The following is a 72,089-nucleotide window of genomic DNA, read 5'->3' on the forward strand; positions in this document are numbered from 1 at the left end:
TCGCCAACACCGGAGCTCGCCACAGCGAGCACGGGCGCGGTCCGGCCAACGCAACAGTGCGCTCTGCACTGTGCTCGTCGCCTTCCTCTCGATCCTGTGCTCGTCCCCGTTCGCCCACAGTCCCCGCGTGAGCTGCGTCGCCTTCTCCCCCTCTCACTGACGCCGCTCGTCGCCCGGCGCCGTGTCCAGGTGTCCACTGGCGGAGCCCGAACCCCCCCTCGGTGCTCGCCTATAAATGGAGCCCTCCCCAGCCTCCTCGAGCATCATCCTCTACTCCCACACACTCCACAACCTCGTAGGAAACCGTAGCCCGGCCGGGCAGGCCGCGAGCCGCCGTCCCCGAGGTCGAGCTCGCCGGCGATCCCCTCGGGTCGTCGCGGTAGCTCCAGCCCCTCCCTGGCCTGGGCGACCCTTCCAGAGCCTCCGCCACTCTTCGGTGAAGCCATTTTGTCCACTTGGAGCCCCTGGAGTTGCCTCTGTTCGCCGTCGTCTTCGTCTCCGGCGACCACCGCTCTCTGTCTCCGCTAGAGAGGACGATTCTGATGCCGTCCGACCACCCCTAGCTACTCTACGGGTACGGGCAGGTGCGCCTCCGTCTCCTCTCTCGGTCCCTCCCTCTTGTTTTGGCCAAGGAGCCCTCGCCGCCGGCATGAGCTCCGGCGAAGCCGCGCCACACTCTTTTCCCCTCTCCCCCTCCACCTCACCTGACTAGCGGGGCCCGCTAGTCAGCCACTCAGTACGCGCGCGAAGCAGTACGTGTGGTGGCGCCCCGAGGCTTTACGCCTTCGACGTCACCCCCCTAGTTTGTTTTATTTAAATTCAAATTTATATATATTTTCCAGAGAGCTTCAAACAGCTATAACTCTTCAACCATAAGTCCAAATGAATTGGTTCTTTTTGCATTGTGTTCTTTGCAAATAAATCTAGTAGCTCACCAAAAATGAAATTTTTCTGTGCTGTCTAGGTTTTCTGGTGATTTTCAGAAGGGTTCTTGATATTTTCTTCTTGTGTTTAAAATTATTTTCAGAGGGTGAGGCTTGTCTTGAGGATCACCAGAAGGCTTGTGAACCTCATCTGCACTAAGGCAAGCCACATCAACATTTTCATGGTGCCATTTCAATATTTATGATTTTCTTACTTGAATGGAAGATTTAATCCATGGATTTAAATAACTATTATGTTATTTATATTCTCTTAAGTGCTTGTTTTAGTTAATATGCTTGATTTACAAAATGTTTGAAACTAACTTAGTTGGTAAAGAAACTAGGATTCATTTGTGGTGATGAAAGAATAATATTGTTATGCATATGAGTAATTACTTGAAGTTATTTTCTTGCATGAGTAAAATAATAAAATTTGCTAGAAAATATTCTGTTTAAAGTGAGGTTTATCCTAACCAGAAAAGTGGCATGAGTTGTTGATGTTTATGCTTAGTGTGAATATAGTTGACTCAGTCATTTCCTTTAATATGTGATGCATATGTAGTGTTGCATTTTCATGGCATGCGATGACACCGGTCATTTTTACTTTAAGTTGAACCTGAATATAACTCAACATGAATATATCGTTGGCCGGGTCATGGTGCCACTGAATCAAGTTTTTCCCAGTGCAACCACATTTGCCTTTATGGGAAGGCCTTGATTGGGTCTGTTGTCATGCCTCTAGTCGGTGCCTCCAATTAGGGAAGGTTATGGGCATGCTTACCCTGGCCCGGTAAGCAGACATAACCTTGTGTGCCCGTTGTTGAGATTATGGTACCGGGTCCCCTTGTGGGATCGTTTTGGCCACGACGGTGGTCGTTGTGTCTTTGGTAGACACGGGGCCACCCAGGACTAGCCCGATGGGGAGTGAGTCGGAGTGGCCGGAGAGTGTCATGGCAATGGAGGGGTTTCGTCAGAATGCCGTTGGTCCACCCGAATGGGAGTGCGAGGCCATGGGTTCTGTGGTGTGGGTACAGTGTGCTACCTCTGCAGAGTGTAACAATCTATCGATAGCCGAGTCCACGTTTACGGACACGCTCGTAGTAGGTCACACCATGGGTCAACGTTTAATAAATTTTGCACACTAAGTTATGAACTTTGCACTGTTGATGGTGGTGGGAAAGCCATCGAGATGTTCGAGACCAAGTATTGGTCGTGGTTGTGATCGCCGTAAGGATCACGAGATGCCCCTAGTCAAGACCACGATGGTGGTACATATGTGATCCAAGAACGATCACGGTTGGTAAGCCAGTCCCGAGGGACTTTTATCACAAGAGCATGATCACAGCATGTTGAAACATTATTGCATTATTAATTGGTTAATTATCATGATATTGTTTGTCATTATGATTATGCCTGTTGTGAGCTTGCAAGTACATTCCATGTACTGACCTGGCGTGTCATGCCAGATCTCAGGGAAGTCTCGTTGGAAAGGAGTGCTGCTCGAGTCTAGATCGTGTCCACATCGGTGTCCCTGTGCTACGGAGTTTCAGCTACGACGTTGTTCCGCTGCCGCGTAGTTGTTGTGATCGAGGCCCCTTTATGTTCGCTAAATAATGTACATATTGTTCAGTCGCACCGTGTGTGCCGCTTGGCCTCGACACCTGTTGTAATATAAACTTTGATCCGCTAGCTTCAATAAAGCGAATGTTTTCTGTACCAAGATGTTGTGTGTTGCTAGAAGACATGGTCTCTGGGCTGGCAATGCATGGTAAACAGGTCGCTCTGAGCCGGGGTGCCACAGTCAACTTAGTCAATATGAAAGATTCTAGCTCCCGTGACCATACGATGTCCATCCAACGGCCGTAGTGCTTCTTCAACCTCTGGTCTTGTTGCTCCAGCCGCCCAAAGCAGCGCCGGTCGTGCCGCATGCTCCTGCCTCCCGTGGCTGACTGTGCTGCCGCGGAGGCCTCACCGCCCCCTACTATTCCCACCGCTGGCCAGGCCCTGCGCCGACGGCAGCCTTACACCACAGACAAACCAGTGAACCCTCATACTCCTCGCCGTGCGGGCTTCCACTGCCGCGTCTTCCCCGGCTCCGCGTCGTCCCCTTCCTAGGCCTCGCCGTCGTCCACCGCCCTGGTGCTCTCCGCGCGGCGCAGTCAACGTGGTCAAGGAACGGCTTCCATCGGATGTGGACTGTACGTTGAGAGGCTGACAGCTGGGTCCACGGCCGCAGCAAGGAAGTGCCTCCTTATTACGCGCAAAATAATTATTCCTCCACCTGACAGCGGGGACCCACCGGACGGGCCACCGTATTTCGTGAAAAAAACATTTCCCCCTGACTACTGGGACCCACCAGCTACATCTTCGCACGCAAGGAAGTGCGTCCGGGCAAAAACAAAAAAACGATTCGCCCCCCTGACTGCTGGGACCCACCAGCTATATCTTCGCTGCAAGGAAGTGCCTGACAGTCGGGACCCACCTGGTCGAAGCATACATAGCGTGGTCATTCTGGTCGCGAACGTGTACGTACATACTGGTCGATGTAGAGGCGCGCACATGTCGTAGTAGAGGCACGCATGTAGCATGTACACGTACGTACAGCGGCCAGTGTGCAAGAAAGAAAATACGGCGACGTACGTACATACGGGCGGGGTCTCGAACGCCTACTCACGCGTACGTACGGCCAGGGCTCGTGTACATGGATGGGTCAGAACAGAGAAACAGCGTCGTTGTCGTGTTCATGGGGAGCCAACCGGCTGGGTCGGAACGGAATGCGTCGTCGTGTTCATCGGGAGGGCTTGGGCGGAACAGCCGATGGAAACGAGGCCTGGCGTACCGCAGAACGGAGGAAACGGCCTTGTGTTCGATCGGCCACGTTCGAAACGGGATCCTGTTCATCGGAAGGGGCCTGGCGTACCGCAAAACGGAGGAAACAGACCTCCTACAGTCGAAACGGGGGTCCTGTTGATCGGGAGGGGTGTGCCATACCGCAAAACGGTGGAAACGGACTTGTGTTGGAGCGCTACGGTCGAAACAGGGGTCCTGTTCATCGGGAGGGGTGTGGCGTACCGCAAAACGGGACTCCACGGGATACTGTTCATCTCCACCGTCGACCCCCTCCAGCCTCCTCGGGCTACTGTCCATCCACCGTCGACCTCCTCCAGCCTCCACCTGCGACTGTTCATCCACGGGCTCCTGTTCATCCAGCCTCCACCGCGCGCTACTCCACCGGCTACTGTTCAACCAGCCCTCTCCACGGGCTCCTGTTCAACCACCCCTCCACGGGCTACTGTTCATCCAGGCTCCACCGTCTACTGTTCATCCTGCCCTCCACGGGGTGGTCCTGTTCATCCTGCCCTCCACAGGGTGGTCCTGTTCATCCAGCCCCAACCGGCTCGATCAATCGGCGTCCTGTTCATCTAGAGGCAACACCACGGGGTCCTGTTCATCCACCCCCACCGGGAACTGTTCATCCAAACCCCCTAGCATCGATCGGATTCAGTTAGCAGCAGTAGCAAAGGAATCGCTCGATCGGGTTCAGTTAACAGCCATGGATCGATCGCTCGGGTTCAGTAACGCATAGCCTGCAGTGCAATCGCTCGGGTTCAGTTAGAGCCCAATGCCTCGCACCCACGCGCGTGCGTGTATGAGAGAAACGCGCATCGCTCGGCCCCGACCACCCACCGTAACCGAGAACACCCTGATATTTTCCTCGCCCTCGCTTCTACCACGGTTTTTCCGTCATGGACGGCCCAAGGAATGTCATGCAGCTGCGTCTCCGGCCCGCCCAGGACGAAAAGCCCATTTTCTGTCATGATTTTTTCTCATAGAAGTAGGACCCCACCACATCTATGATGATACCGTGTTTTGTCATAATTATTGTCATAGAAGTGTCATAAGTATGACAGAAATTTTTTCGTTCGGCCCAAAATGTCACGGATGTGTCTTTTTTTGTAGTGGCCATGCGGGAGTCCAGACCGCTTCCAAGCCCGCTTCTGACCGCCCTGGTCCACCAAACCCCCCCCCCCCCTCCACCCCACCACCTCCCTGCGCGTGCTCCCCCCTCAGACGCCAGCTGCCCCCATTCATAGCAAGTATTACCAGTAAAAACCTGGGCTATAAGGGCATGTACAATGGTTGAGAAGATAGTCTTATCATAAATCTTGCATGTAATTTAGAGATGACAAAAAAACATGTGTACAATGGATCATCTCTTAGCCTTAACTTCAATAACTAGTTATTCCTAAAAACATGGTGAAACATATTGTGCTAAGAGATCATCTCTTGTCTTCTCTTAAATAAGAGAAGACAAGCCTTTTCTTATGATTTCTCTTTTCTCCACCTCATCATTTATCCTATGTGGCATCCCTACAATAGAACCATTGTACATGCCCTAAGCCCGCTTATGTGGAGGAGAGAGAGGCATTGACAAAGTCAATGAGTGGGATCTGCAGGAGCCCGTCTCTACACGTGCTTCTAGGTATAAAAAAGCTAATTCTAAAAAAAAGAGGCATAAAAAACAATTGTGTCTAAAAAAGAAAGGTAAAAAACATTTGAGAGGAAATAGATAGAGAGAAAGTGATAAAAAGTTGTAACCTTATAGCCAACCTTATAGTCAACACTATGGTAGTGTTACATGAGGAAGGAGGGAGTGGTGCACATGCCAAGTTCACTGGGCTGCCGTGTTTCACACTCCTGCGTCGTGACAGTGGAGACAATAGCTTTCATAAAAAATAAACAATGAATACTCGTTGCTCGTCCACTATATCGGAAAGAATACTTTCATTCGCCGACATGTGGGACGTCGACCATCCTGGTCCACCTGCCATGCACAAAATTATCCTGGTCCACCCCGGTCGTAGCGCAGGCCCAACCTTTCCCACTGTAAGTTGGTCGGACGAAGGAACCATCATGACTTCGTTGAATTCCGCTTCTTCAAGAAACTTACTGTACCCGCAGTACTGCTACCACACGCGAAGACTGGACGGCACTGTACCACGTCATATCACTGAAACCCACTAGGCCAAACTAGCCCGCCTAGGATTTTTACTCCCTCCGTTACAAAGTTAGTAGTACAAAGTTGAGTCATCTATTTTGGAACGGAGGGAGTACGTCTCTGTACTACTATGATTTTGTGTTGTACGTCTCTGTACTTTTGCTACGATTTTCCTACCCTATGAACCAAATGAGGCATGAATGTATCTGTGTCAACTATTGTCTGATCGATCACTAAGCCTACAATTTTAGGAGCTTGGGCTATTGGCCGATCAACGACGGATCAGTATAAGCGTACCACGAGCTCATCAGCCCCAACGTTTCTCTTCGGTGAGTGTTTTGCAAGTACTACAGCTTGCACAGTAGCTAGCCTACTAACACCAAGAATCATCAAACAAGCCCTGCTGATATGATAAACAGTTCAAACTTACATCTAAGCATGCCTTATATTACATCAAAAGCTGGTGAGGATACATCTGTTTCCACAACTCGGAGAGGGTTCGCATGATTCACTATCAAACAAAAGTAGCAAGTACCGCCCACACAAGATAATGCACTAGCCCTAAGATGGTTTGATAACACGCACCGTTTTGGTAATTAAACACAATGCAAACTACCCTGAAGGATTAGCGCGACCAACTATTTCTTGTCATCGATTTGTTGGGAAATGACCACAGGACGGACACCGGCATGGGAATCGATCTCTAGGGCGATGTCCACCGCGACATCGGAATCGATCTCTGGGGCGATGTCCACAGGATGGACAGCGGCATCGGAATCGATCTCTGGGGCGATGTCAACAGATGGACCGCAACATCAAAAACGATCTCTGGGGAGTTGTCCACAGGACGGGCTGCGACATCGGAATCATCAAGGACGTCCACCGGCACCTGCACAACCCTAACATATTAGCAAGCACATTGCAAATAATCAAAAACCACAACTATGGTAAGCCATTATTTTTTACCTTGTGCAACTCACCGGGGGATCCCATCCCTCCGGGGGCCATCTCCTCGTCCTCGATGGGGGCCATCACCTTGCGAGGGGAATACTGATTCTCAACGACGACTATCTCCTCAAACTCAGCCTTGAGCCTCGCATAGGTGGCCATTAGAGTTTCTGGGGTAGGCACAGTGGGGCCCTTGCTGTTCTTCCAACTTCCTTTGAGGAGTTCGTCCGCCAACGTCGTCAACTCTTTGGCCAGTGCTTGTTTCTTGGAGTTCTTCGTCTCCATGGGTTGGCCCACCAACATGGTCAACTCGTTGGTCGGTGCTTGCTTCCTGGAGAGCGCTGTCTCTAGTGGGTTGTCCGCCGGCAACTCTTTTCCTAGTGCTCCAGGATCCATCAATGAACTGACAAACAAAAAGCAATCGAAAGGAAACCACAATCGCAATGAAAACGGGAAAAGAATAGGCTGTGAGAACCGGTCGATGTTTCACAAAAAGAAGATTCTTAGAATGAAAATATAGTAGCGTCACTGATTCGCCCACCTTTCGTTCGTCGGTACAGAAGAAAAATGGTAGAAGTGAGTAGCCTGGAGTGAGGTTTTCTTCAAGAAAGGGCTTCAATGAGCGTTCTAGTGAAATGATGGTTGCTTCGTCCAGTCCAACTTCGAGGCCACTTTACCACTGCCGGTAAAGGTGTTGGTTTTGTGATATGATGGGTCATGACGGCCACACCGGGGTGACCGGTGAGTCTCAACTATAGCACCTCGCTGTGATTTGGTGGATGGCACGCGGGCCCGGATGCTTTAATGTCCCGCATGTAGATAGAGTGGCTAGTCATATAGGAGTACTCAATATTGTGCACCGCGACCATGGCGGAGAGGAAACGAGAGAACTACGCATTTAATGACGGTGTAGATTCACTCATTTTTGCTCTAGTACTACTCATTTAGGGTGTAGTCTAGTCACTTGTTGAAATATCTAGAAAGGCAAATACTCCTTTCCGGTTTACAGGGCTATACTAGCAAGTACTACTACAATAGTGGGCTCAAATAGCAATTTTTTCTCATGCAAGAGCCCGGCTATATGCGTGCTCGAAGCCCTTCGACCCACTTTTGGGTGTTTGGTAGGGTGTATGAAGAGTGCATGAGTCCACACTAGCTTAACACAAATACACTAGGAGCATGCATAAAGAGGGGTGCTGGGATGAGCATGCACGAAGAGGGAACAACTATGCTGAGATGAGAATGCAACCAAACACAATGTGGCGAGCGTTCGCAACAGCCACATTCGGGTTGCGCTTGGCTCTTCGCCTCTTCGAGAAGACGAACGATGATGTTACTAATAAAAAAAGCATGGAGCTGACCCCAATGATTTTAGGCTTACAGGCATGATACACGCTATCCTAGACTACTCTACACATGGAACTGCCACACGAGCGTCCGGGCTGCGCTTGGCTCTTCGCCTCTTCGGGAAGTCGAACAATGATGGAGTACTACTGCAGTGAGGAGTACTATGCTATGCTTCTGGCCATCTGACACCGATTGAACTGTTGCATGTCCACCGCGTGCGGGAGGGAGAGCGTGTAGCGAACGAAAGCTTCTCCTAGTCCTGCCAGCCACCACACTCATGGGCGAGGGAGGGACACATCTTCATTGACTTACTGCTCCTGCCTTTGCGTGTATGACAGGTGGGCCCAATAGGTGGGTGGCCCACCTATCATGAAGCCAAAGGCAGTTGCGGTTAAGGCGAGAGGGTGTTGTAGTAATCAAACTTCTTGTTGTACGAGTTGACGCGACACATCAAAGCACTGCACTCAATATATTTCAATAATTTGTGTTTACCGATGCATTAATTACAACGCATGCATGCATGCCGTGACTCTCCTTTTGATACTTGCATGTGTTTATTTAATGCACCTTGCCAAATTTTGACTATAAATTTAACTAACCAAATGTTCATGCATGTCACAAAAAATTACATAATTGAAAACTATGTTCAAATACGAATCAAACAATATAATTTTTGTTAACATGCACTAACATTTTGTCAGTTAAATCTTTGGTCAAAATTTAGCATCAATTACAAAGGGGCCCAATAAATATTGTACTCTCACATTTTTTTTTGAGGATACTCCCACATAGAAAATATAAATAATAATGCATGTTGGGGCAGCCCACATTTCCGATAATTTTAGCCGTGGGCTTGTTCACAAATTTTACGAGGGGGTGGTTGTTCATTTAATGGAGGTTCTTGTACCAAACTTGAACGATACAAAGCGCGACCTGGCACACCATGACACCACTTGGAATAAGCGGGTAGCTATCTCAAAAAACAATCAACAACTCAAAAAAAGGCGACCTCGCGCGTACACAATTTTAAACGTTTGTTTTGATGGAGTGAAAAAGGAAAACTACCCCACTACGTATATATAGGCCGGAGCCTCCGCGCTTGCTTGCTAGGGTTGCTCTATTCACACACTCTCATCCTCTCCAGATCTAAACAAGATAGCGGTGGTAACACTGTCTTTCTCCCTTCAAAAAACACTGTCTTTCTATCCTCACCGCTGGTTACAGGTCCGGACGTATCCCCCTCTGCCGGTGAAGGGGAGGAGGGGCAGCGTTTAGGCCGTCGTCGTCAGCGAGGGAGGAGACCCACTACCAGCCGCACCATTATCTCTGGCCGAGCGCCGGCGCGGGAGGTCCTCCAAACCCTTCGTCGTTGCCCTAGTGTGGGCGGATCCGGCCTCCTACCGCCCACCTATCCACATCCTGACGACCTTCAGGTATATCTTCCTTCGAAACCGCCCTAGTTCTACTTCCCCAACTCACTACGTCGCTGCATGTGCACCATTTTCTACCTCTCAGCCCCTCTCGATCGGATGGTCCAACATATTTTTTTCTTCTATTGTTAGAGGTAAAGCTACTTCATGGAGTCGAATCTTGTACTTGGTTCAAACAAGAAATAAAGTGGGCGTGGGGGAATTTAGTATGTACATCGGACTTGGTACAGACAGGAAGGATAGGGGGTGAAAGTAGTACAGACTGGTCATCCAATCGGTCTCTTGGTAGAGAAGGGAAATATAGGGGAAACGCTGTACATAGTGGTATGACCAGGACTAGATTTTCTATCCACACATAAGATGGTTGCATGCATCATTATGATGCAGAGGCCGGGGGCACGCCTCCATTTCAAAAAAAATATAGGAGTAGGTGGCTAGAGTGAACAAAAATGGGACCAACCCAGATATGTTTCTTGGATGTTTGTTTCTTGGGGCAACAAACTCTGAATCACCACTTTATGCCCCGGTTTAGGTACATGGTGCTGGACTACTGGTGCACCCATTGTCCCATGCCCTTATACCAAATATTTAGTTGTTCTTAATCTAATGCCCCTGGTAAAATGAAGCCATGCCGCTGTTATAAGCCATGACAAGTTTAGCCAAATGTTTTTGCCTGTAATTGTTTGAGACTCTGACTGTTTCCTCTGTAGCTATTTGTGCAAACAGGGATATCCATTTCAGCTGGTTGTTGTTGTGACCTTTTGGTGCACTGCACAAAACACTTCTTAAAAGAAGTGACTTTTGTGTTGTTTAACTGGAATGTCAGAATGGAACAGTTGGTTCATTTCGGTGGAACTGCACAAAGGGAGATCTATGTTCCAATCCTCATCATCCATATTGGCACCATAACCTTCCTTAAGGTAAGAATGATATTTAATGCATGTCTTCATCTCTATTTTGCGACTGCCATGAGAAAATAATGCTATTGTTTACTAGTACACTTGTACTCCCTCACTGACAAAACCAATTCTGAAATAGAAGGCCAATCATGTACTTGGTTTCACCAACTGGTGAGGAGAAAGATAAACAGAGCATGAAGAGGAAAATGAAGAAGAAGAAATAGTGCCAAGGTGATCTTGCTGAAGCCGAGGCCTCAGTCGAGGCCATTCAAGGGCTCCGGCAATGTCTACCTTACATGTGAGACGATCCTCCAGGGAGCCCTTCCACTTCTGCGTATTGTCCATGATGAATTTGATGCTACTGTTAGAGTAATATGCTAATGTCTTTATATCCTTTCTCACTAAGCTAATGAAGGTTTCACCTTGTTCCTACTTGTGCAAACTGGGATCATGTTGTGCCAATCATACATTTTAGTGGAACTACAAGACAATACAATGAACTGTATCCCAGCCAGTGCTTTAACTCTGCTGGAAGTTCTTGATAATCTTTCGATATAATCTCAGCACTGGTAAACAAGAGTGATTTCAACCATACATTTGAAGTGCACAAAAATATATACTATTGAGTGATTCCAGTGAGTGCTTTATCATCTCTTCTAGGACTACATGAATAAGATTTTTGCTTAGGTTGGTACCGGCCTAAGGCCTTCATCCATATTAGTTTGTTGTCATCTCTATTTGTATCGTGCTACTGTCATGAGAAACTCCTTTATCTTTGCACGTTAACGTTTTGCAACCTATGATACATGGCAATGCTTTGAGCGTTGAGCTAATTAGCAACCTATGATACTAAGCTAATACCTCTCTTTAAGCAAGACTACCATGTTGCTAACTTTACCCATTAAGATAATGAGGGTGCTTCTATTTGTTAGTGTATGTTTCATCAACTAGTCCCACTATTACAGTAATTCCACTCTGTCAATATATGTGCCAACAGGGATGCTCGATTTTGGTGGAACTGCACAAAAACTTTGGGTGCTTCATTGCCTCGACAGCTTCCTTCCTTCCCTGTCAGTCGCTAATCTGGGCTTGCTTCCTTCCTTTGCTGTCAGTCGCTTGGCTTATCTGGGCTTCCAATCAAAGGAAATAGTAATTGATATGCTACCTCACACAGGTTGGTGCTGGTCTTTATCCTGATTATTGTGCTTGTCATATGTATTGGTAATTTGGTATTGTGCTACTGTTTCCCGATTTCATAAAGGAGTAACTTGGAGCCTGAACTCACAGGAAAATCATTACATTGGGTGATTTCAGTAGAACTACAGAAAAAGATCAGATGGACAGGTACTTATGCTGCTACTATGTACTCCAAAGTTCACTCAGACAAGCATCGATGTTGACAAGAAGAAGTGCCTATATTCATTCGAGTATCAACCGGCGTCAACCAGTTGTCAAACTCCAAGTATTAGGAGAGTGAACGCCAAAAATATTGCTTGGCGCATAGCCCAGAAAAATGCAGTCCAGTCTTTGGTCCCAACTTGTGCCTTTTGGTTATTGGCACATATGGTAGCGAACTGTATGGCATGGAGTCTAAAGATTCCAGACAAGTTGGTTCACGCGTATATTCATCTGGCACTTAATCAGTCTGCACGCCAGGGATGCTCCATTTCAGTTGAACTGCACAAAAAATTTGGGTGGTTCATTTTCTCAACCGCCTCCTTTCTTGTCTGCAATGTAGAATTTTGGCGACCTACAGGACCAAGATGAGCCAGTAAACTAGTTGGATGAAAGTAGTGGCCAAGTTTCTCAAACCTCCCTCCACACGAGGCCACTATTTGAGGATAAACCTACAAGAAAAGTTCAGATTGTCTGTGCTGCCTCTTATGTACTCGAAAGTTTACTCGTACAAGCATTAATTTTAGCAAGAAGTACCTTCGACTGAACACCATTTACCAGTGTGTACCCTAGATAATTATAGTTCGTCCATGGATGATATTGGCTGTGATCTCAATCATTTGGTTGCATAAACATACTGAACATGTGTATATCTGAATCTTTTTGTGAATTATCTATGAATATTGTCGTGTGATCTCTCAATCATTTGGATGCATAGACATGCTGAACTTGTGTATATATGAATCTTTTGAGTTGTTGATAGTGAATGTTGGCTATGAATATGAACGTGTCCTATGAACCTGAGTTTGATACAAATGTTTACCTGTTCTGTTGTACTTGTGTGTGAACTTGTTAGTATGTCTACTTTGGGATTTGTGACGTGTGGGTGTCAACGGCACACCTTCTTCCCGAGAAGAATTGCACCTGCTTTGTTAGGGTAGCAACGGCGCATCAGCTCTTTTTAATATTTTTGCTCTATCTTCCCCCTCCCCCGCTCAACCCCTGCCGTAATGTTTTCGGCCTCAAAACAAGCATAGTATTGTGTTGTTTTTGGGGCTTGATGAAAAATCGAGTGCTGGTTTCTGTAGGTTGGCCCGCCCAGCAAATGGGTTGTTGGTCCCCCACGGACTAGGAGGCTAAAAATACAAGTTGTATGGTGCAGAGGCAAGTAAAAAACACCATCAAGAGCCATCCACTGAAGAAAAAAATCGCGTCTGATGTGCTTCTTCAGTCGCGCCGCCGGCCCCCTCTTTAATCCAGTTTGCTCGGGGATCTAGCTGGTATCATTTTTTTCCAGAGGGCGAACAAGTATCACCTAGGCCTAGGTATGCGTAGCCCACGACATACGGAGACAGTGGTTTCAACTTATTTTTTGAGGTCCATACCGGCCTATGGGCCTCCCAGCGTAGGTTTTACTTTTTCTTAAAGATCGGCAGCCCAATGTATTTTCTTAATAAAACGCAGATCTCTGTTCTATTTATCTATATATAAGAATAATAATATTGTGTCCAATTTATGTTTTCCCTTCTAACCACATTATATATATTTATATTATTACTATTATCGTATATGTTATAGAGACTTATATATACATTATAAAAACATCCCACGTGTTATTAACTTTTAAAAGTAAATGTTTAACAGAAGTTGGCAAGGAAAATCTTGGTTGTTTTTGACTCACAGGTAGGAAAATCCTGGTGATTGCGTACAAAAGCTTGCGAAGATTTTAAGGACCAATGTAATAATAACGCGCTCATTTTTATTTTGAGCAATAACTCACTAATTTTTAATTTTATATATATAAATGTGTCGCAACGGTTTATTTTTTGATATTAATTGCTCCTTCTAACCTAACATTATATATAGAACAAGCCCAGCTAATTTTTGTATTTCAAGAAAGTGCAAATGGGCTGGGATTTCTTACAAAATATTAAATGGGCCGCATTGACGTGAAATTATTTGTTCACCCAGCCCAGCAAATGGACTGTACATTCTAGAAAACATGTGTTAAATATATGCCACATTTTTGCAGGCTGACATGTAGGCCAATAGGTCGAAACCTACGCAGGGCGTTGTCAACTTGGTCAACAAATGATTATGACATCCACAGCCATTGGATTTATATCCAACGGCCGGCATGCACCTTCAATTTCTCCTCTTCTTCCTCCAGCGTCGCCGGGACCGCCTGGTCCGGCCTCCGGCGGCTAGCGGCTCTGCTTAGCACGCGTCGCTGAGAAGCGCTACCCCACCGCCGGCCAGGCTATCCCTCCACCCCTCCACACCTCCTGTTATTCTCCACCGACTGCAGCCCCACGCCGCACCAGAACCAGTTATAACCCTTCTACTCCTCTCAATCTGCGACTCCACTGTCGCATCTTCGCATCTCCGGGTCGTTCCCGTCCGGGGCCTCGCCGTCATCCACCGCCTCGCTGCACTTGGCACGGCGTGATCAACAAACGAGAGTCATCGGAAGAGGACTGTACGTGGAGAGCCTGACGGCTGGGACCCACAAGGTCCATGGTCGCACGCAAGGAAAGTTCCTCCTTATTTAGCTGAAAAAAATGTTTCCTCCCCTAGACAACTGGGGCCCACCGGTTGTATCTTCGCACGGAAGGAAGTGCCTCCTTGTTATGCGAAAAAACTATTCCTCCCGTTGACAGCTGGGACCCGTCGGATTTGGTGGCTGACTTGTGGGCCTACTAAGCGGACGTGTACGCAGGGCTTTGTCAACTTAATCAACAAATGATTCTAGCAGCTGGACCGTTGGATGTTAATCCAACAGTCGTGCTCCTTATTCAACCTCTGTTCTTGCTCCTGCCGCGCACCCGAACCAGTCAGGTTTCCCACTCCTCTCCATCTGCGACTCCACTGCCGCGTCTTCCCCATCTCCGGGTCGTTCCAGTCTGGGGCCTCGCCATCGTCCATCGGCCTTGGTGCGCTCGGCACGGTGTGGTCAACGTGGTCAACAAACGTTTCGATGACTGTACGTGAGAGGCTGACAGTGGGGATGCACCATGCCCATGGACGCATGCATGCAACTGCATCCTTTTTACCCTGAAAAATAATGTTTTCTCCCCCTGACTGCTGGGACCCAACAGCTACATCTTCGCACGCAAGGAAGTGCGTCCATATTACAGGTAAAATAAAATGATTCGCCCCCCGAATGTTGGGACCCACTAGCTACATCTTCGCACGCAAGGAAGTGCCTGACAGTCGGGACCCACCTGGTCGAAGCGTACGTAGCATTGTCATTCTGGTCGCGAACGTGTACGTACATACGATCGGTCTATCTATAGGCTGTAGCGATGAACCGTGGCCATGTAAGGAAGGGCACGTGTCGTAGTAGAGGCGCGCACGTAGCATGTACACGCACGTACAGCGGCCAGGGTGCAAGAAAGTAAATACGGCCACGTACGTACATACAGGCGGGGTCTCGAACGCCTACTCACGCATACGTACGGCCAGGGCTCGTGTACATGGCTGGGTCAGAACGGAGAAACTGCGTCGTAGCCGTGTTCACGGGGAGGCAACGGAATGCGTCGTGTTCATCGGGAGGCAACGGAACGCGTGCTGTTCATCGGGAGCCAACCGGCTTGGATGGAACAGCCGATGGAAACGAGGCCTGGCATACCACAGAACGGAGGAAAGAGCCTTGTGTTCGACCGGCCACGGTCAAAACGGGATCCTGTTCATCGGGAGGGGTCTGGCGTACCGCAAAACGGAGGAAACGGACCTCCTACGGTCGAAACGGGGTCCTATTGATCAGGAGGGGTGGGGCGTACCGCAAAACAGAGGAAACAGACTTGTGTTGGAGCGCTACGGTCGAAACGGGGGTCATGTTCATCGGGAGGGGTGTGGCGTACTGCAAAACGGGACTCCACGGGATACTGTTCATCTCCACCGTCGACCTCCTCCAGCCTCCACGGGCTACTGTTCATCCACCGTCGACCTCCTCCAGCCTCCACCTGCGACTGTTCATCCATGGGCTCCTGTTCATCCAGCCTCCACCACGCGGTCCTCCACCGGCTACTGTTCAACCAGCCCTCTCCACAGGGTCCTATTCAACAAACCCTCCACGGGCTACTGTTTATCTAGCCCTCCACCGGCTACTGTTCATCCAACCCTTCATCGGCTACTGTTCAACCTTCCCTCCAGGGGGTCATGTTCATCCAGCCCTCCACGGGGTCGATCAGGGTCCTGTTCATCCAGCGGCAACACCACGGGGTCCTGTTCATCCACCCCCCCCCACTGGGAACTATTCATCCAATCCCCCCAACAACACCCACTGTTCATCAAGGGAAGGAGGCAGCAGTTCGATCGCCTTCAGTTAGCAGCAGTAGCAAACGAAGGAATCACTCTATCAGGTTCAGTTAACAGCCATCGATCGATCGCTCGGGTTCAGTAACGTGTAGCCTGCAGTGCAAGTTCTCAGTTTTAGTAGGCGAACGCCTCGCTCGGGTTCAGTTAGAGCCCAACGCCTCGCACCCATGCGCGTACGTGTACGAGAGAAATGCGCATCGCTCGGCCCCCGACCACCCGCCGTACCGGGAACTCCCCGATATTTTCTGCGCCCTCGCTTGTACCACGGTTTTTTTCCGTCATGGACGGCCCAAAGAATGTCATGCAGCTGCGTCTTAGGCCCGCCCAGGACGAAAAGCTCATTTTCTGTCATGATTTTTTGTCATAGAAGTAGGAGCCCACTTCATCTATGATGATACCGGGTTTTGTCACAATTATCATCATAGAAGTGTCATAAGCATGACAGAAAAATTCGTTCAGCCCAAAATGTCACATATGTGTCTTTTTTTGCAGTGGAAGGAGGAAAGGAAAAAGGGAATAGGATTCCCCCTTCCCCCTCTTCCCTTCCTACTCTGAATAGGAATAGGAAAGGGGGGGGCCGAATTGGGAGGACCTCAAGTAGGATTCCTCCTACTTGGGGCGCCCCCTTGGTTGCCTCTCCTCCCCTCCAACCTATATATATATATGTGGGGGGAACCGCTAGAACACACACCAACAATTGTTAGCCGTGTGCGGCGACCCCCTCCACAGTTTACACCTCTGGTCATATCTTTGTAGAGCTTAGGCAAAGCCCAGCGCGGATCACTTCACGATCACCGTCACCACGCCGTCGTGCTAACGGAACTCATCTACTCCATCGACACTTTGCTGGATCAAGAGTTCGAGGGACGTCATCGAGCTGAACGTGTGCAGAACTCGGAGGTGTCGTACGTTCGGTGCTTGATCGTCGGAACGAGAAGAAGTTCGACTACATCAACCGCGTTAACAAACGCTTCTGCGTTTGGTCTACGAGGGTACGTAGACACACTCTCCCCCTCTCGTTGCTATGCATCTCCTAGATAGATCTTGCGTGAGCGTAGGATTTTTTTTTAAAATTGCATGCTACGTTTCCCAACAGTGGCATCTGAGCCAGGTCTAAGCGTAGATGATATGCACGAGTAGAACACAAAGAGTTGCGGGCGGTGATAGTCATACTGCTTACCACCAACGTCTTATTTTGATTCGGTGGTATTGTTAGATGAAGCGGCCCGGACCAACCTTACATGACCACGTTCATGAGACCAGCTCCACCGACAGACATGCAACTAGTTTTGCATAAAGGTGGCTGGCGGGTGTCTGTTTCTCCAACTTTAGTTTAATCAAATTTGACTATGGCCGATCCTTGTTGAAGGTTAAAACAACAAACTTGACGAAACACCGTTGTGGTTTTGATGCGTAGGTAAGAACGGTTCATACTAGAAGCCCGTAGCAGCCACATAAAACTTGCAACAACAAAGTAGAGGACGTCTAACTTGTTTTTGCAGGGCATGTTGTGATGTGATATGGTCAAGACATGATGTGATATATGTTGTTGTATGATACGATCATGTTTTGTAAAAGTTATCGGCAACTGGCAGGAACCTTATGGTTGTTGCTTTATTGTATGAAATGCAAACGCCATGTAATTGCTTTACTTTATCACTATGCGTTAGCGATAGTTGTAGAAGCAATAGTTGGCGAGACGACCACGACGCTATGATGGAGATCAAGGTGTCCAGCCGGTGACGATGGAGATCATGACGGTGCTTTGGAGATGGAGATCAAAAGCACCAGATGATGATGGCCATATCATGTCACATATTTTCATTGCATGTGATGTTTATCTTTTCTGCATCTTATTTTTCTTAGTACAGCGGTAGCATTATATGATGATCCCTTAACTAAATTTCAAGGTATAAGTGTTCTCCCTGAGTATGCACCATTGCGAAAGTTCTTCGTGCTGAGCCACCACGTGATGATCGGGTGTGATAGGCTCTACGTTCACATACAACGGGTGCAAGACAGTTTTGCACATGTGGAATACTCGGTTTAAACTTGACGAGCCTAGTATGTACAGACATGGCCTCGGAACACTGGAGACCGAAAGGTCGAACCTGAATCATATAGTAGATATGATCAGCATAGAGATGTTCACCATTGATGACTAATCCATCTCACGTGATGATCGGACATGGTTTAGTTGATTTGGATCATGTATCGTTTAGATGACTTGAGGGATGTCTAAGTGGGAGTTCTTAAGTAATATGATTAATTAAACTTAATTTATCATGAACTTAGTCCTGATATTATTTGCATATCTATGTTGTAGATAAATAGCTTGCGATGTAGCTCCCCGTTTATTTTTGATATGTTCCTAGAGAAAAATAAGTTGAAAGATGATAGTAACAATGATGCGGACTGGGTCCGTGATCTGAGGATTATCCTCATTCCGCACAGAAGAATTATGTCCTTGATGCACCGCTAGGTGATGGACCTATTGCAGGAGCAGATGCAGATGTTATGAACGTTTGGCAAGCTCGGTATGATGACTACTTGATAGTTTAGTGCGCCATGATTTACGGCTTAAAACCGGGACTTCAAAAATGTTTTGAAGGCCACGGAGCATATAAGATGTTCCAAGAGCTGAAATTGGTATTTCAGACTCATGCTCGAGTCGAGAGGTATGAGACCTCTGACAAGTACTTTGCCAACAAGATGGAGAAGAATAGCTCAACCAGTGAGCATGTGCTCAGAATGTCTGAGTACTACAATCGCTTGAATCAAGTCGGAGTTAATCTTCCAGATAAGATAGTGATTGACAGATTTCTCTAGTCACTATCACCAAGTTACTGGAACTTCATGATGAACTATAATATGCAAGGGATGACGAAAACGATTCCCGAGCTCTTCGCGATGCTAAAATCGGCGAAGGTAGAAATCAAGAAAGAGCATCAAGTGTTGATGGTTAACAAGACCACTAGTTTCAATAAAAGGGGCAAAGGAAAAGAAAGGGAACTTCAAGAAAGAATGGCAAGCAAGTTGCCACTCCCGTGAAGAAACCCAAAGCTAGACCTAAGCCTGAAACTGAGTGCTTCTACTGCAAAGGGAATGGTCACTGGAAGCGGAACTACCCCAAATACTTGGCTAATAAGAAGGATGGCAAAGTGAACAAAGGTATATTTGATATACATGTTATTGATGTGTACTTTACTAGTGTTCGTAGTAACCCCATGGTATTTTGATACCGGTTCAGTTGCTAAGATTAGTAACTCGAAACAAGAATTGCAAAATGAACAGAGACTAGTTAAGGGCAAGGTGACGATGTGTGTTGGAAGTGATTCCATGGTAAGATCACCATCGCACACTCCCTCTACCTTCGAGAATAGTGTTGGACCAAATTAATGTTATTTGGTGTTTGCATTGAGCATGAATATGATTGGATCATGTTTATTGCGATACGGTTATTCATTTAAGTCAGAGAATAATTGTTGTTCTGTTTACATGAATAAAACCTTCTATGGTCATACACCCAATGTAAATGGTTTATTGAATCTCGATCGTAGTGATACACATATTCATAATATTGATGCCAAAAGATGCAAAGTTGATAATGATAGTGCAACATATTTGTGGCACTGCCGTTTAGGTCATATTGGTGTAAAGCGCATGAAGAAACTCCATACGGATGGATTTTTGGAATCACTTGATTATGAATCATTTTATACTTGCGAACCATGCCTCATGGGCAAGATGACTAAACTCCGTTCTCCAAAACAATGGAGCGAGCCACTGACTTATTGGAAATAATACATACCGATGTATGCGGTCCGATGAGTGCTGAGGCTCGCGGCGGGTATCGTTATTTTCTGACCTTCACAGATGATTTGATCAGATATGGGTATATCTACTTGATGAAACACAAGTCTGAAACATTTGAAAAGTTCAAAGAATTTCAGAGTGAAGTGGACAATCATCGTAACAAGAAAATAAAGTTTCTATGATCTGATCGTGGAGGCGAATATTTGAGTTACGAGTTTGGCCTTCATTTAAAATAATGTGTAATAGTTTCACAACTCACCCACCTGGAACACCACAACATAATGGTGTGTCCGAACGTCGTAACCGTACTTTATTAGATATGATGCGATCTATCATGTCTCTTACCGATTTACCACTATCGTTTTGGGGTTATGCATTAGAGACAGCTGCATTCACGTTAAATAGGGCACCTTATAAATCCGTTGAGACGACACCGTATGAACTGTGGTTTAGCAAGAAACCTAAGATGTCGTTTCTTAAAGTTTGGGGTTGTGATGCTTATGTGAAAAAGCTTCAGCCTGATAAGCTCGAACCCAAATCGGAGAAGTGCGTCTTCATAGGATACCCAAAAGAAACTGTTGGGTACACCTTCTATCACAGATCCGAAGGCAAGATCTTTGTTGCTAAGAATGGATCCTTTCTAGAGAAGGAGTTTCTCTCGAAAGAAGTGAGTGGGATGAAAGTAGAACTTGATGAGGTAATTGTAGCTTATCTCGAATTGGAAAGTAGCTCATCACAGAAAACCGTTCCCGTGATGCCTGCACCAACTAGTGAGGAAGCTAATGATAATGATCATGAAACTTCGGAGCAAGTTACTACCGAACCTCGTAGGTCAACCACAGCACGTTCCGCACCAGAGTGGTACGGTAATCCCATTCTGGGAGTCATGTTACTAGACCATGACAATCCTACGAACTATGAGGAAGCGATGATGAGCCCAGATTCCGATAAATGGCTTGAGGCCATGAAATCTGAGATAAGATCCATGTATGAGAACAAAGTATGGACTTTGATTGACTTGCCCGATGATCGGCGAGCCATTGAGAATAAATGGATCTTCAAGAGGAAGACGGACACTAATAGTAGTGTTACTATCTACAAAGCTCAAATTGTCGCAAAAGGTTTTTGACAAGTTCAAAGTGTTGACTACGGTGAGATTTTCTCACTCGTATCGACGCTTAAAGTCTGTTCGAATCATGTTAGCAATTGCCGCATTTTATGAAATCTGACAAATGGATGTCAAAACTACATTCCTTAATGGATTTATTAAAGAATAGTTGTATATGATGCAACCAGAAGGTTTTCTCAATCATAAAGGTGCTAACAAAGTGTGCAAGCTCCAGCGATCCATCTATGGAGTGGTGCAAGCATCTCGGAGTTGGAATATACGCTTTGATGAGTTGATCAAAGCATATAGTTTTATACAGACTTGCGGTGAAGCCCGTATTTACAAGAAAGTGAGTGGGAGCACTACAACCTTTCTGATAAGTATATGTGAATGACATATTGTTGATCGAAAATGATGTAGAATTTTCTAGAAAGCATAAAGGAGTGTTTGAAAGGAGTTTTTCAAAGAAAGACCTCGGTGAAGCTACTTACATATTGGGCATCAAGATCTATAAAGATAGATCAAGACGTTTGATAAGACTTTCGATGAGTACATACCTTGATAAGATTTTGAAGGAGTTCAAAATGGATCAGTCAAAGAAGGAGTTCTTGCCTGAGTTGTAAGGTATGAAGTTGAGTAAGACTCAAAACCCGACCACGGTAGAAGATAGAGAGAGAATGAAAGTCATTCCCTATGCCTCAGCCATAGGTTCTATAAAGTATGCCATGTTGTATACCAGACCTATTGTGTCGTGGTTTTGTCACGGCAGATGTCCTAAAGAAAGGACTTAGTCGTGGAGCCATCGCGACGGGTTAGCTTAAAGGGGTTAAAGCGGACAAGGGATGCAAGAGAGTTTTATACTAGTTCGGCCCCTTACGATGAAGGTAAAAGCCTACGTCTAGTTGTGATGGAATTGATGGGGCTTCGATGACCAAGGGGCGAATACGCTTTGCCTGAGTCTCGAGTTGTTGTCTGTTGTCCCTGAACCGCCGCCGGGTCGTCCCCTTATATACATGGGTTGACGCCCGTCAGTTTACAGACTCCGAGGCCGGCTCATATTCGTGTCCGGCCCGGTCCCTGCTACTTCTATCTTACAACACAAGTTTACATCTCAATGCCGGTTTGTGTCTATAGGCCTTAAACCGGCATTGGGCCCTGGGCCTTCATGAAGCGTCACCGTCTGTCTTCATGGGCTTCAGATACAGATGAACTATTTATGAAGTTAACCCGGCCTCTCCTGGCCGGTTTACGCCCATTGGTAATATCTCCAACATTAGGCCCTAGATTGATTTGAACTGGTTCATGTCAATCCTCAATACTTAAGAAAATTTCTTCTTCAACATCTTCACACAATCTTGTAAACCGCCATGACATCATTTTCTAGGATCATGGTAAACCGCTGTGACGTCACCTGTCATTAACGAGCCTCCGACAATCGAGGCAACAGCATCACCTCATATCAAAAAGTCCGGCTCCTCGATTTTCGCATCTGTCGCTTATCTCCCTTATAAATAGGGCCAGGGGGTCTTTCCATTTTCCCCCTCGTGCCTCTTCGCTTCATCGTCAACCTCGCGACGCCCGACCCTTCGTCCTCGGCCGCCGCCGTCAACCTTCGACTACTGCTCCAACCTTGGCCACTGCATCGACCTGAACACACCAGAGCTCCTCCGCGCGCCGCCGCTGCACAACAGCATCCGTTAGTCTCCCCTTTTCTCTTACTATAGATCTGCACTTAGGGTTTCTGTCGTTCATCAGTGTTCATCGCCGCCCTTCTTTTTCCTTATTTATATCCATGGATTAGATCCAAAAGACCACGTAGATCTCGCGCAGTAGTAGTTTAAGCCACATAGATCCCGCGTGGTAGTAGTTTCAGCACCTGTTTGACATCCAACTCATCTGAACTTGGTGAACTTTAATACGCTGGAATTTAGGTCAGAATATATTTTGTTTTTCTACGCGCGGTAGATCTGAAATTACCATAGGAAGATGTGAAACTTGTTTCTTCCTTCACTTACACACTTTGAATACCAGATTGGCCGGTTTAACTTCACAAAAAAAATGATGACCCGACAGATACCATTAGTCCCCTCTTGGACCGTCAATGCATTATACCGTTCCATTGTCAGACTTCGGTTTATGAATAACCAAATCCGGTTTACCAATATGCTTGTATCCTCATACCGTTGTATAGTTGTCCACTGCAAATCTTAAACCGGTAATAATCCTTTTTCAGATTTTCCTTGTCATGGCTAAACAAGTCTATGAGTGCAATTGGGCTCCCTCTCGAGTAACCGAGGAGCAGTTAAACAACCTTGTTAAAACGGGCACTTTAGCCAAGAAAGAGGTCATCCACTGGAAGGTCCCTGGCCCGGAAAATCCTCCTACACCCAAGGAGGAAGAGGTAGTCGTGTTTGCTGATCATCTCGGATGAGGTTTTAGCCCTCCCGGTTCAAAAAATTTCTGAGATGTGCTAGCCAATTTTCAGCTGCGCCCTCAAGACATCGGTCCCAACTCTGTTACCAACATCTACCACTTCCAAGTATGCTGTGAAGTTTATCTGCAAGAGGAACCTACAGTCGAACTGTTTAGGGATTTCTTTCACTTAAACCATCGCACCGAGTTCTCAGATGGACCCAATATGGAACTGGGCGGAATGGCGGTTCAGAAGAGGAAAGAAGTCACCTTCCCCCATCCCAAACTCCACAGTCACCCCAAAGAGTGGAACCAAACTTGGTTTTACTGCATGGATACCTCTCCATCTGACGAAAACACCCTGCCGGGTTACCGCCCTGAACGCCTGAGCAACACACACCCGTTTCCTCAAAGGTTGACAGCAAGAGAACGGGCCAACTATGCTCCCCAACTATCAAAGCTTAGAGCCTTCATGGCGAACGGTTTGACAGGAGTTGATCTTGCTCGTTGCTGGATAAGTTGGAGCATTCTGCCCTTAAGCCGGCGCCCCGGTTTGATGTGTGAATACACGGGGAGTTTGAAGGATGCTCTGCGGCATATTGATATTCAGCTTACAAACGACGAAGTCACTGAGGCTGTAAAGAAAATACTGAACAAACCGGAGGTCGTCTGTGCCCAAACCGGACTACTCCCTTTCTGCACCTTCAACAAACCACCAGCTGTAAGAATCATATAGTCCTTTGTATCTGAATTTGCTTCTGTCCAAATATTCTCTGAAAGTGTGATTATTTTCTGACAGGGTGATGATCCGTTTTGGAACAAGAAACCATCACAAGACAAACCGGCGAAGCCACAAGACAAACCGGTCAAGCCAGTTCGTCCAAAGACTAAGGTTGTTAAGAAACTTGCCAAAAGAAGGACCATCGCATCCTCCGATCTACCCGCTGATGACGATGTGCATAATCCGGAACCAGAGGTAGAACTTGACTCTCTTGGTTCATTTTTCGTACATCTCATTGACAATGATTATTATCAGGACGACGTTGAAGGTAGTCACGCTGAGGACGTAGAGGTAACCATTCTTTCCTCCGATTCAGATCCTCTGCCAACACCAAAAATCCGTCAATCAAACCGGAAAGTAAAATTTTCTCACCCTCTTGCTTACTTGGACCCAAACTTTCTTTTGAAGACGCAGCAGCACGAAGCTCGCCATACAACCCGGCACAGCGGCCAGGTAGTTACCTCCGCCGGTTTACCGAACAGTCCGGTTCGGAAACGCCGATCAGAGGTCTCCTATCCCATTGATACTTAATGCCCAAAAGCAGGTTGTTTTCGCCAACCTCTTAACCCGTCTGATTCAAATTATCAGGGTACTTCTCACTCATCCTCTGGCGAGTCATCGGCCATGCAGCTTCCACCCCTCAAAACAGTTCCTGGGTGAGCTATGCACATGTCTTTACTCTTGATGTGTTTTACATACTGTACTGATCCTTATGTCTATCTTTTCTCAGCGCCAAGCCAAGACCCGGCAAGAAAGCTCGGTTAAAAAAACTGGCTGATGATAATGTAGCTGCTGAACCGGAAACAGATCCAGAGGCGGAAGAAACTGATGTTGACGCCATGCTTCACGATCTGCCGCCTCAGGACCATGACTTCCTTGCTGAACAAGTGCAAGTTGATACTACCAGCCATGCAAACCGGCCAGCCAGCCCTGTCCGAACTGATGACAAACCAGCCAGTCCAGTTAAGGACACTGATAAACCACCAACTCCGGTAAGGGCTGCTGATGAAGAAGATGGTGATATTATGATTACTGGCACTGGCCACACCACTCCTGGCAATCCTGTAGCTTTGTCAAAGCATACTGCCAAGGATGATCTCTCTGCTATCGGCAAAGGCAAATGGAATGCCGATTTATCAAGCTACGCCCATCTCAATGCTCAAGACATTCACTCTGGCTTCTTGAACCGTCTGTATACCAGCCGTGATTATGAAGCTAGTTTGGTAAACTTGATGAAGGAGCGATATGCGGTAACTACCATTTTTCTCTTTGGTCCAATTGTAGTTTATCAATTCCTAGTAGCCCCTAAGTGACGGTTTATGATACCGATCTAAACCGGGAATTTGTCATAATTTATCTTTGCATATTTAGCCTCCAGGGACCGGATTACCTCCATTAAGATGAACCGGTTTCTTTAAAATTTGCCATACCGCTCTTTCGCCGGTATAGCCCCCAAGGGCCGGTTTAACTTTATAATGATGAACCGGGACTGTAGAAGAACTCCCATACCAACAGCTTTTTGAGCAAATACACATTAGCCCCCAAGTGCCAAGATTAATACTTGTATTGTGCTTGGGACTTGTAGAAATTTCTGATCAAGAGCAAACATGCATTAGCCCCCAAGTATCAAGGGCATAACTTGTTATGGGCTTGGTACTTCAAATATGTAATGTCAACTCATGATACATCTGTCCCTTTACAGGCGGAGCTGAGCAAGAAGGAACGCAAAACCGCTGATCTGCAAGAGAACATCAAAACCCAGCAAGCTGAAGCCTCCAAAGCGAAGGAAGAGTTGACCCGCGCTCTAGGCGCTATGGAGAAACTGAAAGAGGGCTTCAACAAAGAGCGGGCGGATTGGGAGATTGAAAAAGCCGTTTTGATAAAAAGGGCTGAAAACGCAGAAGCCGCTCTTAAACCGGTGGTTGACGAGCTGACTGGTGTAAAGCGGCAAGTGCATGCTATGACCGCTGCTGTGTTTGGTAAGCATCCTTCCTTTATGCTTTCAACATATCCTCACATGCGTTGCCGGTTTACTGATGTTTGTAATGATACAGGAACTCGCATTAGCCATCTGGGCTCTGATGTGCAGAAGAAGTTGAAAGCTGCCTACACGCTGATAGAGCAACTGTATACCGGCGCACAACGGATTATCTGCACCACTTCTCACAATAAGCCACCCCGACGTTGATCAAGGATACCTTAGCCAGGCTATCTATGTTGCCTGCCCGGATAGAAGAGCTGAAGCGGTCTGCTGCAAGGGTTGGCGCTCTGACCGCACTAACCCGGGCAAAAGCATGGGTGCCTGATCTTGATCCGACGGACGTGGCTAAAGGCTACCCAAGCTTAAAAGAAGACGGATCAGATTTTGGCACTAAAGATCTTCGCGCCATAAACCGGGAAGTACGTCCACTGGCTTGTCAACTTGCTGAAGAGGCTGATCTTTCATTTTACCAGGCGGGCTATGATACCAATAACAAGCGGGTTGCTGCACCAACTCCTGAGGCTCAAAACCTGATCCCTCCAATCCGTAAGCACACTTACGCCCCTAACATTGAACCGTCCACCCTTATAAGCGAAGAAGTTGTTTTCCAAGCTTTAACCGGGATCGACTGGACAACTGTTGACTTCCAGCCGCTGGGTAGAGACAAAGAAGATGAACCGGTGCAAGATGATCCGCAGCCGTCAGGTCAAGCTGCTCAGCGATCATAACCCGGGGGCCGGTTTAATCTTCCATACTGCGATGTTTATTGAGAAACAATTATTCCTTTGGGCACTGAAACGCCTTGTAATAGGCTAGTTAAACACTTGGTCTGTTATGCCTTCGTGCATATTTATCTGCAACTGATGCGTGTTAATCCGCCATGCTTGAGATATGATGTTCATAATCCATAGCTATTTATTCTAGTTTTTCCTGTAGATAAAAAACTTAAAGCGCCCTGGAGGTTTACCACCGGGCGGGTCATGAGACCCAACTATATATATGACCAAGGTTTATAACCAAGGTTGTAAAAGCTAACCAAATATGGAAATATATGATACATGCGACCCTTAGGCATAGTGTTGGCTGACCAACCTTGTAATGAGGGTAATAACCTTAATCCGGAGTAAAATTATCTCCGGTTATATAATGCCGGTTTACAACAAAAACCGTTTCGGGTTGTGATAAACACCGGTTTATTCCATACTGGTGACTATGAGTCAAAACCAGACCGGGCTGATAGTCTCCGGATTACAACTTGGTCATGTACTGACAACTTGTAGTTGACAGCCTAACCGGGTTGATAAACATTGATTTGTAAACATCACAAATCTTAGCAAAAGAAAAAGAAACTTAGCAAAAGGCAAATAAAAACGTTGTAGTCGAGGCTTTTCACGGGCTGCCAGGCCCCAAATTTGATCAAGAGGTGTTGCTATGGTTCGGGTTCGACCAAGCCCCCAAGTGATGCTTTGGCATTACGCCGATCAAGAGGTGTTGCTATGGTTCGGGTTTGACCAAGCCCCCAAGTGATGCTGTGGCATTACGCCGATCAAGAGGCGTAGCTATGGTTCGGGTTCGACCAAGCTCCCAAGTGATGTTGTGGCATTGCGCCGATCAAGAGGCGTGGCTATGGTTCGGGTTCGACCAAGCCCCCAAGTGATGTTGTGGCATTGCGCCGATCAAGAGGTGTGGCTATGGTTAGGATACGACCAAGCCCCCAACTGATCTAATATCAAGCTTTAAGAAGCTAAATCAAGGCGTAAACAAGGCGTAAACCGGACGCCGCTTTGTAAGCTCCATGTAACCACACGTGATGTAAGAAAACAACAGATACCCCGCTTTAGCTGAGGTTCCGGTTTATTATATTGATCATAATATATACAATGTCATAATATGTACATAAGCAGAGCCTATAGCTCAAGTATAGTAGGGCCGAAGATGAGCAATATTCCACGGCCGGTTGGTCTCCTCCTCCGATTTACGTGAGTCTTTGCACTCTCGAACATCGATTAGGTAGTACGACCCATTGTGCAAATCCTTGCTGACCACAAAAGGCCCTTCCCAAGGGGGGGATAGCTTGTGCATATCCGTCTGATCCTGGATGAGTCGAAGCACCAAATCTCCTTCTTGAAAGGTTCTGGTTCTAACCCGGAGGCTATGATAACGACGCAGATCTTGCTGATAAATCGCCGAACGGGCTGCCGCCATGTCACGCTCCTCATCTAACAGGTCAAGAGCTTCCTTCAAGTCATCAATATAATGTCTCCTTTTTCCTTGATTTCACCACAATATCATCCACATAGGCGTGAACATTGCGGCCGATCTGTTTATGAAGACAATTCTGCACACACCATTGATAAGTTGCGTGTGCACTCTTGTGCCCAAAGGGCATGGACACATAGCAGAAGGCTCCAAAGGGAGTTATGAAGGTCGTCTTCTCCTGGTCCTTAACTGCCATTTTGATCAGATGATAACCAGAATATGCATCCTAAAAACTTAACTGCTCACAACCCGCCGTAGCATCAATAATCTGATCAATATGGGGGAGGGCAAAAGGATCTGCTGGACAATCTTTGTTGAGATCTGTGTAGTCCACACACATACGCCAAGTGCCATTCTTCTTGAGGACCAGCACCGGATTAGCCAACCACTCAGGATGGAATACTTCAACGATAAATCCAGCCGCCAAGAGCCTGGCTACTTCTTCTCCAATAGCTTTGCGTCTTTCTTCATTGAACCGGCGGAGAAACTGCTTGACCGGTTTATACTTAGGATCAACATTGAGAGTGTGCTCAGCGAGTTCTCTTGGTACACCAGGCATGTCAGAAGGCTTCCATGCAAAGATGTCCCGATTCTCACGGATGAACTCGATGAGCGCGCTTTCCTATTTCGGATCCAAGTTAGCGCTGATGCTAAACTGCTTGGACGAATCGCCAGGCACGAAGTCAAAAAGTTTAGCCTCATCACCCGATTTAAACTTCAGGGCCGGATCATGCTCCGTAGTTGGTTTCTTCAACAAAGTCATATCTGCCGGATCAACATTGTCTTTGTAAAACTTCAACTCCTCTATTGCACAAACCGACTCAGCATAAGCCGCATCACCTTCCTCACACTCCAGAGCAATCTTGCGGCTTCCATGCACGGTTATAGTTCCCTTGTGACCCGGCATCTTGAGCTGTAGATAGACATAACAAGGCCGTGCCATAAACTTAGCATAAGCTGGCCGTCCAAATAGGGCATGATACGGGCTTCTGATTTTCACCACTTCAAAGGTCAAGGTTTCTGATCTCGAGTCATGCTCATCTCCAAAAGCCACCTCCAGAGCTATCTTACCAACAGGATATGCCGACTTACCAGGCACCACACCATGGACACCGTATTGGACGGTTTAAGATTTTTATCTGTTAGCCCCATGCGCGGAAAGTTTCATAATAAAGGATATTGATACTACTCCCTCCATCCATGAGTACCTTAGTGAACTTATAACCTCCCACCTGATGTGCCACCACCAGGCCAGATGACCCGGATTGTCAACCCGGGGTGGATGATCGTCTCTACTCCACATAATGGGTTGCTCGGACCAGCGCAAATAACGGGGCACCGCCGGTTCAATGGCATTCACCACCCTTTTATGAACCTTCTGATCGTGCTTATCCAAGCTAGTGGTGAAGACATGATACTGTCCGCTATTCAACTACTTCGGGTTGCTCTGGTAACCCGACTACTGCTGCTGATTGCCCTGATGATTATAGCCACCTTGGTTACCTTGATTACTTTGATTGTTATGTCCACCCTGATTGCCATGGAATCCTGAACTGGAATTTCCTCCGCCATAACCCGGCCCATGAGAGCAAGAGCCCGAACCGCCTCCTGATCCATGATCATACCGGAAAGAATCAGAATTTTTGAACTCCTGCATGATATAACAATCTTTCCAGAGGTGTGTAGATGGTTCCTCCTTCGTCCCATGCTGTGGACAGGGCTGGTTCAACAGATACGACAAACGGTCCGGATTAGGATTCGGCATGCCATTCCTTCGGGGCGGTTTACCCTTACGCCGCTGGCCCTTGTCGTGCGTATTAGTGTTAGCCACAAAGTCTAAACCGTGGTCCGCTTTACGCTTGCCGCCGTTTCCATGACCCGCCGGGTTGTGGTGCTGCCCCTTGGTGTTGCCGCTCTTCTTTCCCTTCCCTGTCTTATCATCATCAGACTCGGGATCCTTGGTACTATCAGAGTCGGCATACTTCACCAGTGCAGCCATGAGGGTTCCCATGTCATTACAATGACGTTTGAGCCGTCCCAACATCAACTTCAAGGGTTGAAACCGGCAATTGCCTTCCAATGTTAAAACTGCGGTGCCAACGTTGATGCGGTCTGATGAATGCAAAACCTCCGAAACCCGGCGCACCCAATGGGTTGTTGACTCTCCTTCCTCCTGGACACAGGCAGCTAAGTCCACAATTGACATGGGCTGCTTGCATGTATCCTTGAAATTCTGAACAAACCGGGCTCTCAACTCAGCCCATGACCTGATAGAATTAGCCGGTAAACTCTTTAGCCAAGTGCGGGCCGTTCCTTCTAGCATCATGGTGAAGTACTTCGCACATGCCGCATCATCCACGTCCAGCATCTCCATGGCCATCTCGTAGCTTTCAACCCATGTTTCAGGGGACAAATCGGCGGTGTAATTCGGCACCTTGCGCGGGCCCTTGAAATCCTTGGGTAGGTGCACATTGCGCAACGCTGGGACAAGACATGGGACTCCCAAGGAACTAGAGGTAACTCCTGGTTCAACCGATGTGGTTGGACGAACTGGAGTAAGCTGACGGGCCTCGTGCTGCGCCGCTAACTCGGCCTCTCTGCGTGCCCGAGCCCGGTCCACCACCTCCTGAGCATCACCAGCACCACCCGCCGGGTTATGGCCACGGGGCGGATCACGGTTCCGCGCATTGCTTGATACTGCCGGTTCATCCATACGCCTGCTGTAACTCCGGCTTGGACGGGGAGTGGAATGAATCCGATCGCGGCTATATGAATAAGCCTCATGTTGAACCAAGGTTGTTTGAAGAAGCTCCTTAACCCGACGCGTCTCGACCGCTGTTGGAGAATTGCCTTTGATCGGGATGGCCGCCAGCCGTGAAGCGGCAGCGACAATGTTGTCCATTGGGTTAGAATAATGACCCGGTGGCGTGGGGACATGAGATACCACAATGTTGTTCTGACGAGGCGGATCCACCAAACGTGGCTGAACCGGCGCCCCTGCTCCGGGTGCCTCTGCCCGGTTTACCACCGGCGAATTACTGGTCCCTGCCCCTGGGGTGTTAAAGAGACATCTAGCGTCATAAACGGGCGGCAGGCAAGATCGGTGCCTCCTCTTCAGGACTTCGTTCGACGCACTCTGATCCAGCATAATCCGGTAAGCTTGTGCATCCAAAGCGGCCCGCTCCGCGGCTATCCTGGTATCCTCAGCTGCTAAGTCGGCTTTTGCCTGGGTGATATGATCTTTCACTTTCGCGACTTCCGCATTGTGTGCATCCTGATCCGCCGGGTTAACCTCCGCCATCAGCGTTGCCAACACATCAAACAAATCAGATAGAACCTGAGCTGGCGGTTGCACAGGGCCTCCTGCCCCAGCCGCTGCCGCCGCCGCTGATCCGGAAATCATCGCCGCTGCGGTCGAAGAGTGGAGCGCCGGTTGCGTGCCGGCCATGAAGATCGCCACCCGGTTTGGCAGATCAAAGGGGTCCGGAATACTGTCGCCATCGGAACAGCCCCCAATCCGGCCATCTTGTAACTGATATAACGACTCGGTCTCTCCAGTCGATGACTCGTCGCGGGAATAAACGACGGTCTCACCACTAGATTCCGATCTATCCTTAGATTCACCTCCATGGATAACTCCCACGAAGGCACGCTTCATGACAGGCTTGACCCGGGCAGATCTCGCACGCTGGGCCGTTTCGACGAGGTTGGTGCAGATGTCCGGCTCAGGGCCCGGTTCGCCGATCTTGCCAATGAAAACGTGTATGCCACCAAAGGGGACCCGGTACCTGTACTCGATTGAGCCGGCCTCGGGGCCCCAGCCTGCATCGTCGATGTAGAGCTTGCCGCGACGACTCTTGGTCATCCGGCCTACAGCGTAACCCTTGAGTCCTTCGAAGCTGCCCTCCAAGAACTTGAAACCATCGTGCGATAGCCCCACAGTGGGCGCCAACTGTCGTGGTTTTGTCACGGCAGATGTCCTAAAGAAAGGACTTAGTCGTGGAGCCATCGCGACGGGTTAGCTTAAAGGGGTTAAAGCGGACAAGGGACGCAAGAGAGTTTATACTAGTTCGGCCCCTTACGATGAAGGTAAAAGCCTACGTCTAGTTGTGATGGAATTGATGGGGCTTCGATGACCAGGGAGCGAATACGCTTTGCCTGAGTCTCGAGTTGTTGTCTGTTGTCCCTGAACCGCCGCCAGGTCGTCCCCTTATATACATGGGTTGACGCCCGTCGGTTTACAGACTCCGAGGCCGGCTCATAATCGTGTCCGGCCCGGTCCCTGCTACTTCTATCTTACAACACAAGTTTACATCTCAATGCCGGTTTGTGTCTACAGGCCTTAAACCGGCTTTGGGCCCTGGGCCTTCATGAAGCATCACCGTCTGCCTTCATGGGCTTCAGATACAGATGAACTACTTATGAAGTTAACCCGGCCTCTCCTGGCCGGTTTACGCCCAGTGGTAATATCTCCAACATATTGTGTACCTTGCCATGAGTTTGGCAAATGGGTACAATAGTGATCCAGGAGTAGATCACTGGACAGCAGTCAAAATTATCCTTAGAGGACTAAGGAAATATTTCTCGGTTATGGAGGTGATAAAGAGTTCATCGTAAAGAGTTACGTTGATGCAAGCTTTCACACCAATCTGGATGACTCTGAGTCTCAGTCTAGATACATATTGAAAGTGGGAGCAATTAGCTAGAGTAGCTCCATGCAGAGCATTGTAGACATAGAAATTTGCAAAATACATACGGATCTGAATGTGGTAGACCCGTTGACTAAACTTCTCTCACAAGCAAAACGTGATCACACCTTAGTGCTCTTTGGGTGTTAATCACATGGCGATGTGAACTAGATTATTGACTTTACTAAACTCTTTGGGTGTTGGTCACATGGCGATGTGAACTATGGGTGTTAATCATTTGGTGATGTGAACTATTGATGTTAAATCACATGGCGACATGAACTAGATTATTGACTCTAGTGCAAGTGGGAGACTGAAGGAAATATGCCCTAGAGGCAATAATAAAGTTGTTATTTTATATTTCTTTATATCATGATAAATGTTTATTATTCATGCGAATTGTATTAGCCGGAAACTTGATACATGTGTGGATACATAGACAAAACACCGTGTCCCTAGTAAGCCTTTATTAGACTAGCTCGTTAATCAAAGATGGTTAAGTTTCCTAACCATAGACATGTGTTGTCATTTGATGAACGGGATCACATCATTAGGAGAACTAGCAGGTGTGTTATATTCATATTTTTGATAAATAACTTTTGCTTTCGTTTGTGCCTTTATGGAAATTTATGATTATTGTCTATCGAAATTCATCATTTGAGTCATCTAATAATACAATAGATCTCTGTCTTTTTCCCAGCGTACATATTTCTCTAATATGATTACTTATTAAAATGTCTATTGATATATTTATATTTGTATGTCCATACATTTGCCTATTGAAAAGTCCTTCTACTTTTTTATCTAAAATTTAGATATACATTGAGTACTTGAAGGTCCTATCACTATTAGTGTGACCATGCTACTGTTCCATTTTTTTTACTAAAAAGAGAAGTAGTTGCTTCATGGTAGTAGGTACAGTAATTCATTTTAGAAAATTAGATTTGAGACTATATGTGAAAGTATAAGGATCCAACGAATATTTACAAAGACAAACCTTAAAATCTTAGTTAGGAAGCTACAAAGAAGTTAGCCCGTCAAAAAATAGATCAATAATATGCCTGATAATGCCAGCCTTGTTTTGCAGAGTAAATTATTAGTTTATATCTCCATATTGATTTCATGACTATTAGAGTGTGTGTTTTGACTTGTATGTCATTGGCACCGTATTTTTCGCAAAAAAGGGTCATGGCGAGTGGTTCGAAGTTGTCAGTGTTTCTCAAATAAAAGAAGCGACTCAAGAGAAGAGACACCTCAGGACATGTGAGAATATTTGTAAACACAAACTTTTAGATGTTAACTATTAAACTATTAAAATATTTTTTTGGGGAAAGATTACAATACAAAAGAAATTAGTTTGTAATGCTTGCGGATAAAAGAAGAGATGAAAAATAATACCTTAATAATGCATATTTGATCTTGTCGGTTGTTGAGTATCTGCTTTGAGAGGGCGCGCAAATTTTTTTGTTTTCAGAGGGTCCAGGATTTTTGTATGTATTTTTGCTTTTGAATCAATATTAGTTACGGTACCTTGTAAGAAGCCTAAGTTTTTTTTTCGGAGAGCCTAGTACGATGGGATTTTCAAAAAAAATTGAAACTGGTATTTTTCTAATTTGATACCCAGAAGTAACTGACTTACGTCTTTTTTTAGACTCGACTTACTTCTTTTTTTAGGCAACAACTTACTTCCTATATTTTTTTTTGAGAAACACGACTTTACCTATGTACGGCCGGTAGAGGCGGGGAATTTGAGGATTTGCCACACCTTTCTCTGCACTTTGAGGATTTGCCCTCCTTCATTTTGACACTGTTGATTTGCCACAACTTTGCCAAAACTTGAGGATTTACCCCCGACAAGATAGGCCCATCATGAGATGACGAAAATACCCCTGAACGCTCGGATCTCTCCCATTATCTCTCACCTATTGGGCGTCGCGTCGACCTCCCCTTCGCCTCTCTTCTCCCCGGTTGCTGCTGCTTCGCCGCCGGCTATCCCCAACCGCTGCTGACCTCTGTCAGGCTGCCGCCTCCCCCTGCCATATCTGCTCCTCGCTCGCTATCTCGTGGCACAGAACCTTCCTGTACCGCCGTTCGGGCCGGTGCCGCGCGAGGCTGCAGTGGCCACGCGGACGGCCTCGGCGAGCAGCATGACTGACGTTGCGAGGAACGCTCTCATCATCGAGGCGGGAGGCCAGCGAGCAGCATCATCAGGCGTACGCGTCGCACGGGGCAAGAAGCGGCTGCCGGCGACGCACGTATCCACTCTAATGACTCAATCCGGCAGGCAGGCCTCATCGCCGTCGAGCTCGCGGTCCGCCGTGGACAGCGGCGACCACTGGACGGCCTCCTTGAAAAGCATGTCGCGCCCGAGCCGGACAGATGGCGACGCCTCGAGGCGGGTGGCCACCGGATGTGTGCCTGGGCGTGAGTGCTCTATCTGCGCTGTGTGCTCTAGCACTTGGCCGTGCGCGATGTGTGCTAGGCGTGCGTGTACCTGGGCGTGCTTGTGTGTGTTAGTTAGTGCTGTACGTACATTTTGTGCGTGCATGCTCTGGCACCTGGGCTTGAGTGCGTGATCTGTGCGTGTGTTGTGTGCGTGCGCGCTCTAGCACAGGGGCGCCCGGCCGTTGCTGCTGCTACTGTTGCATACACGGAGAAAACCGCCGTAGTACGAGCTCGCCCCCTGTCTGGCGCGCCCTCGCCGAGCTCACCATGGACAGACACCACCGTCCCCGGGCTCGGACCGTCGACGGCACCCTCCGCGCACCACATCCGGCACACGCACAGGAGCAGCAGCAGCTCGGCGACGCTACCGGAGCGTGGGGAGAGGAGCACCAGCAGCACAACACAGGGCGGCAGATGGATGAGGTAATCGAGCAGTCAGCTGCGGGACGAACAGAGGAGAAGACGTAAGCATCTAATTTGGATTGGTTTTGGCAAGAATGGCATTTTGGTCATTCAAACTATAGTGTAATCTCAAATCGGATAGAAAGGGCAAATCCTCAAGTTTTTGACAAAGTTGTGGTAAATCATCAACGTCAATAAAAAGGAGGGCAAATCCTCAAAATGCAGGAAAAGGTGTGGCAAATCCTCAAATTCCCCCCTAAAAAAACCTTTTCTCGAAGTTAAAGCACTGGTGCCTCTTCGTCTCTATCATCTCCGTCAATCCTCTTCTCAAAACAAAAAATCTCCGTCAATCCTAGCCTGCTCATGACCACATCCACATACACCAGTGCCTTAAATAAGGATCCGCCGAAGGAAGATTTCACTGCTGGCTTATGCGAAACTAATTCCCGACCTATCCAGGCGCTACTTCTTGTCTCTTATCTTCAATTTTTTTGTTTTGGCGCTGTCCTCAAACCCTAGCTCTGCTGATCTTAGGTTGGGCATAAAGCTGCGACGAACCCGTGTGTGTAGGTCTCAGCTCATTGGCGCGAGTTCTCGCCTTCCTCATTTCTGGTGCGGTCGGCCCTCCGCCAATGTAAGTCCTACTGCTTTGCATAGTTCCTGGTACAGATCGTCTGTTCTACTCTGTCCATAGCACTATACAGTACATTGTGTTTTATTTGTTATCACCATGCCCTGTCAAATTAGATTATTTATACATAAATAAGTGAATGCAAGAAGTTTGTATTTATTAATTCAGATTTTTTGGTCGTTAGAATGAAGTAGAGATGCCGAAGCAGATTTTGAAGAAATAGTAATACAGGATATGTGTCTGCTGGCTGAGCCCAGTTGTGGGCCTCCTGGTTGTTTATGATGTCGGGTTTCCACCTACGTAATTTGCTACAGCTTCACATCATTCCTACTTCCTCCATAGCAGGTGATTCTTCACATGTATGTTTTCCCCCTCTAACCAAGCTAAAAGGATATAATGGTTTTATTTGTTATTACCATATATTAGCAAGTGATATTACTTGTACATGTATTTAACGCGAAGCAATACACATGTGTTATTTGACATAGAATGGGTTTTCTATATGATGAATATAACGTTGGAGCTTTTCTAATGTTTCTCTCGAGCTGGAAAGACTGTAGTTTAGAAGAGTTGTTATATGAAGAACACAAACCTCATATTTCAAATAAATACTATATGGCTTGCTTCTGGTAGTGCTAACTTCAGAGCCTTCATCAACCTCTTTGGTATTTTTTTTTGTGCTCTCCTTGCGGCTGCAGTAAAAGTACATATTATTTTGCCACAACGACAACTGACTCTTCATCTTAAAGCGGGGGGAAACCCTTTACCGTCTCTTCAAGCATCGTATTTTTTACTTTTGCTTCAACATTTTTCTTGTTCCCAGCGTTACAATTTCTCCTTTCTTTTTGGCACGCTTATCTCGGGCCATTCATCCTCAGAGCCATCCGATAATACAGTAGATCTTTATATTTTTCTTTTTTCATTGCAGAGTCCATGTGATTCTAACATTTTTTCTTCACACCTATCGTCATTTAATATAGCCTCATTAGTATTGTGGGGTTCTTCTTCCGTAGGCACTAGTTGACATCTTTTTCTGAGGTGAAGCTCTGTTGTTATTTGTCAGCGAAATAAAAGTACATTTCAAAGATTAGGCCCATCTCTAAAAATTGAGAAGTATGTACGCTGAGAAAATCAGTCACCCTTTTATCCTCCATGTCATGCTTCTTCCTTGATTTTTTTTAACATGGCGTCCACCTTATCACCCATCAAAATCTACGCATAATATCTGATGTGTTAGTTAGGAAATTACAAAAATAGTATTTATTTTGTAAAGAATTAAATGGAATTACCTCGGTTTTATCTTTCAAGTACAACATCTCAAGCCTATTAATTATCAGGCATAAATATTCCTCTACTGCCTAGTTTTTGTTCCAAAAGTGAGATTGCCATTGCGAGTTTAATTGAAAATAAGTCTTCCGCGACATTATTGTTGTATAATCTTTGGCGCTTCTTCATATTTCTCATCCAATGAGTTCAGCAAGTGGGAGACATAATTAAGTAAAATATGGTTCCATATTAACTGATATTGAATTGTTTTCACTGCAGGTATTAACATCATTTTTGTCGTAAAAAAGTGGCGATTTCATATCTTATAAGAAGTCTCATGCATTACCTCACTTGCCTAGTTTTTGCGCCTCATTTCAGTAAGTTCTTGCAATGTTCTCCTCTTGTAAAACACTTGTTCTTCTAGTGAAAAATTAGTTGATTAATAGTAAAAAATAGTTTCCCATGCATGTCAAGAATTTCCCAAGTTTTGGTATATCTTGATCTGTATGTATTTTTGTGGCACTGGTTGACTTTAAGCACGACCATGTTTATCAATGAAAAATCTGTTAGATATATCTTTGGTAAAAAAATAGAAGAGCTAGTAACATTAATGAACTTATTGAACTTCTGCACCATTGTGAGGTCACAATAAGGACAGTTTGGTTTCACATGCTTCATTTGGTTGAGTAATCCAATGACATCTGTAAAATTGGAGATTAATTATTTGAAAGTCTAAAATATTAATATTTTGAAATCTCATTTACAACTATAAATTATAGAGATACCTGAGCATTCTTCATCTTTCTCTATATGTTCTTCTAATATTTCCTCCGTAGCAAACTCGAAGTAGTAATCTGGGTAACCTTTGATTCTTTCACCTCCTGTACTTTTGTATTGTATGCAAAAATAATTATATTTCACTACTTAGCTGGTAATACTTTGTGGAATCCGCACTTAAAATTCCTAAATGCATAAGTTGATTCTATCAACTTCCCGATAGTATCCTGATTTGTTTGGCCCTGTTAGAAAAATCAAAATATAGTTAGTAGTTATTGTATAAAAAAATAGAAAAACTTGCAAGTCAATATGTAATGACAAAACCTTATCATCCATGAATATCATATCGGCAAAATATACTTAGTTGTTGTATAAAACAATAGAACAATCTGTAAGTAAATACGTAATGACTAAACATTTTTGTCCATGAATCATCATATCGAGGCTCCTAAGCCAATGACTTATAAAATTGATTGAATCTCATATTCCCATTACTTGCACTTGAATGTCAATGTCGTTCTTTTGCTATGAACTCACAAAGATTGTTGTATGCCCTTGCTGCAAAAGGATCATACAATTGCTAGTCAATTAATATTGTACCTATGAATATTTTATCCAGAATAACAATTACAAACCTTGATGCTCCAAATGAGAGGCCACTCGAAAGATAGATTTGATCTAGAATAGAAGTTATGAAACCTTGATGATCTAGATGAGAGGCCACTCGAAAGATAGATTTGATCTGGCATAGAAGTTATGAACCTTGATGATTCAGGTGAGAGGCCACTCAGAAGGTTGCTTGGTGTGACTTCGTCCGACGGCGCGACGTTGCGTAGTTCAATTAGAAGACTTTGATGTTGTTGGTAGTGTGCTGGTTAGGTAGCAGATTTGGCTTACTTTGATTTTTAGGTGTGTGCTGTGAGCGGTCGGCCGTATGTCTTCTTATGTGTTATGGTTGACTTGGCAAGTATTACGTGTTGAGTAATTTTGGTTGAGTCCGTGTGGAGTTCTGTATGTAGTCCATGTATGTGTCTTATTTGTATCTGCGTGTTCACGTTTGACTCTTTGTTTTTGACGCTGTGTTCACGTTTGGAATTGGATGCACGTGAGCTTCCGTATCTTCAACGGTTTATCCCTAAATACCGTACGTGGTCATGATTGTTGCTAACAAAGCCTTGTTTTTTTATGAACTTAGCCTAGCCTCATGTCTTTCCTTACATGCACTTTACATATGCATATATGTGACAATGCGACGGTCCAATATGTTGTTACGTATATGTTCTCCTAACAAAACCATGTTACGTAAAAACTTTAAATCTTAGCCATTATTTTTCTAATCAGACGGTGCAAATAATATTAGCAGATGTGGACGAACGTGATGACTTATTTGTCTCTTGTCTTAATAATATAATAGATAGATGTGACATGCCTTCCTGTATTTAGTACATGGTACATCTGTCTATTAAGCAAGTCCTCACATAAAACTATTGTTTTTTTATATCCCGCATAAATTAATATGACGAGACACCTTCAGTATATGCAGTGTGATATTAGTTGCATCTTTGATATGATTTATAGCATGCGCTGCTTCTAATTTGTTGAAATGTCATTTATGATGGGACATTTTTAACTTGGCAGAGTCATATTGGTTGCATCTTTCACGTGGTGTCTAGCTTGCATTGCTTCTTATTTGGTGAAATGGTTTCTGCTTAGTTTACACAAACAGTTGTGAATATGCCATGCCGTCCTGTTTTTCGTATTATTCCATCCTGGAATCAAGTGTTTGCCTTACATCAAAGTAGTGATTGTCAGTATCATGCACGAATGAGTTCTGAAGAGTGAATTTTATTGCTTTTTCTTGTCGGTTTTACTTGACAATTTAAAATCAATAAAGCGGAAGGAAGTTAGCAAGGCAGCGGATGAAGGTGCTCCTTGTTAGGGAATGTAGTAATTTCAAAAAAATTCTACGCACACGCAAGATCATGGTGATGCATAGCAACGAGAGGGGAGAGTGTTGTCCACGTACCCTCGTAGACCGAAAGCGGAAGCGTTAACACAATGCGGTTGATGTAGTCGTACGTCTTCATGATCCGACCGATCAAGTACCGAACGTACGGCACCTCCGAGTTCAGCACACGTTCAGCTCGATGACGTCCCTCGAATTCCGATCCAGCCGAGTGTTGAGGGAGAGTTTCGTCAGCACGACGGTGTGGTGACGATGATGATGTTCTACCGACGCAGGGCTTCGCCTAAGCACCGCTACGATATTATCGAGGTGTAATATGGTGGAGGGGGGCACCGCACACGGCTAAGAGATCAATGATCAATTGTGTGTCTATGGGGTGCCCCCCTGCCCCCGTATATAAAGGAGCAAGGGGGGAGGTGGCCGGCCAAGGAGGAGGGCGCGCCAAGGGGGGAGTCCTACTCTCACCGGGAGTAGGACTCCTCCTTTCCTTGTTGGAGTAGGAGAGAAGGAAAGAGGGGGAGAGGGAGAAGGAAAAGGGGGCTGCACCCCTTGTCCAATTCGGACCAGAGGGGGGGTGCGCGCCTCCTTCCTTTTGGCCTCTCTCCTCTATTCCCGTATGGCCCAATAAGGCCCAATACTTCTCCCCGACGAATTCCCGTAACTCTTCGGTACTCCGATAAATACCCGAATCACTCGGAACCTTTCCGAAGTCCGAATATAGTCGTCCAATATATCGATCTTTACGTCTCGGCCATTTCGAGACTCCTCGTCATGTCCCCGATCTCATCCGGGACTCCGAACTACCTTCGGTACATCAAAACACAAAAACTCATAATATAACCGTCATCGAACTTTAAGCGTGCGGACCCTACGGGTTCGAGAACAATGTAGACATGACCGAGACACGTCTCCAGTCAATAACCAATAGCGGAACCTGGATGCTCATATTGGCTCCCACATATTCTACGAAGATCTTTATCGGTCAAATCGCATAACAACATACGTTGTTCCCTTTGTCATCGGTATGTTACTTGCCCGAGATTCGATCGTCGGTATCTCAATACCTAGTTCAATCTCGTTACCGGCAAGTCTCTTTACTCGTTCCGTAATACATCATCCCGCAACTAGCTCATTAGTTACAATGCTTGCAAGGCTTATAGTGATGTGCATTACCGAGTGGGCCCAGAGATACCTCTCCGACAATCGGAGTGACAAATCTTAATCTCGAAATACGCCAACCCAACAAGTACCTTCGGAGACACCTGTAGAGCACCTTTATAATCACCCAGTTACGTTGTGACGTTTGGTAGCACACAAAGTGTTCCTCCGGTAAATGGGAGTTGCATTATCTCATAGTCATAGGAACATGTATAAGTCATGAAGAAAGCAATAGCAACATACTAAACGATCGTGTGCTAAGCTAATGTAATTGGTCAAGTCAATCACATCATTCTCCTAATGATGTGATCCCGTTAATCAAATGACAACTCATGTCAATGGCTAGGAAACATAACCATCTTTGATCAACAAGCTAGTCAAGTAGAGGCATACTAGTGACACTCTGTTTGTCTATGTATTCACACATGTATCATGTTTCCGGTTAATACAATTCTAGCATGAATAATAAACATTTATCATGATATAAGGAAATAAATAATAACTTTATTATTGCCTCTAGGGCATATTTCCTTCACTCCTTCCAAATGGAGGGCCTCTACAGATTCTACTCCTCCATCCCCCAAGATGATTTCGAAGACAACACATGCATAGACACTCAACGTAGCTGTGTTGGTGATGAGCACGTCTCCCCTAGTGCACCATCACAGGTGCTCCCTCTAACTTGGCACTGTTATATGTGGTTGCATGTTATTTATGATGTCTAGCTTGTATTGCTTCTAATTTTGTTGAATTTCATCTGCTTACTTTACACATTATACTTGTGACTAAGACACGTGTTCCTATTTCTAGAACATACAATATCTGTCTATCACACCATGTTCTTACATCAAAGTACATTTGTTCTGAAGAACTAAATTGTTATTCGTTTTTCTTGTTGGCTTGACTTAACATGGCACAGAGAAAGAGGAAGCAAGACAGAACGACAGGGAAAGGGAAGCGGACTAATCCTGCAGATTCTGCTGGTACTGATGGTGCAATAGAAGGTCAAAGTCCAGTGGAAAATTGTACCGACAGGGTATACCGTGCTACACGAGCTGCAGAACAAGCCAAACAGAAACAAATAGCTGTCACCAAACAAGCAGAGACAGCCCTAGTTGTTGCAACACCTTCCACAGTACCACCAGCTGCACGATTTACTCGTTCGTCAACTCAGCTAGTAGCACGTTCCCAAGCTCCCTTGCCACCTGACACTACTTCCGAAGCACTCTTGACACAAGATGAGTTGGCAAGATCAGATGAACTTTGTGAGCTTCAACAGCAAGAAGGTAGTTGCTGGAGTCAAGTTACAGTTGCATGCTTCTTTATATGTAGTCTCACGGTTTGATGTACACTAACACTTGCTATGTTTGTTGTTGGACTAGCACCTAAGCGCAAGAGGAAACAAACATCAGGGATAATGCTCGATAGGCTAACTAAATCTAGAGGAGGAAGAATGGAGATCCGTTTTGAGGCAGGTTTAAAAAGGCCACGTGATGCTACAGAGTCAGCCAAGTTAGTATCAGAGGTAGCGGTTGCTGTTAGGTGTCATGTACGTATCCTCACAACATGGATTTAGTACAGGAATGACAAAGACGAAACCCAGTTCAACACCTTCCTCGACCATTTATCTGTAAGTATGGTTATGTATGGAAACTAGTAATATCGTCTTGCTCTGTCCAATACTTTCTAGGTTGCTGATAATGAGACTCCCATAATTTTCAACAGATGAGGTTCAAGTTGGATAGCCAAGATGATGCAACCAGACAAGCTTGCACCCATGTTTTCAGGTCTGCTCTGCGACAGTATCGGTATAACTTGAGGAAAACTCACTTTAAAGGCAAGGCTAACAGTGAACTTGCCCAAACATCTCCAGTGGAAAATATATCTGATGAAGACTGGAGAGGCCTCGTTAAACACTGGTCCGATCTGAAGTATCAGGTACATTATATATATGTCATCAGATCACATGTTGAAGTCCTATTTACGCATGTGCCACACAAATCTATCTTCTTGTAGGTGAACTGTTCAAAGAACAAGGCCAACCGTAGGAAAGTGAAATTCCAACAAACAACAGGATCTCGTAGCTATATTGCACACTGCGAGGCTCTTGTAATTAGCTGCTGTTTCACTCTTTTCGCTGTACCATATTATCAGATCTATATTGACTTGTTCCAAATGCAGAGGAAAGCCCGCAAGGACCAAAAAGTACCTGAATCAAATGCTGTGGAAATCTTCAAGGACTATCACACCAGCAAGAAGAAGGGCATGGCTACACCAGTCAACGCCGCTGTTGTAAGTCCTTAATCCTCATGCATTTTAACTACTACTTACTCTGACTTGTGCCTTGAACTGCATGGTTTGCAGCCAATGTCTATTACTCTTTTCAATTTTATACACAATTGTCTTAGCGTATCATTGCACCTTACAAGGTTTAAAAGAGAGGAGTGATGTTCCTTTGATCTTGACCTATAATCTAGTTCCGTGCTGGACTTGCCCACACGATGTTACAATTGCCTGTTTGTCTGTTCTCAGTTGTTTTGTGATATGAATGATGTCATACTATGCTTACCGTATTATAAACTTCGTCTCTTTATCCTTAGCCCTCAATACAATGTGAAGAAATAGACAATACATTAGCGATGGTACATGGTCATATGTTTGGAACCTGATTTTATTATGTACTTTGCAATAAAATACAACTATTATTTTACATGGGTTCACCAGAATAAGTTCTGTATATAGACCAAAGCTATTTTGTTTGGTTTTGCTGCCTCCTTAATATCTTCTGTTCTGGTACTACTAATGTAAAACCACAACTTTTCGGCGAGCTATGGAAAAAATGGTGGAACCGCCATCTTCTGAAGGTGGCGAGGCAACTATAACCGCAATGTCAGCTCTTGCTGCAGTGGGTCAGTACCTGTCCACTAACAGTGCCAAAAGCACGTTCATGCGTAATACTGGCTTGGTTGTTAAGGCAATCTCGTCCAAACTGCCTCATGATCAAGATATGCAAGCTCAAAACAATGTTGTATCTGCGCTCCAGACACAAGTCCATTCCCTAACAGAGACACTTTGTGAAACAAGGAGAGACATTGTTCGATGTTGTCAAGATATGCATGGTTTTGAAACCAGACTATCAGACATTTGCTATGTTGTTCAGGAGCCTAGGAGAACTGACGGTGAAGGTTATGGTGCTCCATCGGACAATACAGCATGAAAACGTAACAGTCAGGTCAAATGAACTGAGCTTCTGAACTTCTGGTGGTGCATTTATCTACTAGACTGTTAACTTTTATGCCAACCTTCCTTTTGTTTTATAGTTGTAATTTGTTTTGGTGCGATACAAAATTTGTTCTTAACGTGCAGCCACCGGCTGAAGAAAGCAGCAAGCCATTTTTGTATAGTGTAGGGTGTTCCCTATATTTGCACTGGTGGCGAACTTTGATGCCCACCGGTTGTAGTTAACATGGACCTCCTACGGGACGTAGAAACAATGGGCCTTCTAAGGGTCGTAGAAACAATGGGCCTTCTACGTGGCGTAGAAACAATTGGCCTTATACGGGTCGTAGACACAATGGGCCTTCTATGGGCCGTATCATCAATGGGCCTTCTACGGGCTTATGATCGGTTGACCAAACATGGGCCAATAACAGACCACATTATGGCCGTAAATGGGCTAGAGTTGAAATCGTCCGTTCATGGGCCGACCATAACGGGCCGTCGTTAATCGGCCGTATTTTGATGACGCTATGAAAATGGCCCAACGTATTAACGGGCCACAAACGGTCCGACTGTAACCACGGGCTGAATTTGGCCCACAAGCAGAAAATGACAGTAACAGGCCATAAGTAAACGAATGTGGAAATGAGCCCAAGAATAAATGGGCCCCGAGAAGGCCGAAAGATAACATGGGCTGGAAACGGCCCAACGGAATAATGGGCCGTTAATGGGTATAAAGTGATACACTGTTCATTACGGGCCAGTTTTACCACGGGCCGTTAATGGGCCGAGAGTAATAAGGGCCTCATATGGGCCAAAAGACGTCATGGGCCATACATGGGCCGGAAGTTAAAACGGGCTGGAATTATATTGGACGGCCCAGATGACGCTACTGGGCCTAATTCGGATAGGTCGTAAACGGGCCCTGGGTTAGCGGGCTGTAAATGGGCTATATGCGAATAGGCCTTTAACAGGCTTGACGTGGGCCGGCCCGCCACCTTTTGACCAAGTCAAACGGGCCGGCCTTTTCACAGGAATGGGCCTCTGTTGGGCCGTGCCACGTGTCGACGTATCATAGGTGCTTTGGGTCCAATGAGTGGATGACATCTATCCCAACGGTGAGCCGACACGTGTTTCCTCCAGCCAATGATGATTTTACACATGGAAAATCCCCATTGGTCGGGGCTGTTAACGGGTTATCGGATCCAGAACCGGACCCGATAGCTTAACGGCGTTCCGTTACGGTGGATGCCACGTGTCGGTCACCCTTGACGAAAGCACTTCTGTGACGCGCGATTTATCGTCATGGAAGTGGACACTTCCGTGATGATAATTTTGGTAATGTCATGGAACACTTCTACGACAGCACAGGTATGACTATCTTGATTCTGTCATAAATTTGTCATGAATGTACATGCATGACAGAAAACGTGACCTACTGTGACAAACACGTATCATCACGGAAGTGTATTTTTTTTGTAGTGGTTTATCACAGGCATATCATTTAGCATTACACACAACAGGTCATCAACCCACAACGACAACGAGGATACATTATAAATACTAAAGTTTTCATCACACAACAAATAACAAGCAATGGAATGAACTTCAGCTCAACCAATCCTCGACGTTGGAAACACTTGCTTTGAACCAGAAGAGCTTCTCTAGGAAGGGCCAGCTATTGTCAATCTCGAGACCAACGCAGGACTGATCATCCAGGCTGAAACGGCCTATTTCATGACCCATATTGTGATAGCCACGGTAGGGAACCATAGCAATGTCCGAGGTATAGATACAGTTGCTTCTCATAAATTCTAGTAACGTTGTGTCAACAGCAGCTGGATCGCCTTTCACCATCATTGGATAGTTTTGTCCAAGGAAGAGTGAGTTTCCTCCAAGAGTATCAATACTAAAGCAGGGAGAAGGTGTTGGCACTAGCACAGTAGTATCCATCCCGAATACCCTGCAATGGATGTTGGAATAGGTCCGGAGAGTGCGACCATGGGAGACAACACCTGCTTCCTTAGTAACATCAGCGGTGCCCTATATACAGACAAGAAGAGGTGATCCATCGGAATAAGTTGCCAGGCGCCACTGAGTATATGGGTCCTCATGCTTGTGATCATCATCATCGTCATCTCCCCCTTGGTTATAAATTTTTTCAAGTATAGGTGGTGGAATGTTCACAGGACCTTGGAAACACAAGAAGGTTAATTGGTAAAGGGAAACTAGCTAACCCGCATGCATGTGGATGAAACAATTATAATTACGGTGGAAGACAAACGTACCGAAAGCACCAGGATTCCATGCAAAAATGGTGTCACAAGTGATGGCAGCAAACACAAGACCCTCGTATTGAATTGCATCACAGTACACATCCGTGTATAGAAACTGATTTTTGAGCAATATCCATCAAGTCATAGTATGAAGGACGGTAACAAGCTTGTCGAAGATAACGACAACACAAGCATTCCTATAACCCCAAGAGCGGTCGGGAACTCGATAAATTCCTATCTTCTATAGACGACAGTCACCATGATTGTAGTTGAACGTACGTAGAATACCGGTGTGCTCAACCTCTGGGCAGTCTGAGATTTTTGGAAGTGGAACCCGGTGACGAGTGTACACATTCACAAGTTCCCACTCGCAGTTGTACCCAATATAAACAACCCAATCTCCATTTGCACCTGTCCAAGCCTTATCCTCAAGCGATGGCATCTTAACATCACACGTATCATTATCAAGCGGCATCAACTTGCACAAGGCGAGACCTCCGTCGTCCGCGCGCCAGTCAGCAGGGTCACGGCGAAGAAGATAGGGGAGATCAAACCGCTCCTGGACCCTTGGGTTCCTTGTAATGATGTATTAGTTGAGTCGAGAATGGTCTTGAACGAACCTGCCATGCTAGCCGAGGTGATGACGTCGCACCGATCAATGAGTTCCTCCACCACGTAATCTTTCAGATCAGGGCAAGAATAACGGGGTCGTTTCCGGCCTGTTCCCTCCATGGAGAAGACGATCGACCATTGGCAGAAGGAAGGGTGAAGGCAAATGGAGGAGGGAGGAAGAGCGTGCGAGAACAATTCCAAATTGAGAGGGAAAGGTGAAGAGGCGGTGGACGGTTGCCACGGTACACGAAGAGGCGCCCCGACCTACATAGATGTCCGTTCAGAAATTGTACAAAAGGACTCGCCGTCGTCTCACTGACATGTTGGAACGGGACCACATGTCAACGAAACATGGTGTGTAATTTCTCGTGCAAAATGCGATCTGGCCGCGTTGGCCCGAGGTGCCACATTAGTTATCGACCTTTATTTTTTAATGGCGTGTCGTTCAGTTTTGAAGCACGACTAACTGGTACTGTATGCACAGAAAATATAAACTACTCTACCACTACTCCACCTCTAGTACTAGTATCAAAAAAGATATATAGGCTGGAGCTTCAGCGCTTTCTTGCTAAGGGCTGCCCACTTGCTTCTCACACTATCACCCTCTCTCCAGATCTAAAAAGACGGCCTCTCTCTCCCTCCTCACCGGTGGTCTCAGATCCATCAGGGAAGAAAAGGACGTGCAGCGTTGATGCACTTGTCGTCGGCGAGCGAGGTCACGCACTGACGACAAGGTCGTCCTCTCAGACCTAGCACCCGCGTGGGATGGCCTCTGTCCCCAAGCTCGCTGCCATAGTGTGTGCGGAGGACGACGACCACGAGCGAAGCCACTTCCCGCCGACCCTCAAGTATGCTACCTCTTTTCGAACCATACCCTTGTTCTATTGCCCCATCTGCCACGTCGCTGCATGTGGATCTTTTTCCACAACACCATCTACCCAATTTGCTATCCTATGCTCTGCTGGTCACGCAAACAAAAACCTTAATTTGCACTATTAAGGGAAACCCTACTTCATGCAGACTAATCCATGTCTAGGTTGAATAAGGAAAGGAAGGGAGAAAGTACTGTCCAAGAGACTAGGCATCGAACCCGCATCTAGGTTGAAAAGGGCAAAATCAGTAGCTAAGGAACGAGTCTCGTGTCTCTTGGTTGAAAAAGGGTGAAAAAGGGTAGAAAGGCATGACAACGCAATAGAGAATGACCAGGTCGATCGGTTTGTTGTCCTCACATAGGAAAAAGGTGGCTAAAGAGAACAAAAATGGGGCGTTGTCCACATATGCTGCCTGGATATTTGTTGCTCTGGGCACCACTCTATGCGTCTGTGGAGGTACATCGTACTGGTGCGCCCACTGTCCGAATGGGCATCCCATGCTCTTATTGCCACTTTTTTGCTGTTAGTATAACGCCAGCAGTAAAGTCAAGCAATGCTACTGCTAAAGTGATGACACATTTAACTAATGCCGCACTCAATCTAATGCCACCGATAAATTTAAGCAATGCCAATTAATGTCACTGGATTATTTCAAGGTTAGCTGTTGATTGTGGATGTATTAAAGATTTTTTAGCTAAGGCATTCTAATGCTATTGCACAGCCAGTATACCAAAGATGAAACTTGTTACTACCTTCAGATTTTTGCACTGTTACTGCTTATAGATTACATACCTGTCGATTACATACCTGACATCATGATGTAATATTAAGCCATTTCTTTTTTGTACAGTGTCACTGAATTGTCAAGGCGGTGATGGCATTTTATTGTAGTTGAACTGCACAAAATATGCTTAAAAGAAGAGGAAAGGTCAGGAATGGTTCACTTTTTCAGAAAAAACTACATATGCCTTCCTGACATCAGCCGCCGTTGCCTTATTTATTCCTTCAAACAGGTGGTTAGAAACAGTCTTGCTACCTTTTCCCATTAAGAAATTGGAATGCTTATATTTGTGAGTCTATGCTTCAACTAGTGCCACTTTTATAGTAATCACACTTTCAATATCTATGCAAACAGGGATGCTCGATTTTAGTGGAACTGCACAAAAAGTCCAAATGGTTCAACATTAGGAGCATGTTTTCTTCCAAACCTTATATCCAATTGGTGGCACTATGAGCTGTTCATTACGAAGGTACATGGTTTGCTACTATCTTGCTACTCTTTTTGTAATGTCATTAGATAGTAATCTTAGTGGTTTGCATGTGAATTTATTGGCAGGGTGGACCTACATTGGAGGTGCATGACATGATTCAATGATTGGACGCTCAATTTCGGTTGTATCAATTTCACCTTGTCCATCACTGCGAACATGGATATCCTTGGTTTGATGAAGAATAGGTGTTATATTTCTGCTCTGAACCAGCAAATCAATTCAGTACGAAATTGTCCAGGGCCAAACATGATAGTATCAAATTGTCCAGTGCAAAACATGACAGATGCTAAGCGGAAGAGGCGTGTTTAAACCTAAAATACAAGGTGGGGTATATGTTTACTAGCTGGTTGATATTTGTGCAGACAGATGTCTGCCCGAACAAACAAAGTGACTGCAATTTTGATGGAACTGCACAAAAGAATAGTATAGTCACTGCATGCAGTGCCATTTGAAAATAGACACAGAAAGACTGGATAGTCACTTCATGGACTGCACAAAAGTAGTATTGTACTATTTATTGGCCAACACTAGGTGCTTCAGCGCTTTGGTCTGATTATACAATGTGCATCATTTTGCCTAAGTTAAAGTTTGTATTCCGAAAATAGTCTCGTCGTGTGATCGAGAGAAGACCAAATCATATTGCAGTGGATGTTCCTCCGTCATGTGTGGTTCATTCTCATGGTTCCATCTGTTGGTGAAGCCACTTACATTTGCAAGAGGAATTGTAGACTTCACAAACAAATTTGTCTTTCACTCTGTACTGAATGTCGGCCCAGAGAACCATCCATGTTAGTAGGAAGAATAGATGTTTTTTCTAGATCTTTGCTTTTGGAGCTACATATTTGTATATGATCTGTGAATCATTGAGATGCATTAACATGTTACTAGTTGGTTGTGAATTTGGGCTACTAATGTGAACATATTACAATGCCAGGCCTATGAGTCTCGTGTGAACATTTCGAACGGATCGGCTCTTACTACTATGCACAGCATGTCCTGATTTCTGTGTTCTTAGTGTTTACAAGTTACTAGCAATTCCTTATTTCTATTCGCTCAGTGTTTACAAGTTACTTATTGATCACTAGCTAGCCTACTAATACGCTCCTGGCAGTTTTAGTTGCAACGCAAGATCCAAAGGTGGCAGTTTTCTGAATAAAAATGCCTACCTCTGAAGAAACTGACAAGCTGTCCTGAAGAAAATGCTATGCGAATCTGAAGAAACTGCCAACAAAAACGTTCGCAAATGCCTTATCTCCCAGCGAACGTTCATCAGCTAATGCGATCCTACACGTACACTATCCGACCTACTCGATCCTACACGAATAAATAGCGGATCATGCACGTACTATCTCCTTTCCGAGTTGCAGGGCTCAATTCAAATATCTCACCAACCAAGGTAGATGATGAGTGGTGGAATCATTTTTGACAAGGAGGGAGTACCTCATCTAGATTATTCGAGTGCACTCGTTTGACCGTCATGCCGATGTGCGACCCAACACGAATGGGACGCACCACTGATGGGACGGGATGACACATCAGTTTTTCTAGTTTTCCACGGTAAGCTGGCAAGCTAAGCCATGCCTACTTATGCAATGAATTCCGATGACCATCGCGTTTCCCGCGACATGCTGCTTCAACTACCTTGGTTGGTGAGATTTTTGATGACCGTCGCGTTTCCCGCGACATGCTGCTACACGTACACTATCCGCCTATAATTACTGGTTCCCGGCGTTCTCCAGTAGCACCGTCACCCAACTCGTCCTATCGGCTCCCCTCACAACCCCCACCGGCCTGACGTCGCTCGCCAGTTGCCCTCGCTCTCGCCACGACCGTCATGCCCCCGACCGTCTGCAATAGGCGACGCCAGAGGCACTCACCGCCGGAGCTAGTGTTCAGTTATTCATCGGAAGGAAGACGGAGGGAGGAGGCATTCTATCGGTCTTTAGATGGCAATGCAGAGATCGAGGACTTGTTGGAGCGTGACCGCCTGGCGGAGGAGCAGCGTATGACCGATTTGCGCCGCCAGCGGGGCATGGAGCAGCAGTGCACCGCCGCTTTGAGTCACGAGCAGAGCGCCCACGACTGGGCCGACTACGTGGAGGTCGGCGCCCGGTAAATAGTCCTAGAGGATGTCGGGTACGCACGCGTGCGTGACGCCGAATTTTACTACCAGCTCGTCAAGTGGGTTTCCCGCTTAGAAGCCGAAGCTTCGGTGGATCACGCCGGCATGGAAAGGGCCAACGCGCGCGAGCAACGCGCCCTATCGCACCTCCGGCAAGTCCGAGGTGAGGAGGAGGACATTGGTGCCGGCATATAGCATGTACCGCAGATGGTGGCCGACATCGTCTAGTTAGCTAGGAGTAAGTCAGTACTTGTATACTATAGTATTAGTGGGAGTAGATAGTTAACTTGGCTATGATGGTTGTCAACGTGGAAGTTCAGTACTCTATATCTGGTCAGACTTGTTACTTTGCTCTGTATGTTGAACTTTATGTGTGAACGTATGGAATGGGCTGTTATTTTTTAAAATGGGTTGTATTTGTCCGCCACGGGTTTAGAGGCTGACATCTGGGCCTACTAGATTGACGCGTACACAATTAGGAGATGATTGTACGTGGAGAGGATGACAGCAGGGACCCACCAGGGTCATGGCAGTACGCAAGCAAGTGCCTCCTTATTTCAAGCCAGAAAAATGGTTCCTCCTAATGGATTTCTGACATCTGGGTCCCATGCCATTGTCAACGTAGTCAATAAACGAGAGAATTGCACAACGAGCGGCTGCACGAGGGACCCAGTAGCTTGCCCAGTTTTTTTGAGGGAAGTAGCTTGCCCAGTTATCTTTTTTTAGACAGAAGCAGGGTGTCAACTAGGCTGTGCGGGGCACTCTCGCCTGTCTAGCCAGCCTTTTCTTTTATGTTTACCACAAGACCAGCCCAGTAGTTTTATTCTCTCTAAATATGGCTAGCCCAGTTTTTTTGTTCTTTTGCAGAATACCCAACCGAGGCCTACTTGCTTTGTCAGCCCTGCTGGGCTACAGATCTTTCAAGACGAGAAAATGGGCTATCGGTAATGAGAAATGAGCCGTACATTTTTAAAACAAATCAAACTGGCAATTAGTTTCATTTTTTTCATTTCGACATTTTAAATTCCATTGATTTATATGCGTGGACAATTATTTGGATTTTATATTGATATGAATTTATTTTTCAAATTAGTTTGAATGTGACTTGAAATGTCGGGATTAAAAACAGTTGACCGCACCAAAATATGCAAAATTTCATATAATTTTTAAACGTGGCCACAGTATGGGCTGTAATGCTAACAAAAAGAAGATGGGCTCCAAAACAATCATTAAGAATTAGCGAATGGGTTGTAAATTATTAGAAATAATGGCAGATGGGTTGTATGTTGTTTTCCACACATTTGAGGCAGACTTGTGCGCCTACTATAGGTTGACGCGTACGCTTTCCTAAAAAAAGGTTGACGCACACGCAATGCCGTGTCAACTTAGTCAACACACGAGAGCAGTGACTGTTGGATGTCCATCCAACGGCCGTCGTGCTTCTTCAATCTCTGCTCTTCCTGCTCCAGCCGCTCAAACAAGCGCCGGCCTGAAAGTGCAACTATCCCTGGGTGGTTTTGGTAATGATGAACAACATATAGCTCATTGAGCTAACACTATTTCAAGATAAATATTTCAGGAAAGCTCAATGATTGGCATGGCATGGATTAGAAAGTGGACCCCTCAAAATGCTAAGGACAAAATATTGGCTCAATCTCAAAGCACAAGACTCTACATTTTATTTTTAGTGATCCAAGATCACATTGAGTCCATAGGAAAAGCCAATACTATCAAAAGGGGGTGAGGTGTTGCTTAATGAGTTTCTTGCTTGAAATGCTTAGTGATATGCTCCAAAAACCCTCAACTACTTTCTCATATCCACATATGTCCCAAACCAAAAGTCAAACTCAGCCCCACCGAAACTTTCTATCCGGCGCCATCGAGTTCTCTTGACATAGCCCCACAAACCCTAGTCACTTCGGTCTCACCGATAGGGATCTCGGTCTCACTGAGATGGGATTGCAAACTCTCTGTTTCCCTTCGTAACATTTCGGTCTAACCAAGATGAGTGATCGGTCCCACCGAGTCTGCAATGCAAACTCTCTGTTTCCCTTTCGTAACGCTTCGGTCCCACCGAGACGAGCGAATCGGTCCCATCGAGTTTGCCTGACCAACTCTCTGTTTGGCTATTACCAAAATCGGTCCCACCGAGTTTGTGTAATCGGTCCCACCAAGATTATGTTATGCCCTAACCCTAATGAAATCGGTCCCACCGAGTTGACATATCGGTCCCACCAAAATGCCTAACGGTCACATTATGAACCAAATCGGTCTAACCGAGTTTTCGGATTCGGTTCCACCGAGTTTGGTGATTTGTGTGTAACGGTTAGATTTTGTGTGGAGGCTATATATACCCCTCCACCCACTCTTCATTCGTGGAGAGAGCCATCAGAACATGCCTACACTTCCAACATACATTTTCTGAGAGAGAACCACCTACACTTGTGTTGAGGTCAAGATATTCCATTCCAACCACATAAATCTTGATCTCTAGCCTTCCCCAAGTTGCTTTCCACTCAAATCATCTTTCTACCAAATCAAACCCTATGAGAGAGAGCTGAGTGTTGGGGAGACTATCATTTGAAGCACAAGAGCAAGGAGTTCATCATCAACACACCATCTATTACCTTTTGGAGAGTGGTGTCTCCTAGATTGGCTAGGTGTCACTTGGGAGCCTCCGTCAAGATTGTGGAGTTGAACCAAGGAGTTTGTACGGGCAAGGAGATCGCCTACTTCGTGAAGATCTACCCTAGTGAGGCAAGTCCTTCGTGGGTGATGGCCATGGTGGGATAGACAAGGTTGCTTCTTCATGGACCCTTCGTGGGTGGAGCCCTCCGTGGACTCGCGCAACCGTTACCCTTCGTGGGTTGAAGTCTATATCAACGTGGATGTACGATAGCACCACCTATCGGAACCATGGATAAAAAATCTCTGTGTCTACATTGCGTTTGCTCCCTCCAAACTCCTCCCTTTACCTTCATATGAAATTGTTTTACATTTCGCTCCTATACTCTTAGAATTGCATGTGCAGGTTGTTTACTTGATTTATGCTAAGTTGCTAAAATCTGCCAAGACTTAAAATTGGGAAAAGGCTAGATTTTTATTTGGTCAAGTAGTCTAATCACCCCCCCTCTAGACATACTTTCGATCCTACACGGTCGGATTGCCTGCTCCCTCCTCCCGTGCCCGGCTGTGCTGCCGCGCAGGCCTCACCGCCCCACCATACTCCCATCGCTGGCCTAGCCATCCCTCTACTCACCCACACCTGCTGTTATTCTCCGACGACGGCAGACGAACCAGTAAACCCTCGTACTCCCCTTCGCGTGGGAAACAACTACCGAGTCTTGCCTGGCTCCGTGTCGTTCCCTTCCTAGGCCTCGCCGTCGTCCACCACCCTGGTGCTCTCGGCGCGGCGTGGTCAACGAACGATATCCATCGGAACTGGACTGTACGTGGAGAGGCTGACAGCTGGGTCCATGGCCGCACGCAAGGAAATGCCTCCTTATTACGCCAAAATAATGATTCCTCCACCTGACAGCTTGGACCCATCGGAAGGGCCTCTGTATTTCGTGAAAAAACGTTCCCCCCGTTGTCAGCTCGGACCCACCAGCTATATCTTCGCACGCAAGGAAGTGCCTCCTTATTACGCACAAAAAATGAATACTCCCCCTGCTAGCTGGGACCCACCGTAGTGGGAGGCTGACTTGTGGGCCTACTAAGTTGACGGGGATGGAGGGCTTTGTCAACTTAGTCAATATGAACGATTCTAGCTCTAGTGACCGTACGATGTCCATCCAACGGCCGTAGTGCTTCTTCAACATCTGGTCTTCTTGCTCCAGCCGCCCAAACCAGCGCCGGTCGTGCCCCGTGCTCCTGCCTCGCGTGGCCGGTTGTGCTGCCATGGAGGCCTCACCGCCCCCTACTACTCCCATCGCTGGCCAGGCCATCCCTCTACTCACCCAGACCCCCTGTTATTCTGCGGCGATGGCAGCCTCACACTGCAGCCGCACCAGTGAACCCTCGTACTCCTCTCCGCGTGGGCATCCACTGTCGCGTCTTCCCCGGCTCCGCGTCGTCCCCTTCCTAGGCCTCGCTGTCGTCCACCGCCTTGGTGCCCTCGGCGGCATGGTCATTGTCGTCAAGGAACGACTTCCATTGGAAGAGTACTGTACGTGGAGAGGCTGACAGCTGGATCCACGACCGTAGCATGGAAGTGCCTCCTTATTACGCGCAAAATAATGATTCCTCCACCTGACAGTAGGGACCCACCGGACGGGCCACCGTATTTTGTGAAAGAATGTTTCCCCCTGACTGTTGGGACCCTCCAGCTACAGCTTCGCACGCAACAAAGTGTCTGACCGTTGGGACCCACCTGGTCGAAGCGAACATAGCGTTGTCATTCTGGTCGCGAACGTGTACGTACATACTAGTCGATCGTGGCCGAGTAAGGAAGGGCACATGTCGTAGTAGAGGCGCGCACGTAGCATGTACACGTACGTACAGCCAGGGTGCAAGAAAGTAAATACGGCCACGTACATACATACAGGCGGGGTCTCGAACGCCTACTCGCGCATACGTACGGCCAGGGCTCGTGTACCTGGCTGGGTCGGAACGGAGAAACTGCATCGTCATCGTGTTCATCGGGAGCCAACCGGCTTGGACGGAACAGCCGATCGAAACGAGGCCTGGCGTACCGTAGAACAGAGGAAACGACCTTGTGTTCGACCGGCCACGGTCGAAACGGGATCCTGTTCATCGGGAGGGGTCTGGGGTACCGCAAAACGGAGGAAACGGACTTATCTTGGACCTCCTACGGTCGAAACGGGGTCCTGTTGATCGGGATGGGTGTGGCGTAACGCAAAAACGGAGGAAACGGACTTGTGTTGGAGCGCTACGGTCGAAACGGGGGTCCTGTTCATCGGGAGGGGTGTGGTGTACCGCAAAACGGGACTCCACGGGATACTGTTCATCTCCACCGTCGACTGCTTCCACGGGCTACTGTTCATTCACCGTCGACCTCCTCCAGCCACCACCTGCGACTGTTCATCCAGCCTCCACCGCTCCTCCACCAGCTACTATTCAACTAGCCCTCTCCATGAGGTCCTGTTCAACCACCCCTCCACGGGCTACTGTTCATCCAGCCCTCCACCGACTACTATTCATCCAGCCCTCCACGGGGTCCTGTTCATCCAGCCCTCCACGGGGTCCTGTTCATCCACCCCCAACCGGCTCGATCGATTGGGGTCCTGTTCATCTAGCGGCAACAGCCTCTACTACTACGGGGTCTTGTTCATCCAACCCCCCACCGGGAATGGTTCATCCACCCCCCCAACAACGCTCACTGTTCATCAAGGGAAGGAGGCAGCAGGGGTCGATTGGCTTCAGTTAGCAGCAGTAGCGAAGGAATCGCTCGATCGGGTTCAGTTAACAGCCAGATCGATCGATTGCTCGGGTTCAGTAATGCATAGCCTGCAGTGCAATCGCTCGGGTTCAGTAGGCGAATGCCTCGCTCGGGTTCACTTAGAGCCCAACGCCTCGCACCCACGCGCGTTCGTGTACGAGAGAAACGCGCATCGCTCGGCCCCCGACCACCCGCCGTAACCGGGAACTCCCCGATATTTTCCTCGCCCTTGCTTCTACCACGGTTTTTTCCATCATGGACGGCCCAAAGAATGTCATGCAGCTGCGTCTCCGTCCCGTCCAGGACGAAAAGCCCATTTTCTATCATGATATTTTGTCATAGAAGTAGGAGCCCACCACATCTATGATGATACCGGGTTTTGTCATAATTATCGTCATAGAAGTGTCATAAGCATGACAGGAAAAAAATTCGTTCGGCCCAAAATGTCATGGATGTGTCTTTTTTCTGTAGTGAATGCTACCGCCGTACTAAGCAAAATAAGATGCATATAAAAGATAAACATCACATGCAATCAAAATATGTGACATGATATGGCCATCATCATCTTGTGCTTTTGATCTCCGTCTCCACAGCACCGCATGATCTCCATCATCACCGGCTTGACACCTTGATCTCCATCGTAGCATCGTGGTTGTCTCGCCAACTATTGCTTCTACAACTATCCCTAACGCATAGTGATAAAGTAAAGCAATTACATGGCATTTTCATTTCATACAGTAAAGCAACAACCATAAGGCTCCTTCCAGTTGCCAATAACTTTTACAAAAAATGATCATCTCATACATCAATGTATATCACATCATGTCTTGACCATATCACATCACAACATGCCATGCAAAAACAAGTTAGACGTCCTCTACTTTGTTGTTGCAAGTTTTACGTGGCTGCTACTGGCTTCTAGCAAGAACCATTCTTACCTACGCATCAAAATCACAATGGTGTTTCGTCAAGTTTGCTGTTTTAACCTTCAACAAGGACCGAACGCAGTCAAATTCGATTCAACTAAAGTTGGAGAAGCAGACACCCGCCAGCCACCTTTATGCAAAACTTTTGCATGTCTGTCGGTGGAACTGGTCTCATGAACGTGGTCATGTAAGGTTGGTCCGGGCCACTTTATCCAACAATACCGCCGAATCAAAATAAGACCTTGGTGGTAAGAAGTATGACTATCACCGCCCACAACTCTTTGTGTTCTACTCGTGCATATCATCTACGCATAGACCTGGCTCGGATGCCAGTGTTGGGAAACGTAGCATGCAATTTCAAAAAAAAATCCTACGCTCGCGCAAGATCTATCTAGGAGATGCATAACAACGAGAGGGGGAGAGTGTGTTCACGTACCCTCGTAGACCGAAAGCGGAAGCGTTTGACAACGCGGTTGATGTAGTCGAACTTCTTCTCGTTCCGACCGATCAAGCACCGAATGTATGGCACCTCCAAGTTCTGCACACGTTCAGCTCGATGACGTCCCTCGAACTCTTGATCCAGCAAAGTGTCGAGGGAGAGTTCTGTCAGCATGGCGGCGTGGTGATGGTGATGGTGAAGTGATCCGCGCAGGGCTTCGCCTAAGCACTACGTGAATATGACCGGAGGAGTAAACTCTGGAGGGGGCGCCACACATGGCTAGGAATCAATGAGTGTGTTCTAGCGGTGCCCCCCACATATATATAGGTGGGAGAGGGAGAGGGGCAGCAAGGGGCGCTCCAAGTAGGAGTAATCCTACTTGAGCGCCTCCCACAAGTCGGCCTCCCTGAGGGAGTCATGGACTAAGGGGTCCTCTGGCGTCCGGCCTGGTAGCCATGGGCCGGACTGATGGGCTGTGAAGATACGAAGACCGAAGACTGCACCCATGTCCGGATGGGACTCTCCTTGGCGTGGAAGGCAAGCATGGCTATTTGATATGTAGATTCCTTTCTTTGTAACTGACCTTGTGTAACCCTAGATCCTCCCGGTGTCTATATAAACCAGAGGACTTAGTCCGGAGGGGAGATATTCATTACCATAGTCATACAGGCTAGGCTTCTAGGGTTTAGCCATTACGATCTCGTGGTAGATCAACTCTTGTAATACTCATATTCATCAAGATCAATCAAGCAGGAAGTAGGGTATTGCCTCCATAGAGAGGGCCCGAACCTGGGTAAACATCGTGTCCCCTGTCTCCTGTTACCATCGACCTTAGACGCATAGTTCGGGACCCCCTACCCGAGATCCACCGGTTTTGACACCGACATTGGTGCTTTCATTGAGAGTTCCGCTGTGCCGTCCCCAAAAGGTTTGATGGCCCCTTCAATCGTAAACAACGACGCTATCCAAGGAGAAACCTTCCTCCCCGAACAGATCTTCGTGTTCGACGGGTTCGCACTACGGGCCAACTCGCTTGGCCATCTGGAGCAGATTGATAGCTACGCCCCTGGCCACCAGGTCAGATTCGGGAGCTTGAACTACGTTGTGGACATCCGTGGAGATTTGATCTTCGCCAGATTTGAGACCGCGGCAACCACTCCTGGTCACCCTGATGAACATGACCTAAATCTGTCATCGGACCGCACCCAGGAGACAGCTCCTGTAACCGCTCTGGCCTTAGATCCGGAGCAGACTACGCCATCCAAGGACGGGAAGCTCAACCCCGCCACAGAGGCCACAGATCCCCCGGCCTTGGAGCTGCATACAGACTTAATATCACACGATACCTGTGCCACTGGAACTCCAGACTCGTCTCCGTTCATAAATTCCGAACCTTGTGAGCCCGCGGACGCCGAACTTGATCGTTTATCGATCTTCGAATTCAGCGCCGCAGATATCTTCCGGCACTCACCTTTGGGCGATGTGCTAAACTCATTAAAGAACCTATCCTTGGCGGGGGACTCACAGCCGAACTATGTTCGGTTCGAACTAGGGGCTGATGATGGAGAATTTTGCTTCCCACCCGCCACCCACTTCATAGCCACTGTCGAGGACTTAACCAACATTCTTGATTACGGCTCCGAAGACATCGACGGTATGGATGACGATGCCGATGAGGAGCAGGGCCAAAGCCCGCCATTCACTGGACGATGGATGGCCACTTCTTTGTACGATGTGTACATGGTGGATACATCCAAAGCAACCAACGACGATGACAAAGAGGATCTAGTTGAAGGAAAACCTCCTGAGACACAGCCCAGACACCGGCGTCAGCGGCGCCGCTCTAAGTCACGTCGTGCAAAAGACAACAACACCGGCACTGGAGAAAACAATACTCCGGACGAGGCCGAAGACAATGAAGACCCTGTTGGGGCAATCTCCGAATAGGAGGAACAGGAAGACGGGCAAGTTAGCCCTGATGAACAGGCCATACACGAAGACTCGGAGGACGGTAATTATCTTCCGCTCTCCGAGGAAGAGGAGAGCCTCGGCAACGAGGATTTCATCGTGCCTGAGGAACCTCTCGAGTAGGAGCGCTTTAAACGCCGGCTAATAGCCACTTCAAGGAGCCTGAAAAAGAAGCAGCTGCAGCTTCAAGCTGACCAAGATCTGCTCAATGATAGATGGACCGAAGTCTTGGCTGCAAGATCTGCTCAATGATAGATAGACGGACTCCATCGGAGGTACGTCGCAGTGTGGCCCAATACAGAGGCACCGCTTGCTTCACAGACGAAGTAACGAAGCACGAGTTCCCAGACGTGTTTAAGCCCATGAATATCAAATCATACGACGGAACAACTGACCCCGCGGTATGGATCGAGGACTTCCTCCTCCATATTCACATGGCCCGCGGCGACGACCTCCATGCCATCAAATACCTGCCATTAAAACTCAAGGGACAAGCTCGATACTGGTTAAACAGTCTGCCCGAAAACTCTATTGGCAGCTGGGAGGACTTGGAAGACGCCTTACGCGACAACTTCCAAGGAACATATGTCCGGCCACCAGATGCCAATGACTTAAGTCACATTGTCCAGCAGCCCAGAAAGTCAGCCAGGAAGCTCTAGACTAGGTTCTTAGTTAAAAAGAACCAAATCGTCGACTATCCGGACGGGGAAGCCCTAACGGCCTTCAAACACAGCGTCCGGGACGAGTGGCTTGCCCGCCACCTCGGTCAAGAAAAACCAAAATCCATGTCAGCCCTTACCGCTCTAATGACCCGCTTTTGCGTGGGAGAAGACAGCTGGCTCGCTCGTTGAAGCAACAACGATAGCGATCCGGGCACTTCCGAAGTCCGAGACGGCAATGGCAAACCACGACGCAGCAAACACAAACGTCGCAACGATAATGAAAGAACACGCGACACAGCGGTCAACACCGGATTCAGCGGTCCCAAACCCGGTCAACGGAAAAAGCCATTCAAGGCGAACAGAGACGGACCATCCAATTTAGACAGGATGTTGGATCGACCCTGCCAGATTCACGGCCACCCCAACAAACCAGCTAATCATACCAACACAAGTTGTTGGGTCTTCAAGCAGGCCGGCAAGCTCAACGCCGAACACAAGGGGAGGAGGCCGCCCGGTGATAGGGGCGACGAAGAGACTCACCAACCAAATACCGGGGGTCAGAAGCAATTTCCCCCCGAAGTAAAAACAGTGAACATGGTATATGCGACACATAACTCTATAAGGGAGCAGGAGAAGCACTTCCTCCAGACTGAAGATTATACTGCGGCAACTTCAGTACAAAACGGTCTTATTAAACCGCATACCTTGTTGGCCATTAAGCCACCGGTCTTCATTCAACAGGATCGACCAATTCCGGAGCGGAAATAGCAGTTCGGCTTACGCCGCCCACCTCATACCTGCGAAATTTGTATCGCGCATACATAACTACGCACTTAAGATACCATGGGCATCGGCGGAAGCATAATACAGACAAGCCTGCAAGCATTTCCGTAACATTTTTTCTCTAAATTACTCTTTCTTTCATCATTATCTCTTAAAAATAGGTGACGCAAAGGACAAACATCTAACTGACTCTATCAGAGTTCGGATCCGTACACTCACCTAGGGGGCTACTTCCATCCAGGAATCCCCTCACCGAGGACAGGCGGCGCAGACGTGTGACAGGAGGTCCAAAATAACTTTTTGTAGACCGCACTCTTTATTTCAAGCCTGTAATATGCCTTTTCCTCCGCCTTCGACCCCGGGCATGTCAAATAGCCGGGGTTGTGGTTATTTTATCTATAAAGTAACCATTGGCATACCACTCAGGTCCCAGTAAACATAATCCGCATTCATCATTCGTTTCTTTTTCAAAAATGAGTTTGGCTCCTATGGTTGTTTCACACACATACCTCGGCATAACCTGGCAGGGGCTTGGTAAGGGAACAAATGACTTGCCGACAAAGTCCGAACAGCTTTATAGCGTATTTCGGCGTCGCAAGTTTGGCCTTATATGCATCAGCTTCGAATCATGTCTTGGGTCAATAGTTGGGTTGCCCGGCTCCTGTGCTTGCTACCTTACGTTCCACTCTATCGGCTAGGGTACTAAAGGGAGAACTACTGTGATTGTGCTTCCGGTTCATCTGGTCAAGCACCTCAGTAGAGAAAGCTGAAAACCGACTGTCATGATGTTGCGAGAGCTGGTCAACCACTCGATGACTTATCGGAATCTTTCGCGATTCCCTCCGTATTACACGAAGGACCTTTTTCTTCAAGTCATATATGTAATGCACCATATCGGAATAAGCCGTACACATACCAGGGGCTATATTGTAGTCCCCCCTATAAAACTCCTATGGCTAAGTGAAAGTGTTAACGCCCTATAGTCCGATTGCCTCGTTCACCGCATTGACACCTCCTTCACGGACCAAGACGTTGGGTCAAGAGTGCTCAGATGCTTTTCCGAACACCCCTGTATTTCGTACGAGGGGGCTGAAGCCGACGACTAGAAAACTTTCAGATCATATACAAACGGCCACATAGGAGGAACAAAAGCCTTTTAGGCAAAACTATAATATAGACTGATTATAAAAATTGTCTTTTACAATTCAGATACACTTCACTCGAATATTATGTCTTTCGAACATTGACCCTCTATCAAGCGGGCAGCCTCTAAGACGTCCTCAAAATAATGCTCTGGTGCGTGATGGTCCTTGCCCTTGGGTGGACCCTTCGCCGCAACATCGATGGCTTTCATCTTCCCCCAGTATGTCTTGACACGGGTAAAGGCCATCCGTGCACCTTCAATGCACGCCGACCGCTTAACGGCGTCGATACATGGCACCGCATCAGCAAGCTGCTGCACCAAGCCGAAATAGCTATTCGGAATAGGCTCAGTCGGGCACAGCTGGATTATGACGTTCTTCATGGCAGCGCCAGATATCCTATGAAGCTTGGCCCATTGGGACATCTGTTCATTCAGCAGCAGAGGGCGTTTTGATGCGCCAAACTGTGACCAGAAAAGCTTCTCCGTTGCATATCCCTCTTGCGCTTGGTAAAACCGCGCCGCATCGGAAGAGCTCTTCGGCAAGTCCAAAAACACGTCTGGAGAGCTCCACACTTGGTTAAGCTGAGCATAATTCGGATCGCCGAACTTAGTCTATAATAAAAAGGGCTTACCAGCCGCAATCTCCCCAGCTTGCCGGATCTCCTCACGGAGCGCTCTAGGTTCGGACCGCGCTTCTTTCGCCTCTCGCAAGGCCTTGTCAAGATCAGCCGTCTTGGCTTTATTCTCCTTCTCGAGGAATTCACAGCGGCTAGCGGCATTCTTTAGTTCGAGCGCCATCATGGATATTTTCTCCACATCTGGCGCCGAGCAGCCTGTTCGGCCTTTAACTCGGCCAATGCCTTTTCGGCAGCCGCATTACTAAATCGGGCCTGCTCCTTGGCCCGGGCTAGCTCCGCCCGAAGAATCTCAATGGCGGCGGCACCATCTGCAGCCATGCATATACCAGTATGCAATTTTCAGCGTCACGCTTATATTATAAGCACGTAATGACTACTCCGAATACATACCTTGCGACTCGTCAAGACGCCTATTGATTAACACAATATCATCCCCTGCCACATCAATCTTTCGCTGCAGCTCAACTTCTGTAGTCCGGGCAGTCGTCAGGGGCGACACAACCTGTGTTCCAATTAACCAGATTATTCCCTGAGCATATCTTTTTGATCCTCTGATCGCCTCCCATGGGAAGCCAACCCGAGTCTCAGGGGCTACTACCTATACACAGGTGCATGTTGCAAATAACATATAGTTCAAAATATTACATCACAAACCTCGAAGCCTCTTAGCAGGCTCATGAAGGCTTCATTCAATCCGCTCTTCGCGGATAGAATCCTCTCAACCACTGTACCCATTAAGGTACGTTGTTCCTCCAAGACAGATGCTTTTCGCAGCATATCCCTCAACACATCCGGCGCCGCTGGGTCTCCGGAAGCCGCTGTAGGAGCACGACTATCCCTTGAAGGAACCTGTTCACTCGTCTCTAGAATCACCGCTGGTTGAAAGCCGGATAGTCCGGGGCCTCCATTGTTGGCCCCCGAATCCCGGATGATCGGAGGCTCACCTTCGGGTACTGCCTCCTTCATCCCTCGCGCCGCTTGTTGATCAAGAAAAACCCTCCGAGACGACACTTCGGAGTCATCCGCCTTATTGGGCGAGGAAGCCGGGGGAGGCGTCTCGCTTTCCATCATCTCTGGGAGAAGATCTCTGGAAGAAGAGGATCACTCAGGAACACTCTGCGCCGAACTGTTAAAACACATGTGAATATTACGTGTCACTCCGATAACAGGAAAGGAACGAGATGTGATTAAAGCACCCCAGATTTACTTACGATTTGGTCGAAGACCTGTCCTGATGACGGAGTTGTTCAACGGCGTCGCCTTCCAATCCCGAGCCGCCCGACGAGGGCATCTTGCCCCTCTTGGGAGTCATTTTCTCCCAACCTTCGGAGGCGGCCCTTTTCTTCCTGTATGGAGAAGGGATGCTTGCTTCTCCTTCGCCTTTTTCTTCGGGCAAAGAAATGTCAATTTCCCCGGACTCGGTGTCTGATTTACCTCCGGAACGAAGGCCATCCCTGGTCTTCCCACTCTCCACCTTGCCCCCCTCCGTCGGCGCCTGATACGGCGCCGGTGCCAGCATCCTTGTTAGCACGGGGTCCGCTGAGTCTTCGGGAAGAGGGGCCGGACACCTAATCCGTTCTGCTTTCTTTATCCAGCCCTGGAAAGAGATGGTTTGCTTAGTGTCTTACCACAGGATACCTGATTATGAGGTGTTCGGCGGACGGGTACTTACCGTGGTGTTCGGATGGTTACAATCAAGGCCGATGTCTTCGGTAGTATCCGCCACTACTTTCGTTTCTCGAAGAATAATTTCCACATCCCTTTGTACATAGTGTCAAAGAAGTGTTGAAGTGTCCGCGGTCCTTCGGGATTGAACTCCCACATGCGGAGAGGTCGCCTCTGGCACGGCTAGGTCCGATGGACTAGCATTACTTGAATAACATTGATAAGATCAATGTCCCTCTTGAGGAGGCTCCTGATGCGGCTCTGAAGAGTCTGTACCTCATCAATTGATCCCAAGTCCAACCCCTTATTAATCCATGATGCGAGCTGAATCGGAGGGCTGGATCAAAACGCAGGCGTAGCCGCCCACTTGGAACCACGGGGTCGGTGATATAGAACCACTCCCGCTGCCATAAGTCGGAAGATTCTGTGAAGGATCCTTTTAGCCAAAGAGCGTTATTAAGCTTGCTCACTGTGGCACCACCGCACTCTGCCTGCTTCCCCTCTATCACCTGCGGCTTCACATTGAAGGTCTTGAGCCACAAGCCGAAGTGTGGAGGGATCCGAAGGAAGGCCTCACACGTGACGATGAACACCGAGATGAGAAGGACAGAGTTTGGGGGCAGATCGTGAAAATCCAGCCCGTAATAGAACATGAGCCCACGGACAAAGGGATTAAGGGCGAATCCTAACCCTCGAAGGAAGTGGGAGACAAACACGACCCTCTCGCCAGATCTGGGGGTAGGGATAACCTGCCCTTCAGCAGGGAGCCGATGGAGGATTTCTGCGGTCAGATATCTTGCCGCCCTAAGCTTCGCAATATCCTCTTCTGTAACAGAAGAAGCCACCCACCAGCCTTGAAGGCTGGATCCGGACATGACTGAGGATTGGGGCGATCGAAACTTGGGTGTTAGAACTCGAGGTAGCGAAGGCTGAGGAAGAAGCAAGCATGGAAGAGAGAGACGGGTCTGCACCCCTTTATAAAGGCTGTATCGAATGCCTCCTCCTGGGCCTTAAAACTTACCTATTCCCAAGGAGTTGCGCCCAAGAGACGGTTGGGTTACCCACGTTCGTGTTGATAAGAATCCCTTAATAAGGGGACACGATCTCAGCTTGGATAAGACGTGCCAGTAAAACCGCGCCTCAAAACCCGGGGCTAACAACGGGTTTAAAATAATGTCCCGACGGTGACGAAGTGTCGTGCTATGAACAGTTGTCGGTGGATTGGATTTATAAATTATTGTGCCCTCTGTGGAAGTATAAAAAACTTATGTTACAGGTCCGGACACGTTCAGTACGTCCGAAGACTATCTTGGTGTTAGGAAGGAGGAACCCGCCTTGCAATGCCGAAGACAGATCTACGCGCCGGATACCTTGTCATTGAAGCTAGGTTCAGGGGCTACTGAGGGAGTCATGGACTAAGGGGTCCTCGGGCATCCGGCCTGTTAGCTATGGGCCAGACTAATGGGCTGTGAAGATACGAAGACCGAAGACTGCACCCATGTCCGGATGGGACTCTCCTTGGCGTGGAAGGCAAGCTTGGCGATTAGATATGTAGATTCCTTTCTTTGTAACCGACCTTGTGTAACCCTAGATCCTCCCGGTGTCTATATAAACTGGAGGACTTAGTCCGGAGGGGAGATATTCATTACCATAGTCATACAGGCTAGGCTTCTAGGGTTTAGACATTACGATCTCGTGGTAGATCAACTCTTGTAATACTCATATTCATCAAGATCAATCAAGCAGGAAGTAGGGTATTACCTCCATAGAGAGGGCCCGAACCTGGGTAAACATCATGTCCCTTGTCTCCTGTTACCATCGACCTTAGACACACAGTTCGGGACCCCCTACCCGAGATCCGCCGGTTTTGACACCGACACTCCCCCTTCCATAAGTGTCGGAGGGGGAAGGAAGGAGAGGGGAGAGAGAGGGAAAGGGGGAGGCCAAATCCTCCCCTTTCCTTCTCCCTTCCCCTCCTTCCTTCTCCTCCTATTTAAGCCTATATGGGGGCGCACCATTGCACCGGGGGCTGGTCTATCCCTCTCTTGGCCCATAAGGCCCATATCTTTGCCGGGGGTGCTCGGAACCCCTTTCCGGTGACCCGATATGTACCCGGTACCCCCGGAACACTTCCGGTGTCTGAATACTCTCGTCCTATATATGAATATTCACCTCTCAGCCATTTCGAGACTCCTCATCATGTCCGTGATCTCATCCGGGACTCCGAACAACATTCAGTCACCAAATCACATAACTCATATAATACAAGATCGTCACCGAACATTAAGCGTGCGGACCCTACGGGTTCGAGAACTACGTAGACATGACCGAGACACCTCTCCGGTAAATAACCAATAACGGAACCTGGATGCTCATATTGGTTCCTACATATTCTACGAAGATCTTTATCGGTCGTACCGCAATGACAACATACGTAATTCCCTTTGTCATCGGTATGTTAGTTGCCCGAGATTCGATCATCGGTATCTTCATACCTAGTTCAATCTCGTTACCGGCAAGTCTCTTTACTCGTTCTATAATGCATCATCCCGCAACTAACTCATTAGTCACTTTGCTTGCAAGGCTTCTTATGATGTGCATTACCAAGAGGGCCCATAGATACCTCTCCGATACTCGGAGTGAGAAATCCTAATCTCGATCTATGCCAACCCAACAAACACCTTCGGAGATACCTGTAGAGCATCTTTATAATCACCCAGTTACGTTGTGACATTTGATAGCACACAAGGTATTCCTCCAGTATACGGGAGTTGCATAATCTCATAGTCGAAGGAATATGTATTTGACATGAAGAAAGCAATAGCAATAAAACTGAACGATCATTATGCTAAGCTAACGGATGGGTCTTGTCCATCACATCATTCTCCTAATGATGTGATCCCGTTCATCAAATGACAACACATGTCTATGGTTAGGAAACTTAACCATCTTTGATTAACGAGCTAGTCTAGTAGAGGCTCACTAGGGACACGGTGTTTTGTCTATGTATCCACACATGTATCAAGTTTCCGGTTAATACAATTCTAGCATGAATAATAAACATTTATCATGATATAAGGAAATATAAAATAACAACTTTATTATTGCCTCTAGGGCATATTTCCTTCAAGAAACAGATGATGGCCTAACTCCTAAAATTCGACGATCTGGCAATCTGGATGCTAAAACTTTCGTTTTGGGGCAAGGGAATGTTATGGGAAAAAAACATATCCAGGAGTTCTTCAACTATGTTGGCAACTTGCCTTTAGATGACGCCCCTATACTCAAAAGAACTAAAACTTATGCGGAGGCTATTTTAGCGCTAGTTCTGAAATTTGAAAAAAAATATTCGTACTCATCCTACTCTGCAAAGAATTTTTTATGAGCTCCTCGTTATAAAAGATACTAAAGCTAAAAACATGGCAACCCGTGTTCTTATGAATGAATTTGATCACATAGTATGGGAAGCTAGGGAGATCTTTTATTTTTATGGCATGAGCCATGAAAACCCGATTGTAGATGAGATCCTTTACAATATTGACTATACTTTAAGGCATTTCTTTGGAAACAATCAAATTTTTTATGAGAACCTTAAAAAGAAAATCCCCATTTTAGATATGATCCAACAAGTTTTCAATGATGTTAATCAACAATATTCTTGGATTATGGCCAGGAACCAAAGGGGATACTGATACGTCTCCAACGTATCTATAATTTATGAAGTATTCATGCCATGTTTACAACAATTTTATTTGGTTTTGGTATGATTTGCATGGAACTAACCCGGACTGACGCTGTTTTCAGCAGAACTACCATGTTGTTTTTTTGTGTGCAGAAATGAAAGTTCTCCAAATGAGCTGAAATTTTTTGATGATTTTTTGGAACAAAAGAGACCCCCGAAGCTTTGTGGGAGGACCAGAAGAGAAACGAGGAGGGCACAACCCACCAGGGCGCACCTGGTGGGCCTGGCTTACCCCGGTGGGTTGTGCTCACCTCGAGGCCCATCTTAGCGTGAAACCAACGCCAAAAAATCCTATAAATAGAGAAACCATTAGAAGTTAACCTAGATCAGAAGTTCCGCCGCTGCAAGTCTCTGTAGCCACCGAAAACCAATCTAGACCTTTTCTGACACCCTGCCGGAGTGGGGAATCATCTCCGGTGGCCATCTTCATCATCTCGGCGGCCACCACGATGAGGAGGGAGTAGTCCACCCTCGGGGATGAGGGTTTGTACCAGTAGCTATGTGTTTAATCTCTCTCTCTCTCTTGTGTTCTTGAGATGTCACGATCTTGATGTATCACGGGCTTTGTTAATATAGTTGGATCATATGGTGTTTTCCCCTCTCTATCTTGTTGTGATGAATTGAGTTTTTCCCTTTGAGATTTCGTTGTTATCGGATTGAATACTTTTATGGATTTGAGAACACTTGATATATATCTTGCAATTGAATACTCGTGGTGACAATGGCGTATCGTATTGATTCACTTGATATATGTTTCGGCACTCAACTCGCGGATTCCCAAGGTGACATTGGGGTAATCTATGCATAGGGGTTGATGCACGTTCTTGTCTTTGTTTCTCCGGTAGAAATCTCGGGGCACTATTGGAAGTTCTTTGTGTTGGATTAAGTATTATGAATATGAATTTGCTTTGGTGTTATTTTAGTATGAACTCTAGGATAGATCGAACGGAAAGAATAGCTTTGAGGTGGTTTCGTACCCTACAAACAATTTATTCTTATGTTCTCCGCTAGATAGGAACTATGGAGTGATTCTTCATCGCACTCTGAGGGGTGGTTATATGATCCAATTATATTAGCATTGTTGAGAGGTTGCACTAGTGAAAGTACGGACCCTAGGCCTCATTTTCAAGCATTGCAATACCGTTTTTGTGGCCGTTTACTATTTGCTACCTTGCTGTTTTTATTTATTAAGATTATAAAAATATATTTCTACCATCAACATTACACTTTTATCACCATCTCTTCGCCGAACTAGTGCACCTATACAATTTGCCATTGTATTGGGTGTGTTGGGGACACAAGAGATTTCTTGTATTTGGTTGCAGGGTTGTTTGAGAGAGACCATCTTCATCCTACACCTTTCACGGATTGATAAACCTTAGGTCATCCACTTGAGGGTAAATTTCTACTACCCTACAAAACTCTACGCTTGGAGGCCCGACACGAGTCTACAAGAATAAAGTTGCATAGTAGACGTCAAGATCATTTCTGGCGCCGTTGCCGGGGAGGTGAGTGCATGAAGGTATATCTTTAGATCTTGCAATCGAATCTTTTATTTTCTTGTTTTATCACTAGTTTGGTTTATAAAAGAAAACTACAAAAACAATGGAATTGAGGTTGCATCATATTATTCATCTTTATAATGTCTTTCATGAAAATGATGGAAAGGAAAATTGTGCTCAATTAATAGAAGAAGAATTCAATAAAATGTTTGGCATAAATGATGAGCATGATTGTAATATTGTTAGTATGAATTCTTTGAATATCCATGATGTCCATGGTGCTAATGATATGCAAAGCCATAAGCTTGGGGATCCTATGTTTGATGAAGATGATATTTTTAGTCCCCCAAGATTTGATGTGCAAATTTGTTATAATGATTGCATGCCTCCTATTTATGATGATTATAATGATGAAAGTGGATTCGGAGAGGTCATGACTTTATTTAATGATGAATCCACCATTTTAAATGAGGCTTCAATTGACTATGAGAACATGGTTGCTATCTATGATGATTATGGTGATGACATGTATGATAGAAAGAATAATGATAACCATGAAACTTGTCATCATGATTTTAATTTTCACTCTCATGATAGTTATTTTGTTGAGTTTGCTCCCACTACTATTGATGAGAAGAAATTTGCCTATGTGGAGAGTAAGAAAATGTCTATGCTTGTGGGTCATGAAAAGAATGCTTTATGTGATAGTTATATTGTTGAATTCATTCATGATGCTACTGAAAATTATTATGAGGGAGGAATTTATGCTTGTAGGAATTGCAATAATATCAAGTTTCCTCTCTTTATGTTGAAAATTTTGAAGTTATGCATGTTTTGCCTTCCTATGCTAGTTGATTCTTGTTACCATAAGTTGTTTGATCACAAAATCCGTATGC

At 46.6% G+C, this 72,089-nt stretch overlaps 2 long non-coding RNA genes across 3 annotated transcripts; both read left to right on the forward strand.

The window, feature by feature from the left end:
* Window positions 1-36,349: 36,349 nt before the first annotated feature.
* On the forward strand, window positions 36,350-39,967 carry LOC109745203 (uncharacterized). Of its 2 annotated transcripts, none has more exons than XR_002228480.4 (4): window positions 36,350-36,787; window positions 36,969-37,143; window positions 38,330-38,427; window positions 39,447-39,967. It is a non-coding gene; the product is annotated as an uncharacterized lncRNA (long non-coding RNA). The 2 variants fall into 2 exon arrangements; XR_002228481.4 differs by having other exon boundaries at window positions 36,386-36,787; window positions 36,969-37,129.
* A 2,504-nt stretch (window positions 39,968-42,471) lies between these two features.
* On the forward strand, window positions 42,472-45,352 carry LOC141041662 (uncharacterized). The gene is made up of 6 exons (XR_012202595.1): window positions 42,472-42,619; window positions 42,871-43,237; window positions 43,334-43,581; window positions 43,677-43,889; window positions 43,968-44,060; window positions 44,133-45,352. It is a non-coding gene; the product is annotated as an uncharacterized lncRNA (long non-coding RNA).
* Window positions 45,353-72,089: the final 26,737 nt, after the last annotated feature.

This window comes from Aegilops tauschii, chromosome 2, assembly GCF_002575655.3.
Source record: "Aegilops tauschii subsp. strangulata cultivar AL8/78 chromosome 2, Aet v6.0, whole genome shotgun sequence".
Lineage (NCBI taxonomy): Eukaryota > Viridiplantae > Streptophyta > Magnoliopsida > Poales > Poaceae > Aegilops > Aegilops tauschii.